Source organism: Oncorhynchus tshawytscha, linkage group LG06 (genome assembly GCF_018296145.1).
Source record: "Oncorhynchus tshawytscha isolate Ot180627B linkage group LG06, Otsh_v2.0, whole genome shotgun sequence".
NCBI lineage: Eukaryota > Metazoa > Chordata > Actinopteri > Salmoniformes > Salmonidae > Oncorhynchus > Oncorhynchus tshawytscha.
In genome coordinates, this window is record NC_056434.1 from 39,277,609 (window position 1) to 39,330,080 (window position 52,472).

General features: G+C 42.2%; 1 protein-coding gene, 2 long non-coding RNA genes and 2 other non-coding genes across 6 annotated transcripts; 2 read left to right on the plus strand and 3 right to left on the minus strand.

The window, feature by feature from the left end:
- Positions 1 to 8,669: 8,669 nt before the first annotated feature.
- LOC112245422 lies at positions 8,670 to 24,264 on the minus strand. 2 transcript variants are annotated; one of them, XR_002952734.2, is made up of 3 exons: positions 24,225 to 24,264; positions 19,556 to 19,679; positions 8,670 to 9,109 (listed from the first exon to the last, which is right to left on the minus strand). It is a non-coding gene; the product is annotated as an uncharacterized LOC112245422 (long non-coding RNA). The 2 variants fall into 2 exon arrangements; XR_002952733.2 differs by lacking the exon at positions 24,225 to 24,264 and adding an exon at positions 21,792 to 21,929.
- Positions 24,265 to 29,724: 5,460 nt separating this feature from the next.
- Positions 29,725 to 29,797, minus strand: trnar-ucg. Its single transcript has one exon. It is a non-coding gene; the product is annotated as a tRNA-Arg (tRNA).
- A 348-nt stretch (positions 29,798 to 30,145) lies between these two features.
- LOC112245136 (DNA polymerase subunit gamma-1) lies at positions 30,146 to 41,963 on the plus strand. The gene is given in 23 exon segments (XM_024413124.2): positions 30,146 to 30,296; positions 30,550 to 31,195; positions 31,505 to 31,700; positions 32,028 to 32,201; positions 32,414 to 32,560; positions 33,672 to 33,751; positions 34,002 to 34,184; positions 34,531 to 34,673; positions 35,036 to 35,159; positions 35,477 to 35,719; positions 35,913 to 36,030; positions 36,818 to 36,892; positions 37,070 to 37,186; positions 37,394 to 37,554; positions 37,765 to 37,936; positions 38,028 to 38,085; positions 38,088 to 38,162; positions 38,449 to 38,695; positions 39,089 to 39,211; positions 39,482 to 39,650; positions 39,728 to 39,936; positions 40,147 to 40,307; positions 40,655 to 41,963. Coding segments are annotated over 22 exon segments (3,621 nt in total). The 5' UTR covers positions 30,146 to 30,296; positions 30,550 to 30,614; the 3' UTR covers positions 40,720 to 41,963.
- Positions 41,004 to 43,892, minus strand: LOC112252538. Its single transcript, XR_002953854.2, has 4 exons — positions 42,808 to 43,892; positions 41,969 to 42,042; positions 41,471 to 41,850; positions 41,004 to 41,144 (listed from the first exon to the last, which is right to left on the minus strand). It is a non-coding gene; the product is annotated as an uncharacterized LOC112252538 (long non-coding RNA).
- A 284-nt stretch (positions 43,893 to 44,176) lies between these two features.
- trnar-acg lies at positions 44,177 to 44,249 on the plus strand. Its single transcript has one exon. It is a non-coding gene; the product is annotated as a tRNA-Arg (tRNA).
- The last annotated feature ends 8,223 nt before the right edge of the window (positions 44,250 to 52,472 follow it).

Genomic DNA, 52,472 nt, shown 5'->3' on the forward strand with positions numbered 1-52,472 from the left:
CTGATGATGCTGTGTTGTTGTGTCATTTCTGGAGGTGTATGATATTGTGTTGATTCATTTAGGATGTTGGTATACACAGTGGCTTCATAAAGTATTCATACCCCTTGACTTATTTCACGTTTGTTGTGTTACAGCTTGAATTAAAAATGGATTTAAAAAAATATATTCACGTATCTCCACGAAATAGCCCATAATGACAAAGTGAAAACATGTTTTTGAAATATTTGCAAATTTATTGAAAATGAAATACAGAAATATCTCATTTACATACGTATTCACACCCCTGAGTCAATACTTTGTAGAAGCACCTTTGGCGGACATTACAGCTTTGAGTCGTCCTGGGTATGTCTTTATCAGCGTTGTACATCTGGATTTGTGGATTTTCTCCCATTCTTCCTTGCAGATTTTCTCAAGATCTGTTAAGTTAGATGGATAGCGGCGGTGAACAGCAATCTTCAAGTCTTTCCACAGGTCTTCAATGGGAGTCAAGTCTTGGCTTTGGCTGGGCCACTCGAGGACTTTCAAATTCTTGTTCTGAAGCGATTCCAGCATTACTTTGGCTGTATGCTTGGGGTCATTGTCCTGTTGGAACATAAATCTTCACCCAGTCTAAGGTTGTTTGCACTCTGAAGCAGGTTCTCATCAAGGATTTGCCTGTATTTGGCTCCATTCATTGTTCCCTCTATCCTTACCAGTCTCCCAGCCCCTGCCGCCAAAAAGCATCCCCATAGCATGATGCTGCCACCGCCATGCTTCACGGTAGGGATGGTGTTAGATGGGTGATGATCTGTGCCTGGTTTTCTCCAGACCGAGTGTTTTACATTCAGGCCAAAGAGTTACATTTTTTGTTTCATCAGACCACAGAATCTTATGCTTTATGCTCTCAGAGTCTTTCAAGAGCCTTTTTACAAACTCCAAGCATACTGCCATGTGCCTTTTTCTCATAAGTGGCCTCTGCCTGACCACTCTCCCATAAAGCCCAGATTGGTGAAGTGCTATAGAGATTGTTGTCCTTCTGGCAAGTTCTACCATTTCAGCCAAGAAACTCTGTAGCTCTCTCAGAGTGGTCAATGGGTTCTTGGTCACCTCCCTGACCAAGGTCCTTCTTGCCCAGGTGCTCAGTTTGGTCAGATGACCAGCTCTATGCAGAGTCTGGATAGTTCATACTTTTCCATTTCCCAATGATGGAGACCACTGTGCTCTTAGAAACATTCCACACTCTAGAAATGGTTTTAGACCCTTCGCCAGATACAGTGCATTCAGAAAGTATTCAGACCCCTTCACGTTTTCAACATTTTGTTAGGTTACAGCTTTATTCTAAAATGGATTAAATATATATATATTGTCATCAATCTACACACAATACCCCATAATGACAAACCAAAAACAGGTTTTTAGAAATGTTTGTTACTGAAATATCACATTTCTATAAGTATTCAGACCCTTTACACAGTACTTTGTTGAACCACCTTTGGCAGCGATTACAACCTTGAGTCTTCTTGGGTATGACTCTACAAGCTTGGCACACCTGTATTCTTCTCTGCAGATCCTCTCAAGTGCTGTCAGGTTGGATGGAGGAGGGGGGTGTCACTGCACAGCTATTTTCAGATCTCTCCAGAGATGTTCGATTAGGTTCAACTCCAGGCTCTGGCTGGGCCACTCAATGACATTGAGAGAGCAGGTTTTCATCAAGGATCTCTCTGCTCCGTTCATCTATCCCTCAATCCTGACTAGTCTCGCAGTCTCTGCTGCTGAAAAACATCCCCACAGCATGATGCTGCCACCACCATGCTTCACCATAGGGATGGTATTGGCCAGGTAATGAGTGGTGCCTGGTTTCTTCCAGACATGACACTTGGCATTCAGGCCAAATAGTTCAATATTGGTTTCATCAGACCAGAGAATCTTGTTTCTCATTGTCTGACAGTCTTTTAGGTGCCTTTTGGCAAACTCCAAGCGGGCTGTCATGGTCCTTTTACTGAGGAGTGGCTTCCATCTGGCCACTCTACCATAAAGGCCTGAATGGTCGAGTGCTGCATAGATGGTTGTCCTTCTGGAAGGTTCTGCCATCTCCACAGAGGAACTCTGGAGCTCTGTCAAAGTGACCATCGGGTTCTTGGTCACTTCCCTGATCAAGGCTCTTCTCCCCCGATTGTGCAGTTTGGCTGGGCGGCCAGCTCTAGGAAGAGTCTTGGTGGTTCCAAACGTCTTCCATTTAAGAATGATAGAGGCCACTGTGTTCTTGGGGACCTTCAATGCGGCAGACATGTTTTGGTTCCCCAGATCTGTGCCTCGACACAATCCTGACTATGGACAATTCCTTCGACCTCATGGCTTGTTTTTTTGCACTGTCAACTGTGGGATCTTATGTAGACAGGTGTGTGTCTAATCAATTGAATTGACCACAAGTGGACTCCAATCAAGTTGTAGAAACATCTCAATGGAGGTCAATGGAAACAGGATGCACCTGAGCTCAATTTCGAGTCTCATAGCAAAGGGTCTGAATACTTATGTAAATAAGGAATTTTTGTTTTTTATTTGTAATATATTAGCAAAGATTATTAAAAGCCTGTTTTCAGTTTGTCATTATGGTTTATGTTGTGTAGATTTATGAGATTTTTTCTTCTTCATCCATTTTAGAATAAGGCTATCTATAAAAACTGAAGGGGTCTGAATGCTTTCCAAATGCATTGTATATGCCTCATCACAATTTCGGAGAGCTACAGATAGTTCCTTAGACTTCATGGTATAGTTTTGCTCTGACATGTACTGTCAACTGTGGGACCTTATATAGATAGGCGTGTATTTCTTTCTAAATCATGTCTGAACGATTGGCCATAGCTGGACTCCAATCTAGTTGTCGTGACATCTCAAGGATGATCAAAGACAATTTGATGCACCTGAGCTCAATTTGGAGTGTGATAGCAAAGGAGTATGAATTAGATATTTCAGTTTTACATTTTCAATACATTTTCCTACATGTCTAAAAACTCGTGTTCACTTTATTATGGTGTACAGTGTGTAGATGGGTGAGAAAAAAATATATTGAATCAATTTTGAATTCAGGTGGTAACACAACAAAATGTGGAATAAGTCATTGTGTATGAATAGTTTTTGAAAGTAATGTATTATGCTGTGTTGTATCAAGTGTTTTACTGTACATATGATGTGTTGCGTGGCTCTCTGACTCTGCAGATAGGATTCTGGTCTTATATATTCTACTAGATGCTGCTGTCAGAGAGGAGTCTCTGAGGATCGTATAACAGCCTGCAGTTCTTAGTCAGATCACACTTTGGCCATGTTGATGTTGCCTACGTTTCCCTCTGGTTGTAAAATGCAACGAGAAAGAAGTCTTTATTCCATTTTTCCTCACAGGATCTGTAACATGTGTAAGTATAATATTTGATTCACATGACTCCTGGATATTTCAGATGCATTACACAGCCTATACCTTAACAAAAATATAATGAAATGTAATATACAGATATACGGTATAATGTGCATTATAGACGTGGGTGTCACGGAGTGACAGTAAAAGGGAGTTCAGTTTTTTTTAAAGCAAGCACTTCTCTCCATTATTTTCTCTGTCAATTTCACACGATTCAATTAATAAAGACTACAATCGTTTTAGATTTCCCTGTAATCCAGGGTTCGAGATTTTTTTTAAATCCAGTTCGACATATTTAAGGAGTATTTGGTACGGCAGGTAGCCTAGTGGTTAGACCGTTGGCCTAGTAACCGAAAGGTTGCTAAGATCAAATCCCCAAGCTGACAGGTTAAGGATTTTGTCGTTCTGCCCCTGAACATCGCCTAGTTTAAAAAAAGGTAAAATATAAGATTTAAGTTTTTAAAAATTGCTTGGCAAATTAGTATATGTGTTAAAATGTGAAAGTTATTTATTATGAATTTTACCATTTACAATATAAAGATATAAATAATATCAACATTCGTGATGAACACATGTTCTGGTATAGACTATACTCGAGGCAATTTAACGAAAATGTTAACAGAATCTCTCTATTGTCTTCTTTCCCTCTCGTTCTCGTTTTATAGCATTTACATTCCACACATTATGTAGGCCAAGGCTATGTTACTAGCCAGAAATAATAAGTCAAAAAGAGAGCTATGTTACTAGCCAGAATTAATAAGTCAAAAAGAGAGCTATGTTACTAGCCAGAATTAAAAAGTCAGAAATATAATCGCACATTTAACATAAATTATATGATCGTTAAATATATGTAGCCCACTCCAAGTTTTCCTCAATTGTGTAAGAGACCAAGAAGCAGAACACTCACTTTCACTTGCAGATGAATCATTTTCAAGACTTTTCGTTGACATATTACAAGTTTGATGACAATTAGCCCTATAATTGCTTATGTGAGGATTCAATCAAGAAATGAAATGGAAACAAATTTTTATTTGGTCTGCCATTGTGTTGCACATCGTTTTGAGAAACTCTATTTTTGAACACGTTTGGATCAACGTGTTTAACAGTACGAAATTCAATTGGAATAATATCATGTATTTTTGTATCAAATGTGAGAATGTAATATACATCATTTATATTCCAAATATGGCAAAACAAGGGGCTAATCATATTATAGGGCTACATTTTATACACCACTTTTACAGGTCTAAGGTAAGGTATGAAATAATATGATTGATTAAGACAATGATGTATAACCATGTTGTAGGCCTATACATTATATTCACACCTCGTTTTGAGCCCCACTTATGCTCTGGGAAGAGAGCCAGACATCGCTTAAGGACGCCCCTCCGGCAGGCCTACATCAGACTGCCCAGGTATACCATTAACTATATTACTGACAGTTCAGTAAGTATTCAGAGAGTAAGCTTGAGCCTACTACGTTAATATAGCAGTGCCACGGGCACAGGAGCATTTACACAATCTAATCTAATGAGATCCATGTTTGACACAGTTTTACCCATTGATTACGTGCACCTTTCACTTAATGCACGTTATTCGATTATTTCATTGGTTGTTGTGTCACAATCTCTCATTTATAAACTGATGAAAACGCATAGGCCCTAAATAAAACAGTTTTGCAATTATTTAATAAATATAAATACATAAACTGGAACAATATAAAATGTGCATAAATAGAGACGAAATAGGAAATTCACTTTTTTGTGTCTGGTTCTCGATTGCAAACTATAGAGATTCATTGGAAACACGTGGCGCTGTCCTCTCAGCACTTCAAATCCATAGGCTAAATTAGTCAAACTGACACATGCAATGGTATTGCCAATAATCTCCTCTTTCTCCCGATAGGCCTAGGCTACAATAAAGGTTTTGCTGGTTAAGTAATATTTGTGTTTCAATATTTCATTCAAACTTATTGCAAACAATGAGATGTACCTTAATTAAAGGTATGAGGAACAAATTGTGAAGGAAGATTCAATGACGTCTCTTTTCTCAAACGATGTAATAAAATAGGCCAAGATACAAATTCTCTGCCATGAAAGGTAGACCATTTGAGCTATATTCTTGACATCCATCAGAGACTGGATTTTACAGAATGAAATGTTTCTTCTCCATGCCTGAAGGTGTCACTCTTTCCAGCCTTCTCTCAATTATTCCTGCATCTGATTAGACTGCATTGCTGAGAACACTTCACTGAAGCTCTCTCTCTGGTACACATATTATCCTCTCAGACCAGCTTTCTGCATCAGGTTTTCTGCAGCATGTTATCCTTATTCTAATTCACACCTATCTTTGAATAGCTGTTTCAGTTCAGTTGCACTTCAGTATTGAATGTGAGATGAGTGATTATGATCAGAGTGACACCAGTCTGATCCTTTTAACATTCTAATTTGGATTAGCTATAAACCGCTCAGTGGTTGGGGAACCAATTGATTATGTGGAGGCCCAACTTCTTTAGGAAGAGAAAGGGACCCCTGTTGTCTTATACCAGCTCCTCAGACTCCTCCAACTTCCAAGTCCAGGGGCCTATAAATTGGATGAGGGGTACCCGGATTGGGGGGCGAGGCATGCCTTAAACAAACTGCCGTACCCCCGGTCTGAATAAATGGGGGGTGGGGGTGTCTAGAAGGGGGTTGTAGGATACATTAAATCAGCCTGATTAGAATTTTAGGCATGGTTCAGGCCTGACATAGCAAGCGGGCAGCTCTTGAGTGATACTATTCACATCCCAGGAGAGAGGTCAATGGGTCAGAGAAGTTCACAGGACCCATCCCTATTCTCATGCTAACAGTTCATATACACAGACTTAATGCTCACTGGCTAGAAGGACATAAACTATTCCTATTCCTATCTGCTCACTGTGAAACTTACTCCAGCGCCCACTGACTGCTGAATTGGAATGTCTAGCAACTTGTTAGTGAGTTTCCCTCTATCTTTCACTCCTCAAACTAGCCTACAACTGCAATAGCCTACTGGCTGACTCTTCTGGTTGTGTTTCCTTTTTTTTGTTTACTACTTGCCATATAAAAAATAGAAACTTATTTCCTTTTCACAAAAGAACATGATTTTGCAAATGCGTTGCAGTATATTCTGACACTGCATTTATCTTGGTCTTAAAAAATATGGAAAAAATTGGCTTTTTGTATATGAACACAATGTAATTATGACATTGTGAAATCGCCAAAAAGCAATCAGAAATCTTCTTTTGTAGTTACTACAGTATTACTACAGATTACTACATATTTTGCCTGAAATCTGCCTGAAATACTGTGTGGTAAATATCCCAGTAAAACCACCCTGTAAAACAACCCATTATTGTTCCCTCCAATAGTCTCCTGATTGTGGTGAATAGGCTGTAACCACTAGTTAATTTAGTTAGTTAATCACCATATAGTGTTTGTTAAAGCCTGGTCATCAAGGACCTCCCCAAGCCTCTGCCTGTCCATCTCAGCCAAGAGGTCACTGGGGAATAGCCAGAAATAGACACTTAATTACTGGCACTTCACCTCTGGCTGTGACCCCTGACCTTGGTATCACATGATTGTCCTTTGGGCGACTGTCCAGAGCATGACCTCTTGACCCTAAACTCCAACCGCCTTAATGCCATTACCAACAGGTCCATGTGCCTCGGACCCACTTTGGTCTCATCAAAGAGGATGCTTCTACTACCTCAAGCTGCTAATTTAACAGACTCAATAATAACAAAGGTGGTGGAGAGTAGGCCTGCATTACAATAAATCAATAAAAATCAAATGAAATTATAATCATTTCTACAGCATTTTACTTCAGTGTTTTCCTTTGTTGTCCAGTCAAACGTGACAACTGTCGTCCACTTGCGATCTACAATATAAACCACAATATTCATGATGAAGAGACCTTGCTGCCTTATATTTCAGGACATATTTTAATGTAAAATGCATGTGAAATATCACAGCCAACGCACAATTTGTAAGACTACTTGCACAATTGTGTACATTCTGTCTTTGGGGTTGCAAGAAAACACCATATGATTTATCAATTTAAACATTTTATGTTTTGTTAATGCAAAATATACATAATAATAATAGTTTATAACAGTGGATTACTGTTCTGTAATTCTATTACATTTCATTGTGTCAGTCTTTTCACTCCACCAAAACAGCACTATTTGGACTGTTTTCCAGCATGAATTAAACAATTTCCTTGACAACTTTGTAAGTGTTAGCATCAATACCAATGATAAGCATTCATTTAGTTATATTTACTACTTTTTGTCTGTCACATCAAACATGTTTTGATTATAACTACACAAAGACTGAATAATCCCTTCTTGATCTTACTTCTGTCCATCTGTTGTTGACTTTGGTCATCAGGATGGACACTGATTGAGGTCAAGGGTGAAATATTGGAGTCAATGTACGTTCCATCAAATCAGACCTACACTGTATAATCCTAAACCTGATTTGGTGTCAGAAAATGGAGTCACTAATCAAGTCTATCAAGTCTGGAAATAGGAATAGCCTCTAATAGTTTAAACAACTCCATCAAAACAAGTCTAACTTCAGATTTAACCTCCTTCAGAAATAACTGCGTTAAATATGGGAATATTCGATTGTATTATATTTACTAATTGACGTACATTTTATGTTCCTGAGGCCACCATTGTTTCTCACTCCCACCTGCATAAATTAGTTTGTTATATGAAAAAGTGGGAGCTGTATCCCAACCCATGGTGCTGTCCAAGGTACTGATACAAGAGGATTAAATGATAAATTGTTTGCTTTGCACTATGGCCAGCTCCAAAGAGGTGGGTTTCTCTCAGCATGGTAGCCTATATTAAAATTGTTTTAATCACCCATACCCCTGTGCTACTTTTCTCATTCTAGTTTGAGGCAGGTGTCCTTAGGCCCACTCCCCACCCAAAGTGTTCTTTTGGTTCTCCACATTTACTATCCCTTTAAAAATTTATGAACATGAAGCAAGACACAAATGATCATTGTACATCATTTAATTGACAACAATGTGGAATCACTTTCTTCAGGGTTTGTAAAGAGCAATGCCACACATGCACACACACACACACACACACACACACACACACACACACACACACACACACACACACACACACACACACACACTCACACTCACACACACACACACACACACACTCACACACACACACACACACACACACACACACACACACACACACACACACACACACACACACACACACACACACACACACACACACACACACACACACACACACACACACACACACACACAGCAGTTTGAATGTCACTTGTGACTTGAGAACATAAGTGTGTTTATGTTTTTCATTATTATTATTACATTGAATCAGTGAAAGAACAACAAATTCAAGGAAGAGTGAATGTGTGAATGTATTCCATGAAAAAATATCAGGTTTCTCCAGTATTTTCTAGTCTCTTGGGATTTTTGCCAAAGTATATTTTAAGCATCCTCTTGCATAATCTTCCATAGTCTTCCCTCTAGCTTGTTGTGGTCCTCTGGTTCTGTGAACAGTGTGGGCTACTGTAGCTCCTCATGCCAGATGTATAAACTGACTATGACAGTGACAGAGATGGTTTTAACTGTCTAATGGTTGTTTGGTCCATACCAGGATCCCCAATAGGGTATGCAGAATCCTGACGACTCCACCTGAGAATATGACAGAAATAATTATTAAGAACACGCACATACACTATACAGTAAAAGTCAAAAGTTTGAACAAACCTACTCATTCAAGGGTTTTTCTCTATTTTTACAATTTTTCTACATTGTAGAATAATAGTGAAGACATCAAAACTATGAAATAACACATATGGAATCATGTAGTAACCAAAAAAGTGTCAATCTAATCAAAAAATGCTTTATATTTGAGATTCTTCAAAGTAGCCATCCTTTGCCTTAATGACAGCATTGCACACTTTTAGGATTCTCTCAACCAGCTTCATGATGTAGTCACCTGGAATGCATTTCAATTAGCAGGTGCGCCTTGTTAAAAGTTACCTTGTGGAATTCCTTTCCTTCTTAATGTGTTTGAGCCAATCAGTTGTGTTGTTACAAGGTAGGGGTGGTATATAGAAAATAGCCCTATTTGGTAAAAGATCAAGTCCATATTATAGCAAGAACAGCTCAAATAAGCTAATTTTATCTTTATTTAACTAAAGTTAAGAACAAATTCTTATTTTCAATGACGGCCTAGGAACAGGAACAGTTAACTGCCTTGTTCAGGGGCAGAACAACAGATTTGTACCTTGTCAGCTCGGGGATTTGAACGTGCAACCTTTCGGTTACTAGTCCAACACTCTAACCACTAGGCTACCCTGCCACCGTTTGGTTGCTCTGCCTAAGAGAAACAACAGTCCATCAGTCCATCATTACTTTAAGAACATTTCAAGAACTTTGAAAGTTTCATCAAGTGCAGTCGCAAAAACCATCAAGCACTATGATTAAACTGGCTCTCATGAGGAACAGGAAAGGATGACCCAGAAATACCTCTGCTGCAGAGTTAAATGCACCTTAGATTGCACGAGCAATGGACATAAGACCGGTGGAAATCTGTCCTTTAGTCTGATGAGTCCAAATTTGACACAAAGTAGGTAAATGGATGATCTCCGCATGTGTGGTTCCCACCGTGAATCACGGCGGAGGAGGTGTGATGGTGTGGGGTGCTTTGCTGGCGACACTGTCAGTGATTTATTTAGAATTCAAGGTACACTTAACCAGCTACCACAGCATTCTGCAGCGATACGCCATCCCATCTGGTTTGGGCTTAGTGGGACTATCATTTGTTTTTCAACAGGACAATTACCCAAAACACACCACCGGGCTGTGTAAAGGGCTATTGGACCAAGAAAGAGAGTGATGGAGTGCTGCATCAGATGACCTGGCCTCCACAATCACCTGACCTCAACCCAATTGAGATGGTTTGGGATGAGTGAAGGAAAAGCAGCCATCAAGTGCTCAGTATATGTGGGAACCCCTTCAAGACTGTTGGAAAAGCATTCCTCATGAAGCTGGTTGAGAGAATGCCAAGAGTGTGCAAAGCTGTCATCAAGGACAGGGTGGCTACTTTGAAGAATCTAAAATCTAAAATATATTTTAATTTAACACGTTTTTGGTTGCTACATGATTCCATATGTGTTATTTCATAGTTGTTATGTCTTCACTATTATTCTACAATGTAGAAAATAGTTGAAAAAAAGAATAACCCTTGAATGAGTAGATGTGTCCAAACTTTTGACGGGGACTGTGTATAAAAAAGTATTTGGACACCCTTTCAAATTAGATGATTAGGCTATTTCAGCTACACCAGTTGCTGACAGGTGGATAAAATTGAGCACACAGCCATGCAATCCCCATAGACAAACATTGGCAGTAGAATGGCCTTACTGAAGAGCTCAGTGACTTTCAACATGGCACTGTCATAGGATGCCACCTTTCCAACAAGTCAGTTTGTCAAATTTCTGCCCTGCTAGAGCTGCCCCGGTCAACTGTAAGTGCTGTTTTTGTGAAGTGGAAACGTCTAGGAGCAACAAAGGCTCAGCCGTGAAGTGGTAGGCCACACAACACACTGAACGAGACTGCAGAGTGCTGAAGCAAGAAGTGCGTAAAAATAATTTGTCCTTGGTTGCAACACTCACTACCGAGTTCCAAACTGCCTCTGGATGCAACGTCAGCACAATAACTGTTCGTCGGGAGCTTCATGAAATGGGTTTCCAAGGCTGAGCAGCCGCACACAAACCTAAGATCACCATGCGCAATGCCAAGTGTCAGCTGGGGTGGTGTAAAGCGTGCCACCATTGGACCCTGGGGCAGTGGAAACGCATTCTCTCGAGTGATGAATCACGCTTCACAATCTGGCAGTCCGAGGAACGACTCTGGGTTTGGCGGTAGCCAGGAGAACGCTATCTGCCCGAATGCATAGTGCCAACTGTAAAGTTTGGTGTAGGAGGAATAATGGTGTGGGGCTGTTTTTTATGGTTCGGCTAGGCTCCTTAGTTCCAGTGAAGGGAAATATTAATACTACAGCATACAATGACATTCTAGACTATTCTGTGCTTCAACTTTGTGGAACATTTTGGAGATGGCCCTATCCTGTTTCAGCATGACAATGCCCCCGTGCAGAAAGCGAGGTCCATATAGAAATGATTTGTCAAGATCGGTGTAGAAGAACTTGACTGGCCTGCACAGAGCCCTGACCTCAACTCCATTTAACACCTTTGGGTTGAATTGGAATGCCGACTGTGAGCCAGGCCTAATTGCCCAAAATCACACATACTTTTGTCCACATACTTTTGGTCATGTAGTGTATATAATGCACACATTTTTCACAAAAAATGGGAATAGTACAAAGAGACCCAAAACAAAAACTTTTTTGATTCCACTCACTTCTTCAGTCTACCTTGTCCTCCAAAACCAGACATTGAACCCACCAATTTAACAGAACTGCAGTCCACTCTCACCCATTTAACTAACAGTACTGCAGCCCACTCTCACCCATTTAACAGAACTGCCGTCCACTCTCACCCATTTAACAGTACTGCAGTCCACTCACACCCATTTAACAGAACTGCAGCCCACTCTCACCCATTTAACAGTACTGCAGCCCACTCTCACCCATTTAACAGAACTGCAGGACATTCTAACCCATTTAACATAACTGCAGCCCACTCTCACCCATTTAACCGTACTGCAGCCCACTTTCACCCATTTAACAGAACTGCAGCCCACTTTCACCCATTTAACAGAACTGCAGCCCACTTTCACCCATTCAATAGAACTGCAGCCCACTCTCACCCATTTAACAGTACTGCAGCCTACTGTAACCCATTTAATAGAACTGCAGCCCACACATATCTGACAAACAAACAGCATTATGAACAACAATATCTGGAATAGTTTCCATATTGGCAAGCTAATAGCAAGCTCAGATGCTTAATTAAGAAGAAAGACAACCTACGGGATTGTATTTTAAATACATTTTACTGCCTACCCGAAACACTTACACAACCCATAACAAAGCCAGATCCTTGGTCAACATGATAGCAACCTCCTTATTTACGCTACATAAACATAATTTATCTTTATCTTTTATTCATTTTAGACACTTCCAGACATTTATTCAAATCTGAAATGCAAACTGAAATGCACTGAAACGCAAACAGTATTTTCCCCCCTTTCTGCAAATAGGCCCTGCATGCACTGTATTGCATGTTGTTCCTCTCCATTTTAACTGTGTATACATGGAGCTCTGTAGGCTTTAATCACTTCAGGGAGCCGGCCCAGACTCTTTCTCTGTCAATGTTCATCCACTCCCCCATTCAAACAGTCCCTTTCTGTCTCCAACCCCACAATGCAGGGTTTGTCCTTGCTCTCTTTGTCCACCTCTGACTATATTTTTTGACTGCTCCCTCTCGTCAGACAGCATGCAGCATATGCAAATAGAGGCCCTTTTATTCGCCAGACCCCTCCCCTGAAGGGGAACAACCATGAAGGGGAACACACTCGCATACAAACAGAGAGAGGTGTAGAAATACATACGCAAAAAGCCTGTACATGCACTTACAGAAACACACACACACAGACTCACAAACACAAACACTCAAACAAATAGACTGACATACCAGTTATTTTACACTGAAAAGTGAAAATTCTCTCTGGCTGGTATTACCACATCCATAAGGTGGTTCTGTAACACTAGAGTTTTATGCCATCCAAATACTTCTCAATTCAACACAACAATATAATACAATACAACAGAAGCATACTAACTCAAATATACGTAGGCAAAGCATGCAGTGAGTGGCAGAGGGAAAAGTTAGATTACAGGGTGGAAGATGTATGAATTATTTTCTATAGGGTGAGGGTGCTGAGTCTAGACAGGGATCAAAGGTGTGGGGGGGTACCCTACACAGATCTACAGAGGGGTAGACTGAGGGAGGGGCCAGAGCTATGGAGCGTAGACTGAGTATTTGGGGTTTGGGGGAAGACTGTGTGCTTATGGGGGACTAGACTGTGTGTCTGAAGTTGGGGTGGAGGTGGTGGGAGGGTAGACTGGAGTTATGGTAAGGACGTGTCTGATGAACATAAAGCAGTCCTTCCCTCAGAGCTGACATTCCAAAGCTCTGGCCCTGTGCCTTCTGTGCGTGTGCGTTTGTGTGTGTGTGTATTGGGGGGGCTGATGTGCAGCCTACTCCCACCCATTTAGACAGCTCTGACAGCTTGGCCTTTTCACGGGTGCATTGCTGAGCCAGCTGGCTTCCCTTCCTTAGCAACCTCCACAGGGGTCAAAGGGCACCCCCCCACCCCACCACCTCCAAGACCACCTCTCCCACTGGCCAGAGACCAGACAGCTTGGCAGCCATGAACTTGAGCTTGTCAAACTTGACCTATACTACAAGAATACGTTGAAACAAAAAAGCATGCGCATTGCATCACCTGACCAGACGTGGATATTTGATCTGTCAAATAATGATCAAAATCAGATAATAATCTAGAATCAGTAGCACAATGATCAAAATGGAGAAGGAATCAGTATGCAGTATCAGCAAGGACTGAGAGCTACAAATCTATACAGTGCTATACTTAACACTGAAACTGAGACTCCTCTTCCTAAGTGTTCCTCACTTGCAAATCTGCAGTATTTCTGAGGGATCGACACAATCATTACAGAACTGTAGATAGTACTATACAGTAGCTGTACATCTTCAATCAGATTAAGAACATGCAAAGAAAGAAACAGGTCACTCTCAAGACCTCCCACCACCCCACCTCCAAACTCCATCTTCCCCTAGTGTGATTATAATATGAGTACTGTATTAAAAGCTCAGTCACCTAATTCTCCTCTACTTTCATTAGAGCACAGAAGATCCCTGCTCCGGGACTCTGGGGGCAGACAGACATAATCTGAAAAGCCCTGGATGTGGAAACTTCTCCTGTGTATTCCTCTATAAGATACTTAAAGACAAGGCTTTGTGCTAGATTACTACCGACCAGAGTTGTATTAGGGAGCCCTGATGAGGCCAGCCTGACCCACATTGGACTCCCCCCCCCACACACACACACGTGAGCCAGGCTTAATATATATCACAGTGAGCCATTAAAACATTAATACTATCCACACAGCGAGAGGTGAATCCAGAGAGGTAACTTGGGAGATGTACTTATTTCATTAACTGTTTGTGGGCTACATTACTCAAGTACAGAATGGGAACTGTGGGAACACACAAGATGAGTTTATGGTATGACTCTCCCTCACTGAAATACCTCCAAACATTAAATAATACTTTATCCTAAACGCTCACACAACAGTACTACGATTCAATTAATGCAAGGCTACAATATCTCTCATTTCTTCCCTTCCTTTTCAGGACACACACAGTCATCTGTGGCGGTCACCAAAACATATACAGTCGCTCCCCTATATCAGGAGCATTCAACTCTTACCCTACGAGGTCCGGAGCCAGCTGGTTTTTGGTTCTACCTGATAATGAATTGCACCCATTTGGTGTCCCAGGTCTAAATCAGTCTCTGATGAAAAAATGCAGTGGAACTGGCTTCGAGGTCCAGAGTTGAGTTTGAGGGCCCTATATGCAAATTACATTTGTTCAGAGATTAAAGGAAAACTTTGGCTGATGTATCCATACACGGGAGGGGTAATCTTGCGGAAACTATGATCCCAAATTGTTCTTAAACCATGTCTTAGTGCCACTGACCTCTCTGACCAATCACTGATTGGACATGGCCACCATTTTGATTGAAAGCTGGGGTTTAAAATTAAAGTATTCCTCCTTACACACATCAATACTGATGTGTTATAATGAAATCACTTCAGTTCATAGGTCAACTCTCAAACTATACCACATTTGACATGTTTTGGATCACTTTGGTATTTTCTGTTATAGTTGATTTTCTGTTCAGATAGAAGTTTATGTTTTACTTCTATACCAAATTCCCATGATCTGGAACTGTAGAACAGAATGTATTTTATATGAACTAACTGTGTTCTTTCCTAAATGCAAATATGGCTTAGTGACTCATTAAAGAAAACACACAGGGGAACATTGTTTGTCTGTGAACATTGAACAGATGTGCCTGGACAGTACTGAGGCTGGGTGGGGGGTCTAAATACCTTTTGAATGCATGCATCCAGTATTTGAAAGAAAAACCTGTCTCCTTTAAATGCTAGTGTAGTGACCATGAATACATTTAGATTGCCTCACAAATCTGCCTCGGTCGCTGACTCTCTTTGGCCACTGTGCCGACGACTGTAGCATCTGTCACATAGAGCTGACCCCCCCCACCCCATCCCACCACACACACAGACACACAGACACACCCTCAATAACTCCCCCTAATTCTCCATTACTGACATGCAATTAAACGCATACAGGTCTTTTGATTGAGCTTGCGACCTCGCTGTTCCTCTGCTTACAGTAGCTTCTGCTCCACGCGGGGAGGCGGAGGGAAAGAAACATGGCCACTCACCCTATACACACTATCATGTGTCTCTCTCCTCCTCCCTCTTAGCATCCTTCAGCCTCTCCCTGCCCCTCTCTTTCCTCTCCTTTCCACCAATCTGTCTTTTACCTCTTTTCGATGAGCAACTGTCGACATTTCAAAGTGGTGTTCTATAGCTGTTTTTAGTCTGTTCAAAAGCAGATTGTCTGTTAGACATATTTTCTTCCTCTCTTTGTTTGCTATAACACAGTAATACCACTCTTATAGAAAAGCGATGAAGTGTCATCTGAGTGAATTCTCTCACTCTTTCTGTCCCCTTTATCATAGTGTCACATATGCAGTATATAAGAGAGACAGGCCTAACACAGTTACAGTATATAAAGAGCTGTGCGCATCATTCATCTGAATAAGAAGGGTAATACTTTATGGGCCGGTTTCCTGGACCTAGATTATGTCTATTCCTGGACTGAAAAGCATACTCAATGGAGAATCTCTACTAGTTCCTTTTAGTCCAGGACTAGTCATAATGCTGTTCTGGGAAACCAGCTTTGTAAATATAAATGAGAAATTCATTAAACCTGCATGATGAAGGAGATGGATGATGAGTCAGCTGTTTCAACACACCTTGCAGGTCCGCTGAAAGTACTCAGTCATTCAATACATCACTTTTCATCTACTTCAACCAAATGAACTACTATACCATTAGATTCCCTCTGATACATCCAGTGGTCTCAGTGGGTTTTCTCTATCTATACCTGGTTCCTCTGTGGAACCTGCTCCATGCACCCCAGAGATAAATAGAGAAAAATGAGGTAGAGGAGGAGAGCTTGGCAGAGAGGAAACACGTCAGATCCACTGAAACACCCCCTGCCTTTTTTTTGTCTCAGACAAACTCAGAGTTAAATCTATTTTACCACTAAAGCAACAACAAAACAATCCAGAACATAAAATACTAATAGTGATGAGTAACATTTCACCTGTAATGTGACTTATATTTCTATCATATCCCTTTGCCAGCTTGTGTATATTGTGTACATTGTTAGCGTACATACTGTATAACGGCAGTCAAATCTCCTATACGTTTGTCAAAGTATTTCCCAGTCCACAGCAATGTCCCTCTCAGTCATGCAGAGCAGACTGAATAGACTAATGAACCCAGTCAGGTGGCACTCTAGTGTGTGAACCTAACCCCACCCACCACTCCTCACACATCCAATCAACATATCAAATGCACATATTAAAACACACACCACACACACATTAAACCCAGTCGCTCACAAGACTCTCCTGATCGGTTAAAACATTCTAATGTCTGTGGCATCTGCTCATAGTCTAGTCTGGAGGGCCTTTCCCACCCTGCCCCCCGGCCCTCCAGGCCCAGGCCTCACCTCACCACCAGCCCTCACAATAGTGGGGATAGTTTTTTTTTTTTTGGGGGGGGGTGAACAGCCTTTGAGGGGGAGAGAGAGTGGGGATGAATAATAATGTGAAAACGCAGGCCTCTGTTCATTAACACACGAACGCAGGCTGCAGCTGCACACATTGGCCCTTAACGCAGACTCTCTCTCTTGGCCTCTCTGCTTTTCGCTCTCTCGCTCTCTCTCTTGCCCCATTTCAGGTTGATGCAGGAACCGCCAGGGGCACAGGGTGGCATTTATACCAGACTTAAGTCTGATTTTGGTGTGTGCTTGTGCGTGTTTGTGCGTGTGTTTTGCATGTCTGACCATCTCTGTCTGTGCACTTCATTCATAAATCAAGCCAGTTGCGCAATGTAGGCAATGCTATTTCTACAGTTTTTGTGATTATAATAGCTCCCCTACATGTCTCATCATCAATATTTGGGAGTAGAGTATACAGAAATTAGGTAGTAATTTGACAGTAAAGTATGCTCACACTGATGCATGCACACACACACCCCACATACATAAACTTGATTCTAAAAAAGATTAATATAGATTAATATGAATCAATTAATCATTTGGGAATGGCAAGTAACAGCCAAGTATGAGCATAACTTTGTAAATTGTCCTTGATGTTTGTTTGATAATCTCACACAATATCTGAATAATTATTCCATATCATTCATCATTTAATTACACAGTAGATACATGTGAGTTTGATGTGGTAAGATACTACAACTGTACTGTATAATTTGGAGCACTATATTAGTCTTCATCTGAACAAAATCGCCATGAGAAAAAAACAAATAAGATTAAGAATGAATCTTATAGAAAAATCTATTTAGCAGGTATCTGTAGTAGATTATCAATGAAACATTTGAAACCCCATTCAAAATCCCTCGTTGCAAACTATTTGCATCAAGCAAGACAACCATCAACACAACCCACACTAGACTACTTCCCGAGTGCACTAAGCCTTTCAGAACAAAATGTCCCTGCCCGTAGTCTTTTTCTAAACATTTTTTTAATCATCACTGTATGTCTAATAAATCACTATGTCTGTTTATTTCATGTAAATAACTCAAACTATTTCTTCTACTTTATTTTCCTGGGCCTCCTTTTGCCATTGAAATGATCATGTGGGTGACAGACGAGTGGCCCCCCTCTTGACAGCGAAGAGAAATGTTTTAAGTTTAAGAGTTAATTTCATGCAATCCTACACATTTTGCCATGGGGTGTAGAGAAAATCTTGCAGTTTTAAAGCAAGTTTGATGCAATTCTACATATTTTGCCATGGGGCGGAGAGAATATTTTGCAATTTTACAACACATTTCATCCAATTCTACTTATTTTGACATGAGGTGGAGAGGAATGTTTGATTTGAATATGATATCTGAGTGAGACTGATTAACAAAATAAATAGGGGCCCCCCCGGCTGATAATTTGACCATGATAACAAGTTTTGATAGCTGGCAGTTAAATTAACTTAGCAATCAAACATTTTTTTGCTAACATGGGCTAATTAATTGGTTATCAATGACTGATATAACTACAGAAAAACTGTTGATGCACAATGAAATTTAGAATTTGCACCTTGCATATTCTACTATTCTAACTCGTTGAGACCCCGACTGAGTTTTTAAAATTTACCTCACTTACCCCTTCAAAGAATGAAGAGCCATATGCATATAAAAGATGGACTGGTTATTGGTCAGATCTGATCAGATTGTGATGTCATGCTGTGGGCCAAAAATTCCATCCCATCTGAACAGGCTGAAATTCCATGATCATATTTTTCACAATTTCAGAATGTTATTTTAACGTCATAGTGTGGAAATATCTTTATTTTTTAAAGAAATCACGTTTTTGACTGCACTGCTCCTTTAAAATATTATATAACATAATCACTGTCTTCTCAGAATAGCACATCCTATTTGAGCGGGAGGAATAGGCCTTCCTTCCTCTACTGTAAAGAGTAAAAAGCCGCCAAGAGAAAATGGTAGGCTTCCTGCAATCCTCCAATCAGTGCCAGCTCATTCATTTTGTTTGCCACCCAGCCCCCTGCCTCCTTCTCCTTGCCCCAACCCCTTCTCTTTTAATTAATAGTAGAAGGCCATGTGTGATGTGGGAGGAAATAGGGAATACCCCCCCTCTCTCTCTTCACCACCCCCTAACAATTTTTCACCCCCATTCCCACTCCCACCTCTGGTACCCAACAGAGGACCATGATGCAACTCACCTCGTGTGCCAGCCCAGCCATTTTAGGTACCGCGGCAACATCTCCCAAGATGGCTCCTTTCTCTCCTCTTTCAGCACCCATCCGGCGGGGATCAGGCACAGTCTTTGTCCCCTCTCTTGTCTCCCTGTTGGCAGTACAGATGACATTAGAGGCTGGTGGGTGAAGGGGGTGGGGTGTTGGGATAGGGGTTGGCAATTTCCAGATAGTTTCATCCTCCTATTTCTCTTTTTGCGGTGATTCTGTCCCCGTTTTGTGCTCCTTGATCACACCAAGTTGTGAACAAGTCACCTGTGAAGAAAGCAGGTGGACGAGAAAAACATACACCATGATATTTGGTGATTATTACCCTTTTCAAAGCCATGGCAACTACCTCTTCAGATGATTTTTAAGAGACAAATGTGGACGCACAATTCCTCTAGTTCCTTCAAATGTTAACATATAGAGCATTTAAAAATGACACTACAGAAACCCATTCTGCTTTAATCTAATTATTTTATGACATACATCTATACACACTCTACTTACACAGATGTGCTTTTTTTTGTTGGCTGCCCGAGGAGTTGTCTGACTCATGCATTACATTGATACAGCTGGAGATGTACAGTAACAGTGTGTGACTTACATGTGCAGAACCCAGCATGCTGTTGGTCAATATCTTAACCCATTACCTGTGCATGGTGACTGATGCAAAAGGATTTAAAGCTCGTACGGATAACACATGCACGCCTCTCCCAGGAATTTCTCTCCAAGTCATCCTTATTACATCATCCACCCAAGCTAACAACACCACAATTAACGAAATCAAAGGTAATCTATATTATTGCAAGACTTTGTGATGGCGTTCAAAATGCCCTGACTATACCGTAAAGACCACACTGAGTGAAAGCTCGTTCCAGGCATGCAATGGAAAAGAACTAGGACTTTGACATAAATCCAATCTCCCTATCTGAATCAAAGCAATTAGCCCGGCCTGGGCTGACAGTGAGCCTGCTGCAGCAGGTAGTTAAAAGGGATGAATGAAAACTCATCTCACTTTAGTGCTCTCTAGGCTTTACAATCTCAGTTGCTTAATTCTCTGGCCAAAGCACACAAAGTAGGTGAAGTAGAAAGTTAAGAAGTGCAGGCCCTGTATCCTGGATGTCCCTGCCCTTGTTATTGAGAGGACACAATGTATTGGTGGAATTATGCCCAAGGTCTCAGACACTTCAATTGTAACTGCAGTCTGCAAGTGCTTTTCTTACCTATGGGTGTATTCTTAGAGTAGGCTTACCTATACCTTTCACATTTAGTTGCATTTCTAGTGTATTGCATATTCAAATAGCCTACACTGCCTAGAACACGTAGTGCTTTACTGGCAGGTTTAGCCTACCCTCTTATTTGACTATTCTTTCAAACATCCTTTAATTTTTCGTTTTCCTAATGGCTTGAATAAGGAATAGGCACACTGTAATATTTTTTTTGCCGAAATGTAAGAGATTAATTTAAGTTAGAAGGTGAGAATCGTGGCCATGGCAAAGTGCTGGCAGGGTGGTGGTTGAACGTGGCGGTTTAACTTAATACGCTGCCAGAGAGAGCAAGTTGTTTTGCATTCAGCACCATGTTCTAGAACGGGCTGAATGGATAGCTCCCGCGTAGGCAGACTCGGTGGATAATCGCCCCGAGAACACAAACTAATCCAAACACATCGAAACAGATTCATACCTCGTCAGTGACTGCGACTAATGCCACAAACCAACATCGGGCCCTAATAAGCATAGGCCTATATTCACAAATGTAATCGAGTCATGTGCTTGTTGTAATAGCTTTTATGGCAGCCTTAGCCATTATCAAAAAGGCAAAGACGTGGTATTTACTTAGATTACCTTATTCGAAAAGTTTTAAATGTAAAGAGAGGCCTGTAGTCCTTATTTGGCCACAAACATGGTCATAAGAGTATCGCACACCCTTACCACAAAGGAAACAGCCAAAAAGGCCTAGAAAAACGAACAAATGTCCTCAAGCCAGTCGAGCCGGGCATACATTAAGGAGTTCGGATAAAAGTAGGCTTACTTCTGATCATATTTTGTTTACTGAAATTAAAAAGGCAGCCATTTCAAATAAATTGTTGATTTTTTAAAATTATATTTGTAACCATAAATATTAAAAACACAATAATGTCTAACAAATTACATTGCAAGCATTGTGACAACAAAGACGTTTATTGTTTTTACAATTAACCACATGACGTGTTGCTTACCTTTAAGGTGGAACTTGGCGAAACTTGTTAGAAGGCCTAATTAGTTGTAGGTATACCCTAGGCCTTATTTCCTACCTGACCGTGAATGTGGAAGTAATTTCTACTTTCGGTTATCTAGCTTTATGACAGGTATTTAATACTCATACAGCTAGATAACCAAAGACAGAAACCGACCTCCGGTTTACATGCATTTTCGAAGACTACTTTGTCTTGCTGCCTCGTACTCATGACCGATTGGTGAGCGGTAGTGATGACGTGCTTCATCCGACACCTTGAGAGAGGAAGGAATGATAGATATGATTTAAATTTGTTATGACCATATTAAATGTCCTTTTACCAATGACGGCCGAAAATAAGTGGGGAAAATATTCTATTATATTCTAGAGATGTCCATATATTCTATTCGGAGATGTTCATGTGGCGTGAGGACAGGACACTGACAGCGAGTCATCAAATTCATTTTTAAAGGACAAATAAGGACAAGATAGACCTGAATAAACATTGACTATAAGTGAGTGGCGTTTATACAGTTAGGCCTGTTATTACAATATATAGCACCATCTTTCAGGCTATGGCAACAAAAAGGCCTACACTGATTGGCCTTATCATTGATAGGCATAGGCCTATCATTCGATTATATTTAGTTTTCTAATCATTATTAGGAAGTTCATCAACAGGTAGGCTAGAAAACGTATAGGGTTACACTCGATGTGAGTTAAAAAATGTGATTGCCTTTAATTGAAGGGGGAAAATATATATCCAAACAAACTCAGTTCGAACAAAGTGGCTAATTTATTGTTCTACGATCAAGACAGTTTGTATAATGTGCGCATGGGACTTGGTTATGTTGGGCCTATATATAAATTATCTGTCGCCCGAATTAAATTAATCAAGTGTCTTATCTTAATTTAGAAGATATCGCCACAGCATTGTGGAGATTTTGGAGATGTTTCCTTGTCAAATCTTTTCATTTATCTCAGAGACAGAAAAAACATTTCCTGGTGTGTCTAGTATCAAATCATAGTCTAGTAAAGTAGCCTGCGTTATATCTTGAAAATGATAATTGTATTCTTAGTAAGTAATTCAGTAAATGTGATGTTACGAGTGTTGATTAATTGGCATGAGAGGATAGCGCCAACAGGTCCTCTCCAACAGGTGCTTTGTTACATTTCATTAGGCTAATATCAATGGACAATGCTTACACAGAAATAAACTATTAAACTTCCAATGAAAATAGGCAATATGACTCAAAGAGATGTGAATAGCTTACATTTGATTTACTAAATGACTTATTAGTTGTGTATGGGTGTAGGCTGCATAGGGCCTACTGATTTTGTTTGCATTTGGACAGTTATTTTCCTTCTATCCACTAATATACAATTTACTGAACAACAACCAAACTTAAGAGTTCATTGTCTGTAATCAAACTAACTAAATGTGAATAAAGACAATCAAAAGCAGACCTAGGCTCACAAGTTCTTCCTAGTCGCAATACGAACCATTGTTTGTTTTGTATTTTAAGAACAACAACACTATTAGACTTAGTGAAAAGTATTTTTAAAGACTGAATGATTTGTCTATATGTCACGGTTTAGAAGTTTAGCATATTTAGAGGATGACTTGGACGTGAAACTGAATTTGAGATAGCGCGGCTATAACGCATGATATGGAGAATATATCGTGTAGGACTCGGCCCTCATGCTGTCTTCAGTTCAAGCACGTTCCGATTTACAAACCACCGACCCGTTTACAAACATACAAGATAGAAAAGAAGGACTATGCTATATAATAGACCATAATTCAAACGCTAGTAATATGATTGTCGAGTTGCCTTTGTGTGCCCCTAGGCCTGGTCACTTTTATTGAGAGTTCTTGCCAATGACCTAGTTCTGAATCAAGGGCTATATTCACATCAAAAGCAAGGCTATAGCCTGGATAGGAAAATCACAGTATTCTAATCTATTAGTCTACTAAAAATTGCACAGTACATTGTTAGAACACTTCCGACAAGAATGTCGGCTACTTTTCTATTCGATGTAAATAAATAACATATGCCCCCAATATATTATAATGTACCCGATGCCAGAAGCGCACGCCCATTTATAACCAATGCACAACAAAAATCCGATAATTGTAAGTAAAAGGTGACCACCAGCAAACCAGACACATCCAAGGCAGCAGGCAGACCATGGACATGACGAGAGAACAGATTCCTTGAAAGGTGCAATCCATCCTTATCTAAGATACCCTGTCTGTTTGCAGTGATGCCGCTATAGCTTACTTGTGTTTAAGTCCTAGATTAAGAACTATATTTTTTGAATCCCCATTTTTCAGTCTTCCGTTCTATCTTTCCCTCCACGTGCGTATGCTATGTCTAGTTAACTCTCGCTCTCGCTCCTCATCTGTCCGACCTATCATTGCATTAATACGCACCGTCTTCTCCCCCTAGTCCGTCTCCTTCCCTAGTCCTCCGAGCTCTAGCCTACTCACTTCGTGCGCGCATTCTCTGGTGACAATTTTTGCACACCGTGACGCCATTCCAGTGGCAGGTTGTTGTATGTCCAATCACAGAACCCGATGAAAACGAAGGTTTTTGTATGTGCGCATGTGTTGGTAAGGTGCATGGGGTTGGGAGTCCTTTTGTAAATGTCTTATTAACAACCATTGAGTATCTCCATTGTCAAATCAGTGCAAATTGCTACACAGTTCGGAATCCAAATGTGCCAGTTTTTGACGCGTTATTCTTATTCTTCATATGCATATGCAAACTATGAGTTATATTTGGTGATGTCCAGTTATGCCCGCATACAACTAACGTAGGCTAATATGGCTCATGTTTACTCGTTAAATGTAGGCTATTACGCAGAAACAAAACTAGAGAGGAATGTATACGTTTCACTTGATAGCCTTTACTAATTTACGCATTGGCCTAATTGGTGCGTAAAAGGCGACTCTTTATCCAGCCACATTAATTATGGCAACGTACACGTAGGTTCTTGAATCATGTCATAGTAGCCTATAAAATTAAATATAACTGCTTGTCTGAATAATGACTGAAACTCAATTCCTACAAGGGAGTCTGTATTTGTTTCAAATCAAATCAAATCACATTTTATTTGTCACGTGCTCCGAATACAACAAGTGTAGACCTTACAGTGAAATGCTTACTTACAAGCCCTTAACCAACGGTGCAGTTATTAAGTAAAAAATAGGTATTAGGTAAACAATAGATAAGCAAAAAAATAAATGTAAAAAACGGTTAAAAATATAACAGTAAGGAGGCTATATACAGGTGGTACTGGTACAGAGTCAATGTGCAGGTGCACCGGTTAGTCGGGCTATTTGAGGTAATATGTACATATAGGGTTAGTTAAAGTGCCTATTTATGGATGACAAACAGAGAGTAGCAGCTGCCTCAAAGAGGGGTTGGGGGGTGGCTGGAGGGTGGGGGGGGGTGGCTGGAGTCTATGACTGGGGTGGCTGGAGTCTTTGACAATTTTTAGGGCCTTCCTTTGACACCGCCTGGTATAGAGGTCCTGGATGGCAGGCAGCTTAGCCTCAGTGATGTACTGGGCCGTACGCACTACCCTCTGTATAGTGCCTTGCGGTCGGAGTCTGAGCAGCTGCCGTACCAGGCAGTGTTGCAACCAGGACGCTCTTAATGTTGCAGCTGTAGTACCTTTTGAGGATCTGAGGACCCATGACAAATCTTTTAAGTTACCTGAGGTGGCATAGGCTTTGTCGTGCCCTCTTCACGACTGTCTTGGTGTGTTTGGACCACTCTAGTTTGTTGGTGTTGTGGACACCAAAGAACTTGAAGCTCTCAACCTGCTCCACTACAGCCCCGTTGATGAGAATGAGGGCGTGCTCAGTCCTCATTTCCATGTAGTCCACAATCATCTCCTTTGTCTTGATTACGTTGAGGGAGAGGTTGTTATTCTGGCACCACCCAGCCAGGTCTCTGACCTCCTCCCTATAGGCTGTCTCGTCGTTGTCAGTGATCAGGCCTACCACTGTTGGATCATCTGCAAACTTAACGATGGTGTTGGAGTCGTGCCTGGCCATGCAGTCGTGGGTGAACAGGGAGTACAGGACGGGACTGAGCACGCACCCCTGAGGGGCTCCAGTGTTGAGGATCAGCGTGGCAGATGTGTTGTTACCTATCCTTACCACCTGGGGGCGGCCTGTCAGGAAGTCCAGGATCCAGTTGCAGTTAGCTTAGTGATTAGCTTTAAGGGTACTATGGTGTTGAACATTTTTTGTCCAAGTGGGAAACACTTTTGTCCTTTTGTCCAGGTGGGAAAGTGCAGTGTAAAGTGCAACAGAAATTGCATCATCTGTGGATCTGTTTGAGCGGTATGCAAATTGGAGTGGGTCTAGGGTTTCTGGGATAATGCTGTTAGTGTGAGCCATGACCAGCCTTTCAAAGCACTTCATGGCTACGGATGTGAGTGCTACGGGTCTGTAGTCATTTAGGCAGGTTACCTTAGTGTTCTTGGGCACTGGGACTATGGCAGTCTACTTGAAACATGTTGGTATTACAGACTCAATCAGGGACATGTTGAAAATGTCAGCGAAGACACCTGCCAGTTGGTCAGCACATGCCTGGAGTACCTGTCCTGGTAATCCGTCTGGCCCAGCAGCCTTGTGAATGTTGACCTATTTAAAGGTCTTACTCACGTCGGCTATGGAGAGCGGGATCACACAGTAGTCCAGAACAGCTGATGCTCTCATACATGCTTCAGTGTTGCTTGCCTCGAAGCGAGCATAGAAGTGATTTAACACCTCTGGTAGGCTTGTGTCACTGGGCAGCTTACGGCTGTGCTTCCCTTTGTAGTCTGTAATAGTTTGCAGGCCCTGCCACATCTGACGAGCATCGGAGCCAGTGTAGTATGATTCAATCTTAGTACTTTTTTGGCGCTTTGCCTGTTTGGTTCGTCTAAGGGCATAGCAGAACTTCTTATAAGCATCTGGGTTAGAGTCCTGCTCCTTGAAGGCGGCAGCTCTACCCTTTAGCTCAGTGCGGATGTTGCACGTAATCCATGGTTTCTGGTTGGGGTATGTACATACAGTCTCTGTGGGGACGACGTCATCGATACACTTATTGATGAAGCCAGTGACTGATGTGGTGTACTCCTCAATGCCATTGGAGGAACATATTCCTGTCTGTGCTAGCAAAACAGTCCTGTAGCTTAGCATCTGCGTCATCTGACCAGAGTCACTTGTGCTTCTTGCTTTAGTTTCTGCTTGTAAGCAGGAATCAGGAGGATGGAATTGTGGTCAGTTTTGCCAAATGGAGGTAGAGGGAGAGTTTTGTATGCATCTCTGTGTGTGGTGTAAAGGTGGTCTAGAGTTTTTTTTCCCTCTGGCTGCACATTTAACATGCTGATAGAAATTAGGTAAGACTGATTTCAGTTTTCCTGCATTAAAGTCCCTGGCCACTAGGAGTGCCGCCTCAAGTGGGCTTTTTCCTGTTTGCTTACTTCCTTATACAGCTGACTGAGTGCGGCCTTAGTGCCAGCATCCGTCTGTCGTGGTAAATAAACATCCACAAAAAATATAGATGAAAACTCTCTTGGCAAATAGTGTGGTCTACAGCTTATCATGAGATACTCTACTTCAGGTGAACAAAATCTAGAGACTTCCTTAGATTTCGTGCACCAGCTGTTTTTAACAAATATACACAGACCGTCCCCCCTCGTTTTAACGGACTGTGCTGTTCTATCTAGCCGGTGCAGCGTATATCCCGATGAATGTTATCCATGTCCTCATTCAGCCACGATTCCCTGACATTTTAAGGCATTAGGCTACTTGAATTGATGGAAATTTAACTCAGACTTTATTTTCCCATTTGAGATTGGATATGCATTTCCTTGCAAATGGGAGATTACGGTCTATCTCACAATAAAGCTGGAAGCTATCTTTCATGGTTAACTTTATAGCCAACTGATGTACACCTGGGACTCCATGGAATAGGTTTAGGTTTTACAGAATTTCAAATGTGTAGTACCCATTTTGTTCTTAAGGTAATATTCATTTTCAGGTCCGAGTTCAAAAGTTGTCAATATAACAAAATAAAGTCAACAGAAACTCGATCTGTAGAGTGCACCATTGTGTGTGTGTGTGTGTGTGTGTGTGTGTGTGTGTGTGTGCCAGGAACGTGTGCACACATGGAGTTCAACAATTATTTCAGGACAAGTTTCTAGGCGATAAAGGCTAAGAAACTTCCTTCAAAATAGACTCCTTCAAAAATATAATCTCACTATTTAGGCTATGCTTGATGTGCAATATTGTTTTACATTGTTCTCCTCTATGAGACGATAACCTCCTATGAATAATAAATACATATAATTGAAAAGATACAGCATCAATGAGCCTACAAAACAGTTTAAATCTCCATATGATAATGACATTCATTTCAATGCTACTATATCAACATACACACAGCAAACTCCCGTTCTTCACATAATCTATTACACACATGACACTAGACCTACACAAACCCCAAACGTATGCTTAAACTGAAATAAGAACAATCTATCTAATACTGTATTGTCACAGGAATACAGAATACAATAAATAATTGTTCTCATTTATTATCCCAGAATAAGCTACCAGTTGACAAGTTTTTAACAGGTTTGAACAGAATAAACCTTAAGTGACCTAAATTGAAAGATTCACTGAAAACAAGCACTTAATATAACCTGTAACAAAGCACATAGGGCAGGGGTCAAGTTCTTGCTGGTGACCATACCTTCCATCCCACTCCCTCTGCACCACAGTGGCAAGATTTTTACGCATTGTTTTTTGTTGGACATTTCACAAAGATTATGAGCCAATTATGATGTAGGCCTATCTAAAGAAAATAAATGTAGCCCTATCTAATTTGAGCAAAGAAAGCTCAGTTGTGTTAATTGCAATGATTTTTATGTATACTAGATGGCTGACAGGGGGCGCTGTTTTGAAGCAGCCCAACCTAAATCTAGGCACTCCCCCACCATTGTAAAAAAATGTTGGACGCTATAGAAATGTATTATAGTCAACATTTGTTTTTGCCACGTTTATTCTATTACATACACCTTAATGCACACGTGTACACTATATTATGTGTGCTAAACATACCATTTTTTTTAATACATGTAATTTTGTCCTTTAAAAATGTAATTGGAATACTGTAGAATTCCCTTCATTCCTATGGAGGATTGCTTCTTCTGGAGAATGCCAATAAGACCGACCGGTGGCTTTAAAGCATCTCACGGGACAATACACTGAATCAGCAATCCAGGGTTTATATACATTGTTGGTTAATTAGTTCTGAGATTTTGGGCTACGGTTCAAACTCATAAAAGACACACCCTAGTCCATTTACCCTCTTTTTAACCTCTCTCACGGACTTCTCAAACCCCAAACCCCGGCCTTTGGTCTGTTTCGCAAGCATTCCCTGAAGTCTCGCGATGTTTGCGCCTCTGGGTTTCAAAATTCGGTTAGCTGTCCAAACACCCAAAAGACACACTGCACAGAGTTTGAGATGCATTTTTCTATTCAGGGAAAAATAAGAGAGGACCATATCCTTAATTCACATAAAATACCAGATATCTGATGTATGATTGTATCGGTGATAATCACATTGACCACGTTTTCATGTGCACAGTATTCCGGATAGTGGCTCATATCCCGTTTAAGGTCTTAAGTAGTACTTCAAAGTATTTTTACCTAAGTACTTTACACCACTGCTTATAATCGGGAGTTTTTTCGGGTTATTGTGAACGGGATATGATGTTCATATGCGACAATTTAAAAACAAAATAGTTGAGTATCCCGAATAAAAACGGGATATTGGTGTGCATATAAATGTGGTGACTGATTGACCAAGCAAGGATGGAATCTTCACGTCATTGTCCCTTCATTCGTCATTGTTCATGTATAAAAAGGTTGACCCCGGCAGGACTCGAACCTGCAATCTTCTGATTCGAAGTCAGACGCCTTATCCATTAGGCCACGAGGCCTACAATAGTCAAATGAAAATATGATATTATACTAAATGAACATTTTAACCAGTGACCGTTTTGACGGAAAGCATATTTTCATCAAACACTGGCCAGATACTTTGTAAAAGGTTCACCTTATCTTACACTTCCGTACGGGAGGTCATCCCTACCACTGGATGTCACTAGATAGCTGGTCTGCTACAATGTTTCAACCTCCATGCCGGGGAAATCCGGTTGTCACTAGTTACCACAGCCACAAAGTCATAGTTGTCTGTATCGCAAACATTATTTTTTTGTCTTGATTTAAGGTTATGGTCAGGCATAAGGTTAACAACGTGGTTTGGATTAAGGTTAGGTTTAAAATCAGATTTTAATAACATACATTGTAGAAATGGGCGGGGTTTAACCTTAAGTAAGACTTTGTGACTGTGGTAACTAGTGGCGACCGGGAAACACATTGTTTATGTCACATTGGCCAGCGGTGAATTGCAAAGCGGTAGGACTCACAGCGAGATTGGTAAATAATCACTATTTTATTCTGTTGTCAACACAGCATTCTGACCATTCTCTGCATTGTCGCTTGAAGATATCAGCAGGTTTCTCAAGTAGGCCTACGAAGCAATCATGGTTTTGGCGTGAGGAATTGAGTGCCAGGGGATCGTGTTGATGATCTAAATAGCTATTACATTCGATTAGTATTAATTATTTTATGGCTTTGATGGGATGGTTGCATGGTCACAAAGTTGCATCTTGGCTTTCTCTCCATTCAGTTTTTCATCGTGTTCCTGACCAAGTCCAAGGGGAGGAACAAGTGACTGTAAGGACTAGTTAGAAAATGCAACATCTTCTGCATCTTCTTCCCTTCCGGGGGCCTCTCTCCTCTGTCCTACGGAGGAGACTATGTTGTACCTCCTACTCCACCCAGCAGCCCCACTCCCTCCAGGGCTCCCTCCCCCCAGAGACCCGCCTGAACCCCCTCAATATCCAGATGCTGTCCCAAAACCTCCATGAGCAGATATTCCGCGGCGCAGAGCAGGAGTACGAGGATGAAAAGGTGGAGCGGAGCATCAGGCACCTACAGAGGCACCAGCTGTGGGGAAAAGAAGCCTCCCTGCTGCCTGGTGTGGAGTTCCAGCTGCCCCACATGTACGGGGAGAACATAAACGACCACTTCCGCCTGCTGGCCCAAAAGCAGAGCCTTCCCTACCTGGAGGCTGCCAGTGAACTCCAGCAGGCCCCGCTGCCACCCATGCCCCAGGACTGGGTGTGGGAGGTGGGCTGGATGCGCTACGGGCCGGGTGGGGAGGCCAGACGGGTTGACTTCCCAGACGAGGCAGGCCTGGTGTTTGACGTGGAGGTGTGCATGGCAGAGGGACACTGTCCCACGCTGGCTGTGGCTGTATCCCCTACTGCCTGGTGAGACTAATAGAGAGGACCAAGACCCTACTGTGGGAGAGAGGAGTTGTTACAATTAGCTGGAGGAACTGACAACTTTATTTCAGTACCAGACAGTTTCTCTTCTTAGTATTTGTACCTATTTATTTTTCATGTAAAATTATCTGTAAATATACAAATATTGAAAGGCTTTTCTAGTGACCGGTTGATGGTGTATAATGTGTTGGAACTGGTCAGGAATGATTACAGTTATTTATCAAGGACTATTTATTTTAGGCCAGGTCAGTATTGCAGTTTCATTGAATATTCTGTCTTTCTGTTTCCTGCCAGGTACTCGTGGTGCAGCAAGCGTCTGATAGAGGAGAGATACTCTTGGTCCAGCCAGCTGACCCCTGCTGACCTCATCCCCATGGAGACCCCGACCAACTCCAGCCGCCCTCCAGGGGGCCAGTGGAGGGAGAGACTGATTGTGGGTCACAACGTCAGCTTTGACCGGTCTTACATCAAGGAGCAGTACCTGCTGAAGGTTAGAGTTCACAGGGTTACGGGGACACGTTTTGAGGCATAATTCATCCCTATTTAGTGTGATTGACAGTCATTTATGCCGGATTCACACTATAGGACTGAATGGCACCGTGCTGTGCTGGCTATGATATTTTATTATCCTCAGGCTAGCCCAGAACAGCTCGGGGTTGTCCCAACAGTGTGACTCAGGCATTAGGGTCTTTGGAGTGGCTCATGCTTTCTGTTATTATTATGGCTGTTTCACAATTCACATGGATGCTTGCATTGGAAGCAGGTAGGCAGCTGCCTTTGGATTGAGACACAGCCTATGTGTGTTCTTTTCCCACAGGGGTCCAAGGCTCGTTTCCTGGACACCATGAGTCTCCACATGGCCATCTCTGGTCTGACTGGGTTCCAGCGCACGCTGTGGATGGCCAACAAGCACGGCAAGAGGCGTGGCCTCCTGGAGGTCAAAGCGCATATGAAGAAAGTGGGCCGACCTGGGCGGAAGGAAGGGCCCATGGTCAGTGCTCTCTGTCTTCTAGTCAATGATTATGGGACACAGAAAACTGTTGATTTGCGATTGTTCTGTAGAAATGTTGTTGTTGCCTATCCGCAGGTCAACAATCTCGTTCCTCAGCCCTTCCTTTCCTGGATTGTCTCTTTCCTTCAGGTATCCAAAGTTTTAAAAGGAGTTAATTGGTTAATAAATTGGTTTTGTTGTTGTGTGTATAGATCGGCTCATGGGACTGGGTGAATATCAGCAGCATCAACAACCTGGCTGATGTGCATGCTCTGTATGTGGGAGGGGAGCCACTGCAGAAGGAGGCCAGAGAGATCTTTGTGAAGGGCAGCATGGCTGACGTCAGGAACAACTTCCAGGTCAGAGGTCAATGGAGGTCCAACCTCTTGTGTACAATAATGATTGGTTGTTTACAAACCTCATTGATTTGCTTTTCTTAAAAGGGGAAATCTGCAGTTTAAACAACAACATGCAGCCTCCCCGCCACCTTTTTAGGAAAACAGCTAGATGCCGCTATGGATGCAAGGACTGACCATCCATGAGATCAAAATTATAGTTTAAACTATTTTGTGAAGCTATACAGTGTTTGTTTACAATTACATTGTTTACAAACGGAGTAAAACAAGATTAGATTTTGGATTGGACAGTTGAACTAACCTCACAAGGCATTCATGAGTTATATTCTTCAAGAATAAATGGCTCATTAATTTAAAAGTAAAATAATTGATATATCAATCGTAGATTAGATTGCCCTTCCTCTCAAAGTAGTTGATGGAAATAAGAGGCTTTCAATGAACATACAGTATCAGTCAAAAGTTTGGACATACCTACTCATTCAAGGGTTTTTCTTTATTTTTACTATTTTATACATTGTAAAGTAATAGTGAAGACATCAAAACTATGAAATAACACATGGAATCATGCAGTAACCAAAAAAGTGTTAAACAAATCTAAATATATTTTATATGATGGACTGTCATTTCTCTTTGCTTATTTGAGCTGTTCTTGCCATAATATGGACTTGGTTTTTTACCAAATAGGGCTATCTTCTGTATACCACCCACACTTGTCACAACACAACTGATTGGCTCAAACGCATTTAAGGAAAGGAATTCCACAAATTAACTTTTACCAAGTCACACCTGTTAATTGAAATGTATTCCAGGTCACTACATCATGAAGCTATTTGAGAGAATGCCAAGAGTGTGCAAAGCTGTCAAGGCAAAGGGTGGCTGCTTTGAAGAATCTAAAATATATTTTGATTTAGCACTTTTTTTGGTTACTACATGATTCCATGTGTTATGTCATAGTTTTGATGTCTTCACTATTATTCTACAATGTAGACAATATATATTTTTAAACGAGTATGTGTCCAAACCTTTGACTGGTACTGTATATGCCCAAACCAAATCATTATTCACCCACTGTACTTGAGTCATAACGGAGTCATTTCTTTGCTGCCCCCTGCAGGACCTGATGCAGTACTGCGCTCTGGACGTCCAGGCCACTCACCAGGTGTTCTGTGAGCAGCTGCCCCTCTTCATGGAGAGGTCAGACAACCACATTTGCTTAATTAATTTTAAAACTTAATTTAATAATAATAATATAATAATGCCCAAGAGGCAAAGCCACAATATGTTTTACTTTTAGGGGCATCTAGCTTGATCCCAGATCTGTTTATTGGAGTTGGCAAGATGACACAAACAGATCTAGGACCAAGCTAACCCATCTCCCTCGCCACCTGCCAATCATTGGACAGTAGTCTCTCAACCAATCACTGTCCCTCCTTTCTGTACACAGGTGCCCTCATCCAGTAACATTTGCAGGGATGCTGGAGATGGGCGGGTGCTACCTACCTGTCAATCAGAACTGGGGGAGGTACCTGGAAGACTCTCAAGACACGTTTGAGGAGCTGCAGAGAGAGATGAAGAAGAGTCTGATGAGTCTTGCGGATGACGCTTGTCAACTGCTACAGGACGACAGGTGAGGGACCGTAATGCATGCAGTACTTGTTTTATGAAGCAATGAGGCTTACATAATAACATTGTAAATACTCTATGGTGTGTGCATACGTACTGGATATGCATGTGTTTAAGACTATGGTCATATTGGGATTTTGTGTCTGGGAATTTCAGATGGAGCTAATGCCTTTTCAAACAATCCGTCTTTTTACGTATGCAACTTGTCCAAACATGTTTAGGGAAATAAAAGAGATGAGTAACACATTTGATGAAGAAAAGCTAACAATGATGTACATCATGCGATTTTTATGTGTTCATCCGTCTGATTGTGGCTGCGGCCTTAAAATAACGGACTGTTTCTTTGTAAGGTATAAGGAGGACGCCTGGCTTTGGGATGTGGAATGGGACGTCCAGGAGTTCAAGCAGAAGAAGGTGACCGTTAGCAAGAGTAAACGCTCAAAGGCTGAGGCTGAGCCGGCACCCAGCACACCATTGAGAGACTGGGATCAGGGTAGGAGCTCACACTATATACCAGGGCCCATATTTAAAAAGGAGTGCTGATCTAGGATCAGATCCCCTGTCCATACAATCTTATGATATAAATGCAAAACTGACACAATATAAGCACTCCTACTCTGACTACATATGTGCCTGGAACAGAGATAGACCAAGGGCCTTTTATAAGACTGGTCTATGGTTCCAGGACCAATACCAGTACTGCAGGACTATTCTGTCTTGCTAAGTTGTTTTGTTCTTATATTGGATCCCATTGGGGTAAAGGTGTCTTGTGGAGCTGTAAAATGATTGACTCTGCTGCTGTGTTGACTTGGATTAAAACTAGCAGGTGACTTAGCAGTGTTGTTGTGCTGTCAGACCCAGGTCCCCCCACTGAGGAGGAGATAGCAGGAACGTGCCCAAGTAGGGAGGCTCTGGAGAGGCTGAAGAAGATGGTCAGCAGGCTGCCTAAGAGGAGACAGCACCTGCCTGGACATCCTGGGTGAGCTGGGCTGTACTGGGCCCCCTGTGGAGCTCCATGTAGCTAACTGTTAACTAATATAACACACTAACACCCTGGTACAGATAACTGTGGCTGTGAAATACATCAGGCAACACTCACTAATGTCTAATGTCAATTCTCATTTGAGCTCTCTCTCAATCTTTCCTTGATTCCTCGCATCCTCTCTCCTTGCCTCAAAATGCACTGGAGAAGAAGGTAGGAGGGGAAGGACCTTCTCCTATACAGTGAAAAGGGAGGCGAGAAATCGAGGAAATCCCGTTGAGAAACAGCCAGTCTATTTCTCCCTACCTTACCAGGTGGTATCGTAAGTTGTGTGTGAAGATGTCAGAGGAGGAGGAGGAGAGCTGGTCGCCGGGGGCCAGCCTGATCAGTCTGGCTATGCGGGTGACTCCCAAGCTGATGGGGCTGACGTGGGACGGCTTCCCCCTGCACTACACGGAGCAGCACGGCTGGGGCTACCTGGTGCCTGGCCGCAGGGACAACCTGATGGAACCCCATGGGGGGGAGGAGGACGCCATGGGGCCTGTGTGTCCCCACAGGTAGGTCACAGCACAACACACAGCTCAGTCAGGGGCACCAGGGGAAACCGAGACCAAAGACAAAGGAGGCACAGGGATGAGTCAAGCGAATGTAATTATTTATTTTTGTTACCACATCACTGGGTGTACTCTAAGTGCATCCACCAGAAGTAGTGTGTGTATAATTACCTCTGTGTGTTGTTGTGACTCACAGGGCCATAGAAAGTGTGTACAGAGAATACTGTGAGCAGAAAGGTAAAGAGCAGCCTAGGTGTCTGGACAACGGCCTCTCTGATGACCTCATGTTAACCGACAGCACACTGTGGCAGACGGTAAGACCTTGACACACACACACACACACACACACACACACACACACACACAAGATGGGTCTGTCTTCATGACACCTGAATTAGCGTTAAAGCTAAAATCCTCAGTTGCTACATCTATTTTGCACTTAATTATATGTACCCATTGATTCATAAAGAATATAACGAGTGGCGCAGCGGTCTAAGGCACTGCATCTCAGTGCTAGAGGCATCACTACAGACCCCGGGCTGTATCACAACCAGCTGTGATCGGGAGTCCCATAGGGGCGGTGCACAATTGGCACAGCGCCGTCCGGGTTAGGGGAGGGTTTGGCCGGAGTAGGCTGTCATTGTAAAATAAGAATTTGTTCTTAACTGACTTGCCTAGTTAAATAAAGGTTAAATAAAATAAATGCGCCATGAGCTTAGTTCAACTGTCATACCCCATCAGAACCCAAAGTATACACTTGTTTTACATGTAAACAAACACTGTATAGCCTCAAAACATGATACAACTGTAAAGTTGATATCATGGATGGTCAGTCCTTGAACCCATAGCACTGTCTATGAATTTGAGAGTGGTTACATTTCTTCAGGCCCATCCTTCAGCTTTTACCAAAGCGTGGGGGGTTTCGTTCAACTGCTGATTATAGTTTTAATAGCTGGAATATATAAATTACATGATAACTGTTTAATAAAGAATTACTCACAGAGAATGATCTTCATATCAACTAGGAATTCAGTGCAAATAGCGAATATCCTCTCCTGTCAAAGTATAACAGGTGGGTGTCTTTCTTGTGGTAACCTGTAGGTGGAAGAGTTGGGTCGCTTGGAAAGTGTGTCAGAGGAGGAGAACGGTGGCAGGGTGACGAGGAAGAGCAATAAGGTGAACTGTCCCCTCCATAGAGATGGAACGAGGGCACACCTCTCTTTGACATTGATTCTTGTGGCAAGTGTGCCCTCTATACATCTCTATGGTCCCCTCCTACACATTTCACCTATTACCTTAATGATCTTTAGGATTTGAATGCGTTGGGTGACATGTTCTATGTTTTGTAACCAGGAAATGCAGGATATTAATTCTCTACCAGGTGAGAGTCACTGTCCCTATCACCATGGAAACGGACCTTACAACGATGTCAACTTTCCGGGCTGCTGGTTTTTCAAACTCCCACACAAGGTACATCAACTAATCTATGCGATGCTGACCTAATTTGTGTTGTGCCGAAACAAAATGCTAATCCTCTCATAGGGGCGAATCCTAACTCAAATTGTTCACTTAATCTTGCATGGGTATATTGTCTGTATCAAGTATTTAATAGAATGATCCTAGAATCTGTGCACCTGAACACACCCATAAATGCTTAAGAGACTGTTTTGGCTACAGGATGGAAATGACAACAACGTGGGCAGCCCCTTCTCCAAGGACTTCCTGTCCAAGATGGAAGACGGCACCCTGAGAGCGGGGCGGGGGGCCACCAACGCCACCCGGGCTCTGGAGATAAACAAGATGATCTCTTTCTGGAGGAATGCCCAGAAACGCATCAGGTAGGCACCCAGGCTCCACTTCATGTGGACAGTTACATGTAAAAATGACTTAATAAATAGGAATGAAATGAATTTCTGGAAAAGAATAGTTGAAGACGTACTGCAGTTACATTGCTAATCATCATGGCCAGACACAATGAGAAATAAGAAATGACAATTCCTAGAGGGTTAAATTACAGTTGTGTTATAATGTCTGATGTGTCCTGGCAGCTCTCAGAAGGTGGTGTGGCTGAGGAAAGGGGAGCTCCCTCGCAGTGTCAGCAGGCATGAAGAGTATGATGAGGAGGGGCAGTACGGCGCCATCTTGCCCCAGGTCATCACCGCAGGAACCGTCACCCGCAGGGCTGTGGAGCCAACATGGCTGACTGCCAGCAACGCTCGGGTAAGAATAGAAAGCGAGCGAAAGAGAACTATAGGCAACACAGCTTTTTTAAGGGAGCCACTTATATAGAGGTTGTATGTGGTCTGTGCAGCGGGATCGAGTGGGCAGTGAGCTGAAGGCCATGGTACAGGTGCCCCCTGGGTACCACCTGGTGGGGCGGACGTGGACTCCCAGGAGCTCTGGATCGCTGCCGTTCTGGGAGAGGCCCACTTCGGTGGCATGCATGGTGAGGCTTCACCCCTAGTGCTGATACTCTGATTGATGCTGTATTCAGTTTGCTATATGTGAATGGTCAGAAATGTGAGTTTCTGACAATGTCCATTAAAGATGGAAATCTAATTAACTCATTCCCAGTCAGAATATTTCAGTGTCTGTTTGTATTTTGTCACGGAATTCATATTTCTTTTACAACATATAGCATGTTTTTAAACAGGGCCCCATATCTATGGACTTGAGGAATCCATTCAGTCATTAACGTGGCCTGTTAATCATGTATCTGTTTCTGTGTCCAGGCTGCACAGCGTTCGGCTGGATGACCCTGCAGGGCAAGAAGAGCCAGGGCACTGACTTGCACAGCCGCACGGCTGACACGGTGGGCATCAGCCGCGAACATGCCAAGGTCTTCAACTACGGACGCATCTACGGCGCTGGGCAGCCTTTTGCCGAACGTCTGCTCATGCAGTTCAACCACCGCCTCAGCCAGCCAGAGGCCGCCAGCAAGGCCCGGCAGATGTATGCCCTCACCAAGGGCCTACGCAGGTACAGGAAGGATAGTGATGGATTGGATTTAAGTAGTGATGACACCCTATTTGCTGTATAGACAACAGAATATGCCATTTCAGATGTAGATCTAGTGATCAAAGCGCTTCAGATTGTGAAGAGGGAGGACTCCCCTCATCTACTACCAATGTGTAGCACCTCGCCGAGGGGTACAGTATGGCTAACATGATGGGAGTTTGGAGCTGTACTGTGAAAATCAAACTCGCCTATCCTTGCTCTTTTGGAGGTTTAAGCTTGGATCTAAGCACTTTAAATGTATATATGTGCACAGAGCAGTAGATAGTAATTCTAAGCACAACAAGGGACTCCTTGGATGTTTGGAGGATTAAATTACAGAAAGGATGAGCCACACTGAGCTGTGTTTGATGCTAGGTACCGTCTGTCTGAGGAGGGTGAGTGGCTGCTGAAGGAGCTGGATGTGGAGGTGGAGAGGGACGAAGACGGGAGCATCTCCCCGCAGGATCTCCGCCGGATCACAAGACTGGCCTCCCAGAGGTGAGGCAGCAGTGTGGGTGCGTGTGCTCCTAAGCCCATTGGAAGGCTATGTGGAGCCATCGCCATGTGGAGCCATTGTTTACACCTATCAGGTTCCTTCAGTTCTGCAAATAGTGGTTAGAGATACTTTTGAACCTAGCACTAATGTCAGCCTTGTATGAACTGAAGTTCTTCACTACCCCCGATTTTCCCCCCTCACCCCCAGATACTGTAGATCTGGCTAGGGACACACTTACTTTCTATATCATTCTCTCCTGATTGGCTGTGCAGTTCTCGGAGGAGGAAGTGGGAGGTGGCGGGCCAGCGTCTGTGGGCTGGTGGTACGGAGTCAGAGATGTTCAACAAGCTGGAGAGCATCGCCCTCTCAGCCCAGCCAGCCACCCCTGTCCTGGGCTGCAGGATTAGCAGAGCCCTGGAGCCTCAGGCTGTCAAGGACGAGGTCAGGAGAAACACACAATCATAGGAACAGAATCAAACACATATTTTAAATTAAGAGATTTAACGTGTGTGTGTCAGTTCATCACCAGCAGGGTGAACTGGGTGGTGCAGAGCTCGGCGGTGGACTACCTCCACCTGATGCTGGTGGCCATGCGCTGGCTGATGGAGGAGCACGACATCGACGGACGCTTCTGCGTCAGCATCCACGACGAGGTACGCTACCTGGTCCGCAGCGAAGACCGCTACCGGGCAGCACTGGCCCTGCAGATCACCAACCTTCTCACAAGGTCAGTAGTACTGCCCTGACTCATACACTCATGCTGATGACTTGCCACATCTCCCCTTGCAAAATACTTTGATTCTTTCAGGATAATATACAAAAATGAATGAAAATTGAAAGTATTATGTAATTGTTATTCATAGCCTGTGAGTTACTTGTTTTACATAAACAGCTTATTGAACAGACTTGAGATATTGTGTTCCTTCATACTTTACAGATGTATGTTTACCCATGCACTGGGTATGCAGGACCTGCCCCAGTCAGTGGCCTTCTTCAGTGCCGTGGACATTGACCGCTGTCTGAGGAAGGAGGTGACCATGGACTGTGTGACTCCCTCCAACCCCACAGGGCTGGAGCGCAAATACGGCCTCCCACAGGGTGAGTATATCATCACTGTACATCATTCTTTAAACTGCTGCTCTTAAAACCTGTGCTTCCTACATACAGCCCCAGAAGGTCTTCAGATTGTAGTGTGCATGTGTTGCAACCTTATTTTATAGACCTTTTTTTTATAAAAATAATTTTAGAAACATTATATAATTTAGAAACATGTTTTAAATAGTTAAATTTTCACAGTAAATTAATAAGCAGAAATGTTTGCATGCTCTCAGTATGCTAAGTGAAAGCTTTAAACAAATGATCAGATAATAGAAAACATCTTCAACCTCTTGTATCTTTCTCTGTACAGCATCTACCTAGAATAACCACACATTGAATCTCCACAGGTGAGGCTCTGGACATATACCAAATCATAGACATCACCAAAGGCTCTCTGGGGAAAGGGAGATAACAGGGTGAACAGACCAGTCCTCTGTGTAGCTCGTGCAGACGGGCATCATGGGATAAAGGTCCTCCAGGGCTGCCCCAACCCAGGCACTGAGTCAAACCAATGATGTCAATGGGAACTGCAGGGTCACGTTCATAAGGCACCAAACAGAAGAAAACAGTCAGCAGCGGAGTTGTACTATCTAGAGTTGTCCCATTTGATTTTTTATTTTTTTAAGGGCTAATTTGTTTTTGGCTGCAATTATTTTGCTACAGTTAGCCCAAATGAACACAACCCATTTCAGTGGATCATCCGAATGAAGGGGGGAAGCTCCAGACTGGTTGAGAGAGGAGTCTATTGAGCGGTTTAGAGGGAAAAAGATGTATTGTTTTCCATCACTGCTTCCTCTTGGGCTCCTGGCTCTGCTCTGGCTCCTGAGAGGCTGTGGTCTAAAGAAGGAAAAGATCCAAAGCAGCACTTATCCTCTTCAACACGCAATTGGATATGTGGTGTCAGACACTGATACTTTAGCTCAGACCATTGGGTCTGGGGAAAAATAGGAGAACCAAAAGAAAAATGTATCCATGGAGTTATAACTTATACATGTGATGTGTGCTATTGAACAGGACGATGTGAGGAATGCGGGCGTATGGGCAGGACTAATAAAGCATAAGTAAATTTGGTGTGACAGGTCATGATGGAGCTGAGTGAATAGGAGACTAAACCAATGTTTTGGATAGCTGTCATGTGTGTCAGTGTTATGGTTGATGCTCACCTGCTGACTTGTCCTGCTCCTGCAGCGCTGCTTCCAGTTGATGTGGAAATCTCTCAGCTTCATGTACTGAATAAGATTCACCTACGCAACACACAGACACCCGTTTTATCTTGTAGTTACAATAATGAAGTGTATGTTTAGTTTGGGAGATGTTCTTTTACTGAAATGTCCCACAAGGCTCTATCTTCTATTGTGTGTCCTCATCTTGCTTTATGTTTGGTTACAAGTAGACACTTACATTCAATTTGAGACAATCTCCCATCCCAAAGCACTCCCATACATAACTTTGATTTCTTGGAGAGGTTGATGGGGTATTTCTCATACTGCTCTATACTGTAGATCAGGTTGGGAATGGCCTTGGTCTCACACAGGAGTTTTGCCTTGAGAATGGGAGAACAGTACACGTGGTTTTAGTTAGACCAAGGCTCAACATATCAGTTGAAGTGGGTGGGCATTACTTTGTAACTGTAAATAAAATGTGTAACAGAAACTCCGTACAGACGCTGTAGTGGTGGCCTCCCCCCTCCTTTATCTTCTTCTTGTCATCTGCACCTCCTCCAGCCAACTCAACACTGCAGGAAAACACATGTCAAAGGTCACAACAACATGAAAGGGTCTCTTAACGAGAGGACAGTGTCAACAAGAAAAGTTGTATTCGCTAGAGGCCCTATGGCCAGATCTACTAAGCATTTGCTGAAAAAACAGTGCAAACACTTCATGTCATAGGTCGAGGGTTTAGGAACAAACGATGCCACCTGTTGGCAGACAATGGCTGCATAGATTAAGTCAACATGAGGCTATACCTACACATAGGTGATGTAGGAGTAGCACTGTAGAGTCAGTTGAGAGCCTTTGTGGGGGAAAACTCATTCTGATTGCCTGGGTCTGGCTCCCCACTGAGTGGGCCTATGCCCTCCCAGGCCTACCCATGGCTGTGATCTTGCCCAGTCATGTGAAATCCATAGATTAAGGCCTAATGAATTTATTTCAATTGACTGATTTCCTTATATAAAACTCTGTAAAATCGTTAAATGCTGTGCTTATTTTTTTTCAGCATACCAAGGCAGGGAATGGCAGAAGTGTTGTGCCTGCCTATCTGTGTTTGTGTCACTTAACACTGCCAGCTTCGATCTCACCCAGCGGTGCAGGTGTAGTGGTGGCCATACTCAGTATGCCCACCTAATTATCTACAGATATACTCACTAATTACCATTGAGAATGGTTGAAAGATCTTAATTAATTTAATCTCTGCCATTATTATAGGTGGAGGGAAGAGAATGACCACCTATAGGTACCTGCCTACAGCATATAGGCAATTGTTGATAATTCATACTCACCTGATGGCAGAGAGAGGGTGATGGTCAAAACGTGGTATGTCACGCCGTGTTAGCTGGGGCTGGATAGTTTTGAAGGATCCTTGTTGTACAGGCACACACACACACTTGTTTTGTATGATAGCTAGCTTAGCCTTTAGGTCGATGCTTGGTGGCTTTTAATATGAGTTATGTCTGTCAGTAAAGCCACCAAGTATTGAAGGAAGGCAGCTAGCTAGCTAATGGTATCTAACGTTACTTGCCCTTATTTATAACTAACCTGGCGAAAGGTAGCTAGCTGGAGCGATGGTCAGGTAACGTCAGATAAGACCGCTTGTACTAGCTAGCACACGTATCCTCTACGCCCACACCGTCTATGTTCATTAATTAAATATTGTGGACGACTAAGAAAAATGAATTAATGCAGTGAAATGATTATCCGTCTTACTGTTTAAGGTCGGATATTGATTGAACCAACCGTATACTGGTCTTTATTTTATTATATAAGGCTGATGCTAAGTTTCGAGTCACTTGCTACTAAATGAATATAGCTGCTACTGGTGGCAGAGAGAGGTGAGGGTCAAAACGTTGAGTCACGCCGCGTTAGCTGGATCGTCTTGAACGATCCATGTACAGTAACTTACACACATTTGTTTAGTGTGATAGCTAGCTAGCTTTAGCTCAATGCTTTTTGTTCTTTTGAGTCACCAACGAAATTCCCACCAGCAAACATTTTCCTGTCGTTATTGTTTGCATGCCAGTGATTGTCTCCCTGTGTATGTTTGGAACGCCCAGCACGTGCTGCATGTCAATTTTTTTTCTCGTGAAAAGTAACAGGCGACTTACTAAGAGCTAAATTTAGCAACCCGAATATACAACGAGTAGCTAGTTATATTAGTGAAATATGCATATTCCCTTGTTGTGTTAGCTGGATATCCGACCGTGGCAGGGAAGGTAACGTTAGCAGAAGATATAGAAAAATGTTTTCTCGCTTGCTAGCTACGAAGTTCGATCAAACCCTTCATAGGAAGAGGTGATGCAGGAAACCGTTCAACACCTGCCCACCTGTTGCACTAACGTCAGCTAGCTACCTAGCCATTGGCAGTCAATTCAATTTCAATTCAAGGGGCTTTGTTGGCATGGGAAACATATGTTAACATTGCCAAAGCAAGTGAAGCAGTCTCCATCTCATCAAAGTTTTGCGAGCTCGACAGGCGACCTTCTCAAGAAATAAACTATTGTTCATTTGGAGTGTATAAGGTAGTTGTTGTGAATTTGGTAGATATTACGGCATTGTTGGAACTAGAAGCTGCTAACTGTGTGGAAAGAATGGGGTTCACGTGATGACGTCAAATATCCATTTAAAAAGGCGTGGGTAATACCTGATGGCTGTGGGCCAGTGGCGCAATGGATAACGCGTCTGACTACGGATCAGAAGATTCTAGGTTCGACTCCTGGCTGGCTCGAATTTTTCCATCCATCTAGGTTCAATTAATTTAGACAAGTTATATCGCACGTGTTGCATGATAAAACATATATATACATTGAGAAGTCCCGTATGTAATGCTGCATTCGTAATTAAGTGGACATTTACGACCATTGCTTCAGAGGACTCTAGATCAGGGATCATCAACTAGATTCAGCCGTGGGACGGTTTTTTTCTTGAGCGGATGGTCAGGGCCCGGAACATAATTACAAATAATTTGTAGACTGAAAATTGACAACAAGTAGCTCAAACAGATATAACATTAGACTAAAACATAATAATTTCAAACCTTGCTTACGTTTGTATACGATCACATACAGTGCATTCGGAAAGTATTCAGACCTCTTCCCTTTTTCCACATTTTGTTAAGTTACAGCCTTATTCTAAAATGTATTCAAATATGTTTTTATTTCTCATCAATCTACACACAATACCCCATAAAGACAAAGCGAAAACAGTTTTTTTTTAAATGTTTGCAAACTTATTTTTAAAAAACAAACAGAAATACCTTATTTACATAAGTATTCAGACCCTTTGCTATGAGACTCGAAATTGAGCTCAGGTGCATCCTGCAAGCCCGGCCCTCCCATTAGGCTAGATTAGTGGCGACACTTGAATTTGGGGCGGCATTTTGACAATTGACTGCCGCCCTTCGGCGCCCTTGATCGACTACTACACCGCCCGCGGCATTCCAGCCACAGCTCATAACGTTGATGCAGTTCCCGGTCCCACCCAATTTCCGCTTCTCTCGAAATTGTGTGTTTATATGGGATTATCCAATTTGTGAAACATTCATAAAAGTGAATCTGCCAGTTAAATTATTGTGTTTTTCTTTTATGTTTGTGTGTGAGGAAGATGATTAGTGATTAAGGCAGTAGCCTAACCTAGCCTGTTAACGTTAGCTAGCTACTACTAGTGAATATCATTTTAGCTATAAGTAATCTTTAGAGATTTGAAACAATTTGCTACCATGTCTAAGAGAAAAAAAACTATCAGAAAGCGAATATAACATTTTTAAAAACTACGACAAAAGAGGCACAATCTCTAAACCAAAGAAATTCAGCGTGCTGCAATTTCCATCAGCCGATGTGGGGAATTACAAGTCTACGAGGACAGGGATGGAATCAGGGACTGGAAGAATCTGTGCCACCTCTTCAGCTCGCATGAGAAGTCGCATGACCCCCTAAATCGTTTCCAGAGATTGAGTGAGCTGGAGATTAGGCTGGTGTCCAAGCAAACTCAATTTATTTGATTTCAGGACCATGGACAGCTACTCGAGAAAAAACATCTCTGACTGCAATGCAGCACCACAGCAAGGAAAAGACGCCACTCTAGGTGTTGACGAAATAAATAAATTCGATATGTAAATTAACGAAAATCGTTAAGGTAGGATAATTAGCATAAAGCTTCATTTACACTGCTCCAGCAAAACGAGGCCCACCATGCATTTATGAGAGCACTTGTTTCCAAAGCTCAAATGATCTTACTCTGTTTTACAGTGTACATTAATATTAAAATATATGTTAAATATGTTATATAAAAGTGTTATTTTTATTATAATTGTAACAATTATGTGGTCGTGCCATGTGTGATAACAGGTGTGATATTATTAATAAGAAACTCGTTTTCCTACTATAGGTAGTAGGTTGCATAGTGATAGCAACAGTGTAACTCTCCCATGCAGGGGTTAAAGTAAAATTCCTTTCTGCCTGGTAAGGGACCTCCTATATGTGCACGTGTGCACCAACATTCTTTTTATGGGCATAAACATATATAATTGGAGCATATTTCTTCATCTTGGTAAGTGGTAAGCTTACCTGTTTGGCAGACACAATTATCCTATCCATAGATTTCGGTATAGCCAAATACTCCAGTACGGTCACATGCACTGATTAAATACCTCCGTGTCTGGGAAGGGCTTGGTGTGTTTGACTAAAACCAGGGCTCGAATTGAGTGAGGGTACAACATACCCTTTGTTAAAGAAAAAGGCAAAAAGGATATCTATTGTTTGCTTTATATTTTGAAACAAATACATAAAACGTATCCAGATTATATCAATGCATAAATCGGTGAGTTAATGGTGCCATCATTATTAAATGGAAGAAGTTTGGAACCACCAAGGCTCTTTCTAGAGCTGGCCGCCTGGCAAAACTGAGCAATCGGGGGAGAAGGGCCTTGGTCAGGGAGGTGAGCAAGAACCCCATTGCCACTTTGACAGAGCTCCACAGTTCGTCTTCCAGGAGGACAACCAGCTCTGCAGTTCTCCACCAATCATGCCTTTATGGTAGAATGGCCAGACGGAAGCCACTCCTCACCAAAAGGCATCTAAAGCACTCTCAGACCATGACAAACAAGATTCTCTGGTCTGATGAAACCAAGATTGAACTCTTTGGCCTGTATGCCAAGCGTCATGTTTGGAGGAATCCTGGCACCATCCCTACGGTGAAGCATGGTGATGGCAGCATTTTTTTCAGCAACAAGGACTGGGCGACTAGACAGGATCGAGGGATAGGTGAACGGAGTAAATTGGGGAAAAACAGCTTGCAATCAAATTAAAATGTCAGGCTGAAACAGTCTCAAAAGACAGATGGATAATGAAAATAGAAGTTTCAGGGAAGAATGGACAGAGAAATTAGCATTCTTATCATATTTCTCCAATGTCAAACTAGAGTGTCTTGTTTGCAACACTGTTTGAAAATAATTACATCCTAGACATCTTTATGAATCTAAGCATGGCACCTTTTCCCCCTTATTTAAAAAAAACTTTATTTAACAAGGCAAGTCAGTTCAGAACAAATTATTCTTATTTACAATGACAGCCTACCAAAAGGTAAAAGGCCTCCTGCAGGGATGGGGGCTGGGATTAAAAATAAAAATAATGGACAAAACACACATCGCTACAAGAGAGACAACACAACACTACATAAAGAGAGACCTAAGACAACAACACAGTATGGCAGCAACATATGACAATACAGCATGTTAGCAACAGTACATGACAACAACATGGTAGCAACACAACATGCATGACAGCAGCACAACATGGTGCCTCACGAAACATGGTACAAACATTATTGGACACAGACAACAGCACAAAGGCAAGAAGGTAGAGACAACAATACATCACACGAAGCAGCCACAACTGTCAGTAAGAGTGTCCATGATTTAGTGTTTGCAATGAAGAGATGTGTTGTTTGAGTGCAGCTCGTTCCAGTCGCTACGTGCAGCGAATTGAAAAGAGGAGCGACCCAGGGATGTGTGTGCTTTGGGGACCTTTAATTATACATTTCCATAGAGATGTGACATATTATTTAACGTGTATGTCAGACATTTCAAGATCCAGAGTCGAGGGTCCTGTACAACTGTGTTTTAAAACATTTTCCAGAACTCAGCATGGTACTAGGAAAAGGGCTTTCAACAGCTCCTGGTATAAGGACAATCCATGGCTTGAATATTCTGTAAGTCAACATTTGACTTATTGTTTCGCCTGTAGGCATGTTTCTCTGCCCAATCTACCTGAATCTGCCTTCACATCAGTCAGGTTTTTGTAACTGGAAAAAGGTGCTGTTTAAAGATCCATTCGAAGGCAGAGCATCATATCAATGCTATGTATGCTTGGAATCAGCATAAATGGACTATTGACAGCAACTCAATGTTAGATGTCAGAAATGAGGACCAGAAAAAGAAAGTGGAGGAAAACTGTACTTACTACTGTACTTATGGTTGATGACAGGTTAAGTCACCTCGGCATTCTCAGTGTTGAGTCAAGGAGGGCATGCTCCCTCAACATGGATGAGTTTGTGAAACATTTTGCCAGTTGTCACCATAACCACAGACTTATGCAGTTTTAAATCTACCTAGGATAATTAGTCACTAAGGCGGTCCCTCGGATCATGATTAAAACCTGCACTGTGTACTAGCTAGTACACTGACATTCTAAAATTATAAATCTAAAGGGTATCATGTCACACAGTTTTAATTTGGTCTTGATTTGGCCAATTCCAAAACTTTTTTGTAAATAAACTATGCAATTTATGCAACACAAAAATGCTATATTATCTCCTTGGTGCTTGAGATGTATTTTCTGAAAATACTTTGGATGTTCAACACTTATAGACCCAGATTATATGTTCATGAAAACAGAGTGACCTAAGTCTCTTCAGTATGTGAGCACAGTACAGTGTGTGTGTGTAAGAGAGAGAGAGAAAGAAATTGAGCTGCAGTTCCGAGGTAGAGACACTGACTATTCATAGTATGTTAAAGAATTCTAGTGAAGTAACCCTTTTGGACCACACTATCTGCCACAACGAAGAACTCCAGGTTAAGTGAATTATCACTTCTACCTCTAATCAGCAATCATAGGATTCATTCATGCTCCTTAGAAGCCAGGTTAGGGTTACACACTATTTTTCTGTCATGGTTTATGGACCGCCTGAAGTAACCTTGGCCACCCCATGTATAAAACTCTAGTTCCGCCACTGCCCTCATATTCTCCCCGTTGTCATACCCCTGCCCTCTCACGTTGGCAATGCCATGTTCCTGTAGTTTTGAAATGAGCAACTTGGTGATGCCGGCCCCTGTTGCGTCAAGCAGTTCACAAAATTCCAGGAAGTGCTCTCTCCTGCTCACTGGCCCATCATTCTCAGTTGAAACAAAACGCACCACCATGGTCCTCTGCTCTGTTTTGCTCGTCTGGTGTGCAGTCCAAAATTATGGAAACATATTTGGCTGCTTTTAGCTCACTGCATGCTGTCTGCTGGATATCAGTCTGCTGCCAGCATTGCAATGATTTCGTTCTGGATGATTTTACAGAGGTAGTGCTCATGTGTTTCTTTGGAGTACACTCTCCTTACATGCTCCTTCATGATTCCTTCAAAGATACCCAGGTTTTCCACAAACGTAATTATTATTATTATACATTTTGTAATTTAACCTTTATTTAACTAGGCAAGTCAGTTAAGAGCAAAGTCGTATTTACAATGACGGCCTACCTCGGCCAAACCCGGACGACGCTGGTCCAATTGCGCGCCGCCCTATGGGAACTTCAGAAAGTTCCTATTATTTGGCTCGTTCAGCCTGTCGGTGGCCCTACACGGAGCGTTGTTCTGGGTGGCCATTACGAGTATTAGGGCAATGAGCCTCTGCAGCACCTGCTGCCAGTGGAGCGTCTCTTCGGGCATCGGTAGCTGTCCATGGTCCTGAAATCAAAGCATCTGAGTTTGCTTGGACACCAGCCTGATCTCCAGCTCCTTCCACCTCTGGAAACTATCATGCTTCTCAACTACTCATGCGAGCTGAGGGGGTGGCACAGATTATTCCAGTCCCTGGTTCCATCCCTGACCGGCGCAGGTTTGCACGTGTGTGAAAAAAGTTTGCAGCAAAAACAGAAGGCTGCATCGTTTTGCTTGGAATAGATGAGCTATGGTCTCTCCACCCTCTCTCTGTTCGCCATGCTCCTATTGTAGTTGGCCACCTCATTTCTTGGGAAATTCCCCTCCTTATGTTGATATGGCCCAACCGGCACTAACATATCCCGTAAAGATCCATTCATATCTTACGGTCACTCACCGGGATCTTTTATATTTTTTTCTGGGATTTGGATTTAGCAGCAGCACAACTGTTATCGGGGACGTGGAGCTACGAATCTGAGTCCGGGTCCCAGATAGTAGCGTCTCCCGGTCCGCTAGCATTGTTTGGAAGTGTGGCTAGGCCTGGTGCGGCCACCTGTTCTTGTGCCCCCAGAGAGCTGTCATCATCGGTGGAAGTGGATGGCTGGACTCCTCCGGTTTACCCTCTTCGCTGCTAGAACCAGCGAACGGGGGCTCGTCAGTCTCTGCAATTGAATGGCCTGTTCTCGGAGACTTGTTGTTCTCCACACCGGTTGATGGCCCTTACTGTATGCTGAGAAATTTCCTCCGCGAATCTCTTTGGCTTAGAGATTATGCCTCTTTTCTCATTTGTTTTTTATATTCACTTCCTGATAGTTTATGTCTCTTAGACATGGTAGCAAATTTGGTTGCAAATCAATTCAATTTCAATGTAAATTTTTTTACTGTAAACATTACACTTACAAAAGTTCCAAAAGAATAAAGACATTTCAAATGTCATATTATGAAAATATACAGTGTTGTAATGATGTGCAAATAGTTAAAGTACAAAATGCATAATAAATAAACATAAACATAAGTTTAATTTACAATGGTGTTTGTTCTTCACTGGTTGCCTTTTTCTTGAGGCAACAGGTCACAAATCTTGCTGCTGTGATTACACACCGTGGTATTTCACTCAATAGATAAGGGAGTTTATCAAAATTGGATTTGTTTTCTAATTCTTTCTGGGACTGTGTAATCTGAGGGAAATATGTGTCTCTAATATAAAAATGGTAGGAGGTTAGGAAGTGCAGCTCAGTTTCCATCTCATTTTGTGGGAAGTGTGCACATAGCCTTTTCTTCTCTTGAGAGCCAGGTCTGCCTTCGGAGGCCTTTCCCAATAGCAAGGCTATGCTCACTGAGTCTCTACATAGTCAAAGATTTCCTCTCCCACTGTGTACTCTCTGTTTAGGGCCAAATAGTATTCTAGTTTGGTCTTTTTTCTGTAAATTCTTTCCAATGTGTCAAGTAATTATCTTTTTGTTTTCTCATGATTTGGTTGGGTCTAATTGTGTTGTTGTCCTGAGGCTCTGTGGGGTCTGTTTGTGTTTGTGGACAGAGCCCTAGGACTAGCTTGCTTAGGGGGCTCTTCTCCAGGTTTATTTCACTGTAGGTGATGGCTTTGTTATGGAAGGTTTGGGAATTGCTTCCTTTTAGGTGGTTGTAGAATTTAACAGCTATTTTCTGGATTTTGATCATTAGCGGGTGTCGGCCTAATTCTGTATTATTTGGTGTTTTACGTTGTACGCAGAGGATTTTTTGCAGAATACTGTATGCAGAGTCTCAGGTTGGTGTTTGTCCCATTTTGTGAATTCTTGGTTGGTGAGCAGACAACAGACCTCACAACCACAAAGGACAATGGGTTCTGTAACTGATTCAAGTATTTTTAACCAGATCCTAATTGGTATGTCAAATTGTATGTTCCTTTTGATGATATAGAAGGCCCTTCTTACCTTTTCTCTCAGATCGTTCACAGCTTTGTGGAAGTTACCTGTGGTTCTGATGTTTAGGCCAAGGTATGTATAGTTTTTTGTGTGCTCTAGGGCAAGTGTCTAGATGAAATTTGTATTCATGGTCCTGGGAACTGGACCTTTTTTGGAACACCATTATTTATGTCTTACTGAGATTTAGTGTCAGGACTCAGGTCTGACAGAATATGTGCAGAAGATGTAGGTGCTGTTGTAGGCCCTCCTTGGTTGGGGACAGAAGCACTACATCATCAGCAAACAGACATTTGATTTCAGATTCTAGTAAGGTGAGGCCGGGTGCTGCAGTCTGTTCTAGTGCCCCCGCCAATTAGTTGATAGGGTGGGGCTTAAGCTGCATCCCTTTCTCACCCCCCGGCCTCGTGGAAAGAAATGTATGTGTTTTTTGCCCATTTTAACAGCACACTTGTTGTTTGTGTACATGGATTTTATAATGTTGTTTGTTTTTCTCTCAACACCACTTTCCATCAATTTGTATAGCAGGCCCTTGTGCCAAATTGAGTCAAAAGCTTTTTTGAAATCAACAAAGCATGAGAAGACTTTGCCTTTGTTTTGGTTTGTTTCTTTGTCAATTAAGGTGTGCAGGGTGAATACGTGGTCTGTTGTACGGTAATTTGGTAAAAAGCCAATTTGACATTTGCTCAGTACATTGTTTTCGCTGAGGAAATGTACGAGTCTGCAGTTAATGATAATGCAGAGGACGCATATCCCACAGTAGTTAGGAGTTAGGGGTCAAATTTGTTTCCACTTTTGTGGTTTGGGGTGATCAGTCCTTGGTTCCAAATATTGAGGAAGATGCCAGAACTGAGGATGATGTTAAAGAGTTTGAGTATAGCCAATTTGTAATTTGTGGTCTGTATATTTTATCATTTCATTCTCTATAGATTACTTTTAGCTGAAATAATTTCCACTGGTAGCTAGCTAACGTTAACAGGCTAGGTTAGGCTACTGCCTTAATCACTAATCGTCTACCTCAAACAAACATTTAAAAACAATACAATAGTTTAATTGGCAGATTCATTTGGATCAATGTTTCACAATTGGATAATCCCAAAAACACACACACA